We start from the raw sequence: 72,089 nt of genomic DNA on the forward strand, positions 1-72,089 counted from the left end.
TGTATTTTCTTTTTTAACAGAAACAAGGTCTCAAATATGTTGCCAAGGATGGTCTTGAACTTCTGGGCTCACGTGGTTCCCACCCCTGCCCCCACTTCAGCCTCCCAAGGTGCTGAGATTACAGGTGTGAGCCATTGCACCCAACCAGGATACATTTTTTCTTCTTCTTCCCTTGAGACGGAGTCTTGCTCTGTCGCTAAGGCTGGAGTGCAATGGTGTGATCTTGGCTCATTGCAGCCTCCGTCACCCAGGTGATTCTCCTGCCTCAGCCCCCAGTAGCTGGGGTTACAGGTGCCCACTACCATGCTCAGCTCATTTTTTAAAATATATTTTTAGTAGAGATGTGGTTTCACCATGTTGGCCAGGCTGGTCTTCAGCTCCTGACCTTGTGATCCACCCACCTCTACCTCCCAAACTACTGGAGTTACAGGCGTGAGCCACTGCACCCGACCACATTCTTTTATGAATTTTACTGCAAAGCCAGGATCATAGGGGTCCTTCTGTGACACACAAACCTCATTCTATGAATACTCTTTGCTCTCTTAGTAAATGCTAAGCCATGAATTGAGAAAGCAATACATTTATGAAGCAATCCTATTTCAGGAAATAGGAAACCTGAATTCTGGTCCTGCCTGTGTGACAATTAATGACATGGGGAAGAAGCTCCTCAACCAGAGTCTTTTGTTTCCTCATCTGTAAAATAAAATAGACATCTGACTTCCCTGCCAGCTCTGAGATTTCAGCTTGCCCATCACTCCAACCCATGTCCCACTCTGCTGCTAGAATGTGCCTCTGATATGGTACTTAAGCCTCGCAGAGCAGGGAATTCAGAGGTTTGGTCTGCCGCATCACCAGTATCTAGAGAATGTCCACACAATATGCATTTATAGAATCTATGAGTGAATCTGTCTCCCGAAAATCCAGAATTCTAGCTCCCAATATTAAGCCTAACCCATATGACATTTGCAGACACTTGAAGAGTGTGTCACTATACTCAGATACCATTCTTCAGATTTCGGTGTGTCATTATTAACAGGAAACTACAAGCAAGGTTTCTGATGACTTAGGTTTTCTCTAAAGGCGTAAGTGCTACATGTTCTCTAGAAAATTTGGCAAATACATAAAGGAAAATACAAAGGTAGCTTTATAGGTTATCATCCAAAATTAAGAAATATTATCAATGCATGTTTTGTATTTTCTAGGGGTTTTTGTTTCTAATCCATGAGGATTCCGTTTTTGTATTTGTCATAAGCCCTCAATAAATTCAACTAGTTAGCCAGTGATGCTTATTGAAAATAAAAGACACAAATATTTATTACATGCTTAACATGTACCCATGTTAATTCGTCACTTCCTACTGGCTCTGCAGACATAATTCTCCTCACCATTCTCCAGTGGCCCAAGTCGGAATCCTACAAGTCCTCTTCACATTTTCCAGTGCTTCTTACTATCTAATAGGTCTCTGGGTCTTCTTTAAGATCTCCTTAGCAAGCAAAAGTTAGGACCTCCTTAACTTTAGTGTTGCCTGTGTCTCTCAGCCTGCATTGACACCCTTCTCAGTCTCTCCCCAACTGACAAGGACCAGATTGAGCATTTCTGGCTCTGCAAATGTGCTGTGCCCTCCCTGGACCTCAGGCCTTCACACCTTCTGCTTATTTCAAAATGTCCTTCAGAATCCCTTCCCCTGCTTACCTTCTACTTGCCCTTCAGAATCCAACTCAGATGTCACTCACACAGAGAAACTGAACTTACCTCTTGAGGCTGCATCAAATTTGTGTCTTCCCTGTAAAGATGTCATAGCTCAGGTGTTTACATTTTCTAAGTTTATCTTTATCCGTCTCCCATTAAAACTTTAAGGTTTTTGAGATCATAGGACTTATCATATTCTTAGTTGTATCTTTCTGGGTCAGACACAAGAAAGTTGCTCAAAAATGTTAATTGGATTGAACGAAACGTTCTTTTCCCTACTGATTTGTAATTCTACCTTTATGATATACTTAATGTGATATGCACTAAGATCTATTTCTTGACCTTATTTTGTTAAAGCTGTATCTGCCTATGCTTATTACATTATGCTATTTTAATGTATCACATCATTTTAATGTAATATAGTCTCAAAATACATTTTAATATCTGATAAGGCACACTTCACACACACATATATTACTTCCATTTTCTCATCTGTCTAGTCTACTAGATGACCTTGAGAACTACATGTTAGGTTTTCGCAGAGTCTTTGTAAACTTCCCTTGGCATTTTAATGGGATTATATGAGATCTAAAAGGATAATTATATCATCTGTAAGTAATATTTTTATCTCTTCCTCTGAAAATTTTTAAGTCCTTATTTCTGTTACTGACTTGGCTAGAACTTCAGGGAACACTAAATACATTTATGACAGCAGATATCCCTGGAAATGTACCTCAATACCCAGATTTTATCAATATTATGAGCTATAAAACACTTAGAAAAGACTAATTTATTCCCATATGGCATTAAACAACAATATTATTTGCAGGGGGAAAAAAAGCCAGAAGCCTAGTTGTCTAAATAGGCTTTTTATCCTTAGGGCTTTGATATTGCCTCAGAAACATAAGAAAATATGGTAAAATATCTCAGAGCTGCTAAGTTTCTAATCACATTTCAGATTTATTATTTTTTTCCGCCATTGACCAATAGGAAGAAAACTTTCTATGATCTTAACAAGAATGGTTAACAGATGTTACAGCAATTTTTGTTTTGTTTTGTTTTGCATTTTTGGTTTGTTTTGTTTCTGAGAGTGCCAAGTTGCAATTCAATTCGTCCACAGCCTTTCTGGAAAGTGGGAGGCATACCCTTAACCTTCGCTTTATTGTTTGTTGAGCTCTTACTCCGTGCAGGGGCCATGCTGTGTCTTGCATGCACTGTTTCACTTAATATCATTTAATGCTTTGTCAGTTAGGGCTCTTTGAGAACAAAACTAACAGGATGTGAATGTCCTATTGCATGGAAACCTCCTCAGCTCAATATCCAAGTTCATCACTTGCAAGTTCTACTTTCCACTCGGTGACAGAACATAATTCAGATACATTTTCCACCAATTTGTAATACGTATCACCTTTCCTCCAGTGTTCAGTAACGTTCCTTATTTCCACCTGAGACCTCACCAGAAGGACCCTTAATACTTCTATTTCTAGCAACATTCTGTTTGTGACAATACACATATTCTCTAAGGCAACAGAAGCCTTCTCTCCAGCTTTCCTCTCTTCGTTCTGAGACCACACAAAAATTGCTTTTAATGTCCATGTATTTACCAACAATTCTTCAAGGCAATCTGGGTTTTTACTATGAACTCTTTCAAAATTTTTCCAATCTGTAACCATTACCCAATTCCAAAGCGACCTTCACATTTTTAGGTATTTGTTACAACACCATCACAGTTCATGTTACCAAAATCCTTATGAGCTTTCTCAGGCTGCCTAAGAAAAGTACTATAAATTGGGTGGCTAAACACAAGAGTAATTTATTCTCTCACATTTCTGAAGCCTAGAAGTCCAAATTACTCAAGGTGTTGGCAGGCCGATGCTCCCCCTGAAGCTTTGAGGAGAGGACCCTTCCTTGCCTTTCCCAGTTTCTGGTGCCCCCAGGCATTCCTTGGCTTGTGGCTCCAACACTCCCACCTCTGCCCCTATCTTCACATGGTCATCTTTTCTGTGTCCGTGCATCTCTATTTCTTCACATGGTGTTCTCCTTGTGTGTCTGTACCCAAATTACCCTCCTTCTGATAAGGACATCAGTCAAAATTGAATTTGAGCCCATGCTAATGACCTCATTTTAACTGGATTAAATCTGCAAAGGCCTATTTTTCAGATAAAGTCACATTCACAATTACTGGAAGTTAGGACATTAAAACATCTTTTGGGGGGTTATATAATTCAACCTATAATTTTAAGCTTATTATTTTTTGTGAAGGGTATTATTTCATTTTTAAATAAAATAAAATCGGTCTTAAAGGGACAGAGGAATCTGATCAAAGTTGCATAGTGTGTAAATTATAAAGCTGTAACTCATGCCTAGGTGTGACTAACACTAAACCCATATTCTAACTTACTGCCTAAGAAATTGTTAATACTGTGCCTAAAAATCTAATCTGCGATACCAGACAGTGCTTCTTGGTTGAATTTGACACTTCACTCCTCCTGAAATAATTCCACTTGGCTTTCCCGAGCATTCACCCTACTGACAGCCCTGTCTTACCATAGCTTTCTCACAGTCCTTTCATAATCTTTAGCTTTCTTGTTGGAGCTCCTTGTGTAGTAGTGTCCCAGAGTGGGTCTACTTATCCATGAGCAATCTCTCCTAGTGCTCTCAGTCTGTCTTTAAATATCACTCTACGCCAATGTCTTTCAGATATATAACCCCACCTACGACCTGTCCACCAAACAACGGATTTGTTATTTCCAATGCCAGGTTGATGTCTCTCCTTCTATGTCTAATACGTTTCTCATACTCAACACGGCAGAACTATTTGAGGTTCTCATTGAAAACAAGCCAAGTCTTATCCTTATCATTTATGTATATATGGTATTTGAAGGGTATTAGATAGCTGGCAAGATTCCAGGATGATGAGAGACTCAGACTTAGTAGCCAACAGCCAGGGACAATCCCCAGATCACCATGTGGAACTGCTGGAGGGAACTGCTGAACTACCTTGCTGGGTACAGACAGTGGACTCAGATGCTATGCCTAGAATCTCTGCATTCGCTGAGTCTGAAAAATAATGAGGCTACTGACTATGTCACCAGAATGGATGCCAATTTGGAGCTTAACATGTGTGTCTGATTGAGTCAGGATCACAAGCTGCAACCCAGCCCTGGGGGCTACCAGTAAAGCAAGATTCTGACTTATATCTTAGAGAAACATGGATTCCAAAAGTATGGGAAATCTTCAAAAATAAAAAGGATCCTCAGTCATACTCAGTGGCTAAGAAGAATGACCAGTGTCCACCACAAGTGGCCAAGTAGAACTACTGACTCTCCTCAGTTTACTGGTATCTCCAAGCTCTACACCATGGAATCATACCTGATGGTATCTTTCCTTATTCTCCACATCTAACCTGTCATCAAATCATTTCACTTCTGCCTCTAAAATATTGCTGGAGTTCATCCTCTCTTCTCCATCCAAGCCACTTGCATCCTTGCTTGGACCATGTGCTACAGCCGCCTCAGAGCTGGTACTCCTACTTCCACTATTGACCCTAGACAATCCAGTCTTTCACAGCAAACAGGCTTTTCTTCCTAAACTACAAATTGATCTATGTATTTTCTGCTTTAAGCCCTTGAGAGTATTCACCCTGGCATACAAGGTGCTGCATAGTCTAGTTCCTGATCAATCTTCTAGCTTCGCTGCATGTCTCTATGCCTTCCCTTGCTGAGCTTCAAGCACAGCCACATGGGAATTCCCTCCTATCATTGTATACAACAGGCTCATTCCAACCACAGGATCTTTGCAGCTGTTTCCTCCACCTTAAAGTCTTTCCATAGCTGGATCCTTCTTGTCTTTCAAAACTCAGCTCAACAGCCACCTCTTCTGAGATATATCATTCTAAGGGAGTTCCTCTGCACTCCATCCCATCCTTATTTTTATTTGCAATAGGATTTATTATGAAGTGGCATTATCTTTTTTCTGTTTTATTGGGTGTCTCTCCCAACCACTTTGCAAGTTTATCCATTTTTATCTGCCTATGTATTCCCAGGGCCTTCAACAGTGCCTGGCACAGAGTACAGATGACAGATATAACCTGTGAAATGTCATCCGGGATCAAATAAATTGCATAGACTGAGGACTCTACAGCCAGAGAAAGATAAAATCACTAAGCTCTGTGGTGGTCAGAAAAGATTCCATTGAAGTAATGAATCATAAGCATAGCCATGAGGAATGGGTAAAATGTAGACTTTCAGTTCAGTCACTTAATAGGATCCTGAATGCATAGGAAACATGACAGGTGAGGAAAGAGGAATTAGGAAAGGTCCAAAAGTGTGATGGGGAATCCCAGTGCAAAAGCTTAAGGTTGCAAGAGGCAAAAATAGAGCACCATTAAGCACAGGAGTGGCCATCCCCTACTTACAACTGGACACAAGGCCAGTCCTACTGTAGCATGCTCTCATCTGCAAATCATGTGCAACTTTTCAGTGGCAGTGACGTGCTGACATCTCTGTATCTAGAAGGAAGCTCCAAGTCCTTTGGACATCTCATCAGGCTAGGATCTGGAGCTGATGGTCACAGCATCAGGGTGGACACACAGGGAGCAGGGACACACAGGACTTAAGAAATAACAGAAACTCAAACTGCCACTGTTTTCTGATAATGCAATTGTATACCTAGGAAACCCTAAAGACTTCTCCAAAAAGCTCCTAGAACTGATAAACAAATTCATCAAAGTTCCATGATACAAAATTAATATACACAAATCAGCCGTTCTGTCATATACCAACAGTGACCAAGCAGAAAATCAAATCAGTACCTCAAACCCTTTTTACAATAGTGGCAAAAAATAAAATATTTAGGAATATACCTGACTTGTAGAGGTGAAAGACCTCTACAAGGAAAATTACAAAACACTGCTGAAAGAAATCATGGATGACACAAACAAATGGAAATACATCCCATGTTCATGGATGGGCAGAATCAATATTGTGAAAATGACCATACTGACAAAAGCAATCTACAAATTCAATGCAATTCCCATCAAAATACTACCATCATTCTTCACAAAACTGGAAAGACAATCCTAAAATTCATATAGAATCAAAAAAGAACCCACATAGCCAAAGCAAGACTAAGCAAAAAGAACAAATCTGAAGGCATCACATTACCTGACTTCAAACTATACCAAAAATCCATAGTAACCAAAACAGTACAGTACTGGTATAAAAATAGGCACACAGACCAATGGAACAGAATAGAGAACACAGAAATAAAGCCACATACTTAAAACCAACTGATCTTTGACCAAGCAAGCAAAAACATAAAGTGGGGAAAAGACACCCTATTCAACAAGTGGTGCTGGAATAACTGGCAAGCCACAGGTACAATAATGAAACTGGATCCTCATTTCTCACCTTATACAAAAATCAACTCAAGATGGAGCCAGGGCTTAAATCTAAGACCTGAAACCATGAAAATTCTAGAAGATAATATCGGAAAAATGCTTCCAGATATTAGCTTAGGCAAAGACTTCATGACCAAGAATTCAAAAGCAAACCCAACAAAAATAATGATAAATAGGTGGAACTTAAACTAAAAAGTTTCCGCACAGCAAAAGAAACAATCAGCAGAGTAAACAGACAACCCACAGAGTGAGAGAAAATCTTTGTAATCTATATATCTGATAAAGAACTAATATCCAAACTCTATAAGGAACTCAAACAAATTAGCAAGAAAAAACAATCCCATCCCAAAATATGAGCTAAGGACATGAAGAGACAATTCTCAAAAGAAGCTATACAAGTAGCCAACAAACATAAAAAATGCTCACATCACTAATGATCAGGGAAATGCAAATTAAAACCACAATGTGATGCCATCTTACTCCTACAAGAATGGCCACAATCAAAAAATAAAAATAATAGATGTTGGTGGGGATGTGGTTAAAAGAGAACACTGCAGGTGGGAATGCAAACTAGTAAAACCACTATGGAAAACAGTGTGGAGATTCCTTAAAGAACTAAAAGTAGAACCACCATTTTATATAGCAATTCCACTACTGGGTATCTACTGAGAGAAAAAGAAGTCATTATACAAAAAAGATACTTGCACATCCTGTATGTAGCAGCACAATTCTCAACTGCAAAAATATGGAAGCAGCCCAAATGCCCATCAAGCAGTGGGTGGATAAATTGTGTGTGTGTGTGTATATATATACATATGTATATATATATATACACACACACACACATACACTCCCATGGAATACTATCCAACCATAAAAATGAATGAAATAATGGTATTCACAGCAATATGAATGAAACTGGAGACCAGCATTCTAAGTGAAGTAACTCAGGAATAGAAACCCAAACACCCTATGTTTCATTCACTCATAAGTGGAAGCTAAGCTATGAAGATGCAAAGGCCTAAGAATTATACAAAGGACTTTAGAGACTTGGAAAGGGTAGGAATAGGGTAAGGGATGAAAGACCACAAACTGGATACAGTGTATATTGCTGGGGTGATGGGTGCACCAAAATCTCACCAATTACTGCTAAACAACTCATTCATGTAACCAAATATCACCTGTTTTCCAATAACCTATGGAAATTAGGGGGAACAAAAAAAAAGAAGAAGGGAAGAAAATCCAGAAACCTGGAGCTAGAATCACATTGGGAAGCACGCAAAATAGGAATGTCAGCCCTGTGAACCATAAAAAGGGAGGAACAGAGGCCAGATATCCAGGAGGGAGGGACAGCCTGGACCCCCTGAGTGCACAGGGCATAACCCCTATTGGACAGTGGCTCCCACCTCACTGCCTGCTCATGATCATCTGCTTACCCTTGAAGCCCAGGTCCCTGAGCTTGGAGAGGAGGAAGCAATAATATACCTTAGCAAATTGAGGAAGAAATAATTTTTTACTGCTGCAGTCCCCCCCCCGTATTAATTAAGCTGGTAGATGCAAGTTTCTCTCTAAATTGCATATTCATCTTCTTCTAACAGCGCTTAATGACTACGATTGGTATTAAAAAGGTTAAGACTACCAACTTGCATACATTCCTATATTTGCCCATGGTCAGCAAGTTTCAGAAGCTGGATAAAACCCAAAGTCTCTTCTCAGGAAGCTGGGGGATGGGTTTATTAAGTAACATAAATTCTAAGAACCCTGCCTCAGAACAGCAATCTATGAATTTCCTAAAGAGTTTGTATGCAAATTATCAGCAGGTGGGTTTTCCCCTCTCTGGATTTTCTACAATTTTCCCTTGGTCTCAGTATGGGTTAATTCACTGTCAACTGTGCTTCTTACTAGCTGTCCCCATCCCTAGCACTGTACAATTTCCTGACCCACGTGCTGAGGGGATGCAAACTGGAGTTAATAACAATCTTTACAAGGAAGCAGGCCATTAACATCATACTGTATGCCTGTGAAGAAATAACATATCTTTATCTGTAAATCCTTGTTTCCTATTTCAGAGGCATTTTATATTATTAACATGAGATCTGTACTAGCGGTGAGCCTGTGGGAGGCTGGTAAGTTACCACTTGGAAAAGGATGTCAACAATTAAGAGAGGGGCTTGTCCCCAGAGACGTGGGTCTAGGCAGGCCACTCAGATGAATCACGAACTTCTGTGTGGCATTCTGTATACCTTGCATACGATAAAGATTATAAATTTAATTTTTTTAAGGCAGAATGAGATTTTTTTAAACACAAGCCACCTCACCAAAAAACATATACAAATATCAAATAAGCATATTGTCTCAGTCTATTTGTGCTGCTGTAACAAAATATCTTGGACTGCATGGCTTATAAACAAAAGAAATTTTTTTTTACAATTCTGGAGGCTAGGAAGTCCAAGATTAAGATGCTGGCAGATTCAATACCTCCTGAGGGCCACTTTCTGGTTCATAGATGGTGTCTTCTTGCTGTGTCTTCACCATGGTGGAAGGGGCAAACAAGCTCCCTGGGGCCTATTTTATGAGGGCACTAATTTCATTCATGAGGACTCCAGTCTCATGACCTAATCACCTTCTCAAAGGCACAACCTCCTAATCTTACCAAATTGATAATTATGTTTCAGCATTTGAATCCTAGTGTGGGGGGGAGGGCGGGCACAAGCATTTAGACCACGGCACTTATGAAAATATGTTCCACATCATATGTCACCAGATGAATGAAAATTAAAACAACAATCAGATACCACTATGTGTCTATGCATCTAGTAGAATGGCCAAGATACAGAACTCTGACAATGTCAGATGCTGACAAACATGTGGAGCAAGAGGAACTCTCATTCGTTACTTGTGAGAATGCAAAATGGTACAGCTACTTTGGAAGACAGGAGGTTTTCTTACAGAAACCAAATATATTTTTACCATAGGATCCAGAAATTGTGCTCCTTGGTATTTTCCCAAAGGAGTTAAAAAACTTATGTCGGGCCGGGCGCGGTGGCTCACGCCTGTAATCCCAGCACTTTGGGAGGCCGAGGCGGGTGGATCACGAGGTCAAGAGATCGAGACCATCCTGGTCAACATGGTGAAACCCTGTCTCTACTAAAAATACAAAAAATCAGCTGGGCATGGTGGCGCATGCCTGTAATCCCAGCTACTCAGGCGGCTGAGGCAGGAGAATTGCCTGAACCCAGGAGGCGGAGGTTGGGGGGGGCCGAGATGGCCCCATTGCACCCCCGCCTGGGCAAAAAGAGTGAAACTCCGTCTCAAAAAAAAAAAAAAAAAAAAAAACCTATGTCCACACAAAAACCTACACACATTGTTAGGAGCTTTTTATGTCACTGCCAAAATTTGGAAACAACCATAATGTCCTTCATGAGAATAAATAAAATGTGGCACACCCAGACAATAGAATATTATTCCGAGCTAAAAAGAGATTAGCCATTAAGCCATGAAACGACATGAAGGAATGTTAAAACACATACGCTAAGTGAAAGAAATCGATCTGAAAAAGCTACATACTGTATGATTCCAACTACTTGACATTCTAGAAAAGGCAAAACTATGGACACAGCAAAAAGATCAGTGTCAGTGGGGAGGGAGGGATGAAGATCAAGGGTCAGTGGAAAAGGAGGTGGAACAGAGGGTTTTCAAGGCAATTAAACTACTTTGCTTGATACTATAATAGTAGAGAGATATCTTTATACATTTGTCCAAACCCATAGAATACTCAACATCACGAATGAAATGTAATGTAAAGTATGGACTTTGGGTTATGATAATGTGTCAAGGAAGATTCACCAAATGCACAACTCAGGTGGAGGAGGTTGATAATGGAGGAGCCTGTATACGGGTGGGAAAAGGGATATGTGGGAACTTTTTACACCTTCTATTCAATTTTGCCATGAACCTAAAACTCCTAATAAACTCTTAAAAAAAAAAAAAAAAGGAGAACACAAGAACAGGAGGGAAATGGGAGAATTATTCTTTTTATGTTGCTAGTTATGCCCTTTTTCATCTACTAGCTGAGGTTATCAAAATGAATGGCCTCTGGTTAAGTGAAATTGAAAGCCTGCCACTCCTTCACTAAGAAAACAGTGGCTGTTTATGCTAACTCATTATATTATTGTTATATTTGCTACCATCCATTCCAGATCATGGCAAGTTAATCCTATGGCCTAGTACTGAAAATCAATCCTGGAGTGCAATTGTCAACCTATCCTCATTCCAAGTAAGAAAAACCACCCTAGGAGCTGGAGAGACAAGAGAGATTACTAGCAGTGAAACTCCTTCACCCTAACTAAAAACTTCTTCCCAGAAGTAAAGTTATTAAAGTTTGATGTACTTGACAATTTCAGGGGGAAAACAAAGTGCTGCTGTTACTTGAGGCAAGAACCAATCACCACCTCCCACGGCACTGATACACCTTCCCCTCCTTAGAGCGGAGAAAGACAATCATGGAAAGAGTGGGTGAGAAAAAATGACTCAGGTATTGTATTTTCTGTATGTTGTCAAGAAGTGCATCACTCTACAGATGGATCTGATTTAGTAATATTATGGAAAACCATATAGAGTTTTGGTCCATAACAGATCTATTATTTATCGAGCACCTACCGTGTAGCAGCTGTGGTTCATATTACTTCACCCAATTCCTCCATGTTATTTATTTTCTCATTTTATCAATAAGTAAACTGCACTCTGGGAGATTTTTGTTAATCTAAGATCACAAAATTAGTGTTCTTACCACTAAACTACCCTTCCTAACCTTACCGATGCCAAAAGGTTACAGTGGAAAACTAAAAATGAAATCTAAAGAAGCCTAGAGCTTTAAAACTAACACCCTTCTCTACAGGTGGCTGAAAACCTAGAAGACAAGAATGTTTTACAAGTTACAAGAGATACGATATGCAGAAATAACTTCAGTGATAATAAACAAGATATGTTAAATAGTAAAACCTTAAAATGCTATAGTCAGAAGCAGTATTTTAGAATAATCACAAGGAATAAAATCCAGTAGAAAATAAGTCTGCATGAATGGGAAGCTATTCATTCAATCCCATCTAGATGCCACTCTTCCTAGAAAAAGTAGAGCGCACCCTTCCCACATCAGCTGTTCACTGTTAACTGGGAAGCCTCAAGTGCTAGGAACAACAGAGATCTCTTTTCTATCATGTGGTAAGTAAATCGTGTCAGACATTTTGTATATTGAAAGAAGAAAGGCTTCTTCTTCCAAAATTATATATTCCAATTTTGCATATTGGAAGAAGAAAGGCTCTCTTGAAACTGAGTGAATACAGACACTACATCATGACTGAAATAAGAGAAATTTTAGACCAGACATTCAGTAATCTCTAAAACCATCCTAAGTTCAGAATAGATCTACCACAAGAACACAGAGGAGAAATCAACAGAACATAGACAACAAAGGGGGAGAAATGTGGTCCAACAAGGCCCCAAGTCAGACCTGATCAAGCATCTTGACTGAAGACCTCAAGGTAAGTCATCCTGCTTGTTAAATATTCATTTATGTTATCTGTTGAATACTGACCCATACTAAAGGTGACAATAGAATAAATGCAACGTGGGAACTTATTCATAGTACAAAACTACTCATTTTCAACCAATAACTTCTGCGACTTTTTACTGAGGAATGAGGGACCTCAGGGCAGACACTTCAGGTGCCCACGGATCCATACTAGGCCCTTGTCTTGTTGCATTTCACTTTTCTCTTTCATCCCCATCCCTGCTCTCATCACCCTTCTTCTCTCCCATAGATACCTACTCTAATGAATTTGATACATCTTAAATATGTATCACTGTAAAAATACAGTTGTATATGTATGTGTGTCCAATTTGAATAAAAGGTATTATGCCATGTTTCTTCTGCTGTTTTTTACTATTTCTTTGTCTTGCTTTTTCACTATGTACTATGCTGTCAAGATTTCCCTATGTAGCTATACATATTACATGATAGATGTATGTATGTGTAGGGCTGTTGGCACCACAGGGTTGTGGAGTGTCCCTTATGCTGTGCTTAGGTGCAGGATCCGAGAAGTAAAGAGACAGGACACTGAAGAACTGGACTCGGAGGGCCATGCAACCTATGAGCAGAGATCATCAAGGCCCCAAATACCCAGAGCATCTGTATTCATTAGGTACAAGCAGGGGGCAGGGTCGTAAGTGAAGTCATCATCTATAGGCTTAGTAATAGGGCATACATAATCACATGAGTCACAAGGGAGGGGGCCACCCCATTATGTCACCTGGGCAGAGAGGTGGGCCATGCACAAAGGGGGCTGTGCCATGCGCAGTAGTAGAGGGTCGTGTACAGAAAAGGGGTCCTCCCCCATTAGGTCACCGAGGCAAGGAGGTGGGCTGTGTGCAACAGGTATCGTGCACAACACTTTCTATCTGGGGGCTGGAGACTTCAAAGGATTTCTAATAAAAGGATACTGTAAGCCAATGCAGTGGGAGCTGACAGACTTGTGCTCTTCTCTAAGATATTTATGGGAGGATGATTTGAGCTAGCACAGAAGCTAGAAAAGACAGGATATACAGCCTCCGTGACTGGTCACACCAGAGGGGTTCTTCTCCCTCGGTTACTTCCAGGATCTCGGGCCTGAGGCCTGCTTTCCACAGGAACTGGATGCGAGGTACTACAACTCCTTTATCAGGAGGAGAGGCTCTTGCTCCAAGCCTGCCATACAGCGTATGCCCTTTCAGGCAGGGACGCCACCGCCTGAGTCTTCGGTTCTTGTCATGCTCTGGCTGTTTTTCCTTGTACTGCTTCTGTTCTGTGACTGCTCTAGGCATTCCTCTTACTAAAAATTCTATATGGCTATACAGAAGGATTATATAAATCAACACTAAATGTATCAGTACAGCTCTGACTACAATACCTATATGATTATATAGAAAGATTATATAGAACTACGTATGCTAGATATAAGTATTAAGTATGTTATATAAGCTACATATATATATATATAAGCAGTAAGTTATACTCCAGGCACTAATTGTGCCTGAGGTCTGCACAGTTCTCCTTCCTCGGTGTCCCTGGGGGGTGTTACCCACATATATGCATATATTATAGTATCACTGCATAGTATTCCACAGAATGCATTCTCCTCTTTTCACTTATCCATCCCACTAGTTGTATTAGTCTGTTCTCATGCTGCTAATAAAAACACACCCAAGACTGGGTAATTTATAAAGGAACGAGGTTTAATGAACTTCCACATGGCTGGGGAGTCCTCACCATCATGATGCAAAGTGAAGGAGGATCAAAGTCTTACATGGCGGCAGGCAAAAGTCTTACAGGCAAAGTCTTACATGTCTTACATGGCGGCAGGCAAAAGCATGTGCTGGTGAACTCCCCTTTATAAAACCATCAGATCTCATAAGACTTATTCACTATCATGAGAACATCATCACAAAAAACCCACCCCTCATGATTCTATTACCTCCCACTACACCCCTCCCTTGACACATGGGGATTAGTACCATTCAAGGTGTCATTTGTGTGGGGATACAGAGTCAAACCATATCACTAGTGATGAATGATTAGGTTGCCCCACCTACATAAACAGTCTCATATGGATTCACATATAAAAACCTGTGAGTTTCTCTGTGGCAAATAGCCATCAGTGGGATTTCTGGCTCTTAAGATCTATGTTACCCTACCTTCAGTAAGTCCTGTCCCAAGCACCTTATAAAAGACTATCTTATCAACTTCTACCAATGCATAAACTTATCCATTCCAACCAGAAATGGTTCCTGTTTCCCTACATCCTCATCCACTCTTTGCATTGTGCAATTTGTCCATTTTTGCCTGACATATATGTTGAATAGTATCTTACCATTTCAATTTGCTATAAACTGATTATAAAGAAGGTAGATCTTTCTTTCTACACTTGTTAGCAAGTTAGTATTTGCTCTTTACAATTCCTGATCTTCTTGAAGTGTCCATTTTTATAGAATTTTCTGCGTCTTTTTTTCGCTGATTTGTCTAGAATTCTTTTCTATTCTAGGTACTAATGCTTTGTCCGTTTTAAATACCACAAGCATCCTCTCACAGTCTGTGAACCATCTCTTGTTTAACTTATTCTGTGAAGTCCTTTTTCATATTTCTAAGGTTCTAAGTTAAAAAAAAAATTAAATGTTATGATTATGTTTTAGATCAAGGTGACTTCTGACAATTGCAATAAGGATTTGGTGTTCACAATGGGCAGACCAGACAACAGCTTTAGAGTGTGGTCCTAGCTAAATACATTCCTGTCTGGCTGCCACATTTAGAAGCACTTGGGAACTTTATTTAATTAATGTCTGAAGTTCACCTGCCTTCACTTCCCTAAGACAAACTGTCTTGAAGCCAGATAAATTAAGCTCATGGTTTATTGGGCACATCATCTCTAAAAACAAACTAAAAGCTGAATTTCTCACTATCTCATCCCCAGCCCCTGCAGGAACAGGGTAGCTCCTTGCTCACATGCCTTATATTTCTTCAACTTGTATTTTACCTTTCATGATGATTGTGCTGTAGAAATCACTGTGTCTCTCCTTATACATCACAAGAATGTGCATCTTTGCTTAATAGTTCTCATTCCATCAACCTCTCTGTATAAATGTCAAAGATGCTTGACCTTCTAAAATCAAGTTGCTACAGAATCCTCATACGTTTTCTTCATCCGCAGAAGCTCCTATGTCATGGATGGATCTCAATCCCATGTCTTCATTGCACAACCTGTTTACCACCATATTATACTATTTTCACTCAACAAAGCTGACTTGAATCATTCAAAAACGGTTAAAAAGCACCTTAACTAGCAATTGCCATCTGGGCCATACAATTCTGCTTTGAGAAAAAGTGTGAGTTATACTAAGTTGTTAAAAACAATTTTTTAGATTGCTACAACCAGCTATTTCTCATTTAGGTTAAGTTAAAATGTGATGACTCCACATGGCATCTGCATATTCTACTGCCTTCTGCCTCTTTCATCACAGAATGCTGAGGTCACTTTCAAGCTACACAGCTGAATGCACTTAACTAGTGTTTATACCCCAATGCCCACCAGACCTTTTATCCTGAGGAAGGGAAAACCACCAGTGGCTAGCCTGATACTGACAGCTAGCCCTTAGCACTTTCCTTTCCAACACACAATTTCTTAGAACGTGAACATCAGACAAGGCCACTCTGTTACCACAATGTACCAAGACAGAAACAAGATCCCTTGTAATCCTGTTTGAACAGTTAATGGACACTGTCCAAGACATAAAATAGCAAACATCCCCTTCTCCTAGTTGATATATTACTATTGCTTCTTTGCCAGTAACAGCTTAAGCTGTTTAGCAGTCTGCCCAGCCTAGGAAAGTTTAATTAAAATACCCAGTCTCTGCTTCCTAGCAGCATCCAATCCACAGCAGAGCTCTGCTTCCTTAAGCCTTCCCCAAGATCACTTAACCCAAGCCCAAATCTTAGATTAATTCTTTGTGGTGTGTGTGCTTCCTCATTGCAAAGAGTAAAAAACCCAACTTGTTCAACCACAGCTGTGCTCCTCTTGGTCTTTGGGGTGAAACATTGCCAATTTCATTAAACCCATGAAATAATATATAGCATAGTGACAAAAGCAGAGGCTTTAGAATTCTGATTCTACTACCCATTGATATTATGGTTATGAAAATGTTACTTAATTACTCCAAATCTCATATTTTATTCTTCTATAAATTAAGATAAATGAGATTACTCAAAAAGTCCATGCAAATATACCTCATAAGGTTTTTGTGAGCAGGACATTCATGAATAGTCAAGCATGCTGGGGACTGTACAACTCCAGTGAACATTCACATAGACTGGAATTGTTCACATGACAGTCCTGGCTATGAAATAATACATGTCAAGTGCTTGGCACCCTGTCTGCCACATTTGAAAACCTCAGTAAGCAAGAGCTATAATTGCTAAGCATGCTTAAGCGTGTAACAGAGTAAGCTTTGTCCTAGTATTAATGTTGCCTTTTTGACTGAGCAAGTGGCTGGCTCCATAATGTGATTAGATAAGTAAAGCCAATTTGAAAAAGGTGCCAGGAACACCATCTGCCATAGATCACCCCCAATAGACTGTGAAATGTCTGGCATTCCACCATCCCAGGCTCTGTGTGCTAAAAGCTGGTCCCTTCTCCTTGGTGATCGGAAGTCACAGGAATGATAGCAATGGTCGGGCATCTCCGATTTACAAAGCTTTGCCTTTCCTTATTTTTTTTTGGTGGGGGAGGGATCTTATAAAACCTTGTCAGAATAAGTGTTAGGGAATATTATCAGGATGCCCATTTTATAGATGATAAAGTTATATTCAGAGAGGTGACTCATCGAAACACACATCAACTAAATGGCAGGGACATGATACAAACCCATAACTTCTGACCCCAAACCAGTGCGGGGAAAATCTGGTTACAGGTGCCATGCATCTGAAATGCTAGGGAAAACCTCAGAGAGGCCCCTCGCTGATGGCAAAGCTTATTGTATTCACGTTCTGTCCCTGGAGCAAGTGAAGAAGACATTGGCACACCATATGAGGTCATTTTGGGTCCCTGTCTAACATCTGTAAGAGGGACTAGATTATCACCCAGCTCTGCATGTGAAGACTTGATGATAATGTTTTGAACAAAATCACCCAAACTGTGTGCTTAGTACCCTCATCAATTGTATCTCCTTTGCTGGCACATTTGAGTTCCCAAGTAAATTGCCTCCAAGCTCCATTACCAAGGGGTAAAGGGGACAAGAAAGCTAACGCACATCAAGCACTTGCTACAGAGAAAGTACAGCAAGAAAGGCTTGTCAAGATGTACTAACCACATATTTGTTTTGTCAAGAATTACCTCATTCGATCAGGCACAGTGGCTCATGCCTGTAATCCCAGCACCTCGAGAAGCCCCGGATAGAGGATTGTGTGAGTCCTGGAGTTCCAGACCAACCTGGGCAACGTAGCGAAACTCCGTCTCTACAAAAAAAAACACAAAAATTAAAAATCAGCTAGGTGTGGTGGCTCACACCTGTAATCCTAGCACTCTGGGAGCTGGCTCAGGAGAAGTACTTTAGTTCAGGAACTCAAGGCTGCAGTGGGCTATGGTAGTGCTGGGGTGGCAGCACTCCAGCCTGGGTGACACAACAAGAGCCTGTCCCCAAAAAAAAAAAAAAAAAAAGTCTCATTCACAGGAACAACAGACACTGGGAACTCCAAAAGAGAGTTGAGAGGAAGGGAAGCAAGCACTGAGAAACTTCGTATCAGGTACTGTCTTCACTACTTTGGAGACTGGATCAACAGAAGCCCAAACCTCAGCATCAAGCAATGTACCCCTTGACTGTAAAAATACCTAACACATATTTTTGAAGGAATTATCTCATTCAATTCTCACAACAACCCTATGAGGCCAACATGATTTTTCTCATGTAACGAGGAATCAGGAACTGAGGTTCAGGGAACTTGGCCAGGCTCACGGCATAGGCGGAGAAGCTGGGGTTTTAAGGCAGCCTTCTGCTTCGCTGCACTCCAGGCACTTTGCATTTACCACGTGGCCTCTCACCTGTGCGAAGGAGCCAACACGGGTTCAGCTGGTTTGGAGCCAAAACGTGTTCAGCTGGTTTGGAGGGGAGCGCTAGGAGCTGAAAATCACACATTGCATTACTTTTTCTTCTTCCAAATATCTCTTCCAAAAGTATTTTATTTTCTGGTAGTGTCAATGCCCTTATTAAAAGCAAGGCTGGTGATGGGAATTGTAAGCCAGTGGGAAAAGCAACAACAGATCCTGAGCTGAAACCACGCAGCTAAGCAGCTTCCAGTTTCCTCACCTTTAGAAATTATGTGATCCTGGTGCAAATCCTATTTGTTAAAAAGGAAATAAAAAGAAAAAAATCTGAGATAATAAGCCTTTGTTGTTTTAAGATGCTAAATGTGGAGGTAATTTGCCACACAGCAGTAGATAACTAATACACGGAGATAACTAATGTAGGGGATAAGGGACCTGCCTAATGCCATCCACACATTAGCAACAGTGTCAAGAAAAGGCAAATTAGAATACAATGGTAAATAAGGGCCGGGCAAAGTGGCTTATGCCTGTAATCCTAGCACTTTGGGAAGCCAAGGCAGGCAAATCACGAGGTCAGAAGTTTGAGACCAGCTTGGTCAACATGGTGAAATCCCATTTCTACAAAAAATTGGCTGGCTGTACTGGTGGGCACCTGTAATCCCAGCTACTCGTGAGGCTGAGGCAGGAGGATCGCTTGAACCCAGGAGGCAGAGGTTGCCGCAAGCCGAGATCGAGCCACTGCACTCCAGCCCAGGCAACAGAGTGAGACTCCATCCCATCTCAAAAAAAAAAAAAAAAAAAGTTAAATAAAGTGGCTCAAGATGGGTATAGGTGAGACATATTAATAATAAAAATTAGGCCTATAAATTAAATCTGAACCCTCATCTGCAACGCTAGAGTCTGTCAAATATTTTATCAACAGGTATTGATTATAATTTTGTCCATTAGAGAGAACATAAAGGCAAGATAAAATCAATCATTCCTTTCTAGACCCTAACACATCGACATGCTTATTAACCTTTTACCCTGGATGTACTAACCATGTATTTGTTTTGTCTTATACCTAACGTCACTGTGCCCCAATCAAAATTATAAAAATATCGCCTTTACTTCACTACCCCCGTTCTTCCATTTTCTATGAACAAAACGTATAAAGGCCATGTCTTGTGGCTAGATACCATGGTTCATGCTTCTAATCCCAGCACTTTGGGATGTCAAGGCAGGGGGATTGCCTGGGGCCAGGAGCTGGAGACCAGCCTGGGCAGCAAAGTGAGACCCCCACCTCTACAAAAAAGTTTACTGGAAAAAGTTAGCCAGGCATGGTGGTGCACACCTGTAGCCCTAGCTGCTCAGGAGGCTGAGACGAGAGGATTGCTTGAGCCCAAGAGGTTGAGGCTGCGGTGAGCTATGATTGCATCAGTGCATGCCAACCTGAGCAACACAGAGAGACTCCATGTTAAAAAAAAATAATAAAATATAAAAAATACTATGTGTAGCTCACTCTGGGACACATACTTGGTTTGTGCTGAGTCTGTGTTTCCTGAGCTATTAGTACTCCAACTTGGCTCAAAATAAAAAGAATTTTAAATGTCTTTAAGTTATAATACCTGTTATTTAACCTTTCAGTGGACAACAGTAAGGACAAAATGTCAGGCCCATCAGGTGAGGAGCTCTTTTTAACCAACCGCAATCACCTCCATGGAACGCCCGTTCCCCTTCCTACATTTCTCTTTGTGCTTAGGAATGGACAAGGTCTTCTCCAAGTAGAGGGAACAGAGACTAACAGTGTGTGGGGGGGCTACGCTGTGGGATAGCATGGAGAGACAGGGGGTGTTAAAACATGAGAGGCATCTTTGTTTTACATTCATCTCTGATTTCTATTTTCTGAAATTTAGCCCATTTCTCAGAAGAAAGAACAGATAAAGGATCGTCAGAATAAAATCTTCGAAGATGGAGAAAACAGGAAAGCACAGCTGCAGATTGTAGAACCACGGCTGGCCACTAATGAATTTGATTTCTCAAAGCAACTTACAACTTGATTGAAGAGCAGCATGCTTAGAAAACTCATCTTCTGATGATACCTCAATTCCTAGGTCCTTAAAATACAGTATATCTTTATTACAGATCCATTAGTCAAGCCTCTATTCGATGTAGAGCTATCCGCATTAGGTACTGGTTTAATTTGTCAGGGCCTTAAAAAGAATAATTGTATTAAATATTCCATTATGTAAATCACATGAAGAAATTGATTTGCAATAGCCAAAAGCAGCTAGATGCAACTGAGACCACGTAAGAAGCCTCTGCAAGATAATTATTACCTTGAACCTGTCTTTCATTGTATCCATATCGAGAAGTGCAAGTCATTGTCTTCACCAGAGACAACATTAACATGTAGCCACTTCTTAGAGGAAATAGGGTAGTAACCAGGAGTATTTGGATAATATAAATTTGCATCTATAAAGTATCTGCCTAGAAATTATTGATTTTCTCTTCCCCGAAAAGCCTATTAAAAGGAAATATCTTTTCTAATGCTTTCCAGGGGGCCTCCAGGAAATCATTACTGGTAGAGACTTGTTTTATGGGTCTTTGGATGGGTGCTTTAAATATGAACATGAAATGTGGAATGGAAGGATGTGATACGCAGACTCCCGCTGAGAGCTGGCTTTTATTCATTGCCTGTCCTCTAGTTTATTTCTCTAGGCAATTAGCCCAGGCCGTCGCTCTGGGAACCATCCTTTGAAAAACTCCTCCTCCTGTAGAAATTTTTACTGGGTCAAAAGCTGGATTTAATTTCTACTCCTCACCTGCACTCCACCCCCCACCCTACGCTTTCCACCTCTTCCCAGGAGCTCGCTCCTTCCTGCTACCAGCCTCTCACCAGAGCTCTCACTCTCTGGTGTCCAGGCTGAAGCTTGGCACTCACTAGGACTGGTTGCAGCATAACAGCCCTCAGAAGGAGACCAGGAGCCAAGGCCGGGAACAATCTGGAAGGCCTGGAAGGCAGAGTCTGTCTCTTAGATGGGCAGGTAGGGTCCCAAAGCGCAGTACTCAAGGGTATGGCTTCATCAGAAATGGTTTAGGCAGGCACTGCAGGCTCAGACACAGTTCAAGGAATTTCCAGGGATCTTGCTGAAACTTCAAGTGGGAAAACAGTCTTGGGAATGATGGTTTGATGGCCAAAACGAGGAGGATAAAAGCAGCCGTGTTCTACAGCTAGTGCTCGACTTACGACCACGTTTGGTTCAGACAGGCCGGTCATAACATGATTTGGTCGTAAGTTGAGTAGGTTATATGCACACAGAGATGGTAGTGCTGCCGGAAGCTGGTCCTCACTGTCATACGCCCAGCTGGGCAACGTTTGCGCTACCAGACGCGGAGCAGTCGTGGCTAGTGATTGTGGTCGTAAAGTCAAATGGTTGTAAGTTGCATAGGTCGTAAGTCGATCAATACCTGATCACTGATCACTGACCATGTGCATTTACTCTTTTGGTGAAGCCCTCCAATTCTGGGAGTTAGGCACAATTACTCTAATTTACCAATGATGGGTATAATTTGCCCTTGATCACAGATTTCTGAATAGCAGAGCTGGTGTTCAAATCCAAATGCAATGGACTCCAGTGCCCTCACTCTAAGCCAGTGACCTCCTCTCAGAGGTCAAACTTAACCAGCTTTGCTTTTGCTCACCAACAAGTTCACAGGTTCATCAGCCTTTGTTTGTTTGTTTGTTTTGTTTTTTTTTGTTTTGATACAGAGTCTTGCTCAGCCATCCAGGCTGGCATACAGTAGCATGATCTTGGCTCACTACAACCACCATCGTCTCCCAGGTTCAAGCGATTCTCTCATCTCAGCCTCCCAAGTAGCTGTGATTACAGGCACTCACCATCATGCCCAGCTAATTTTTGTATTTTATTAAAGACAGAGTTTCACCATGTTCGCCAGACTGGTCTTGAACTCCTGACCTCAGGGGATCTGCCCGCCTTGGCCTCCCAAAGTGCTAGGACTACAGGAGTGAGCCAAGACATCCCGCCGTCAGCCTCTTTTAAAGACCGACAGATGAGTTTGAGCATTTTCTATTGTAAGTTCTCTCAATAACCTTGAGGTGCAGTCAGACGGAACATGTTTAATTGAATATTTAGTTACAAAGCATTCACCCTATGTCAGGGACTATGCTAGTCGATGAAAATAAAGATCAGAGAAGATAGGACAGTGGGGAAGTGGACAATAAGCCAACTGTCACAAAGGTAAAGATATATAGGGCCACCTGGGATAAGGCTATAGAGATGTATTCAATGTCACGAGAGACTAAACACAGAGATGATACTGACGTGACATAGGCTGGAGAGACCTCTCCAAGAACAGACAGGTGAGTAGGAGTTAGGAGTTAACCAGGAAGGGTGAGAGGAAGGGCACTCCAGGCTAAGGGAACAGCACATGTGAAGGCTCTGAGGAGGGCAGGAGACTAAGGCATTTGAGGACCTAAAAGATGGCCCAAGTGGTAAGCAGGGCAAACAGCAGGTGATGGGCTGTCCAGGGGACAGGAGAAGGATCACTTCGCATCTTGAGGGATTCCTGTTCACCTCCCACATGAAATAGGGAGATATTAAAAGACCTAGTATGAAAGAGACATTGTTGGAAGGTCACGAGGTTGGTATAAGGATTGGGATGACAGCAAGGTCATTAGGGAGGCTATTGGAGTGGCAAGGAAGAGACATACAGGAAGGTAGTTTATTCTGGGAGATCATGTGAAAAAAGACAGAGAGAGATCTAAGCAGGCAATACATACACTGGGATAAACCTGCTTTATTTGGTTCCATAGAAGGAAGAAAAGTATATTCGTTTCCTAGGGTGGCTGTTACAATTCACCATAAACCTGGTGACTTAAAACAACAGAAATTTATTCTTTCACAGTTCTGGAGGCCAGAGGTCCAAGCATCAAGGTGTTAACAGCACCATGCTCCCTCCAAAGGCTCTAGGGGAGGATGCTTCCTCACCTCCTCCTAGCTTTGGTGGCTCCTGGTCCTCCATGATTTGCAGATGCGTTCCCTACCCAGCTCTACCTCTGTCTTCACATGGCCCTCTTGCCTCTAGGTCTCCTCTGAGACTCTGTATCCAAATCTCATTTTTTCCCTTAGAAAGACACCAGTCAATGGTTGTAGGGCTCACCCTAATCCATTATGACCTTATCTAACCTGGTTACATGAGCAAGAGCCCTGTATCCAAACAAGACCGCATAACAAGGACTGGGGGTTAGGACTTGTGAATGTAACCTTACCGGGATTTTTTTGTTGTTTTTTTTTTGAGACGGAGTCTCACTGTCACCAGGCTGGAGTGCGGTGGCCCAATCTCAGCTTACTACAACCTGCGTCTCCCAGGTTCAAGGGATTCTCCTGCCTCAGCCTCCCAAGTAGCTGGGATTACAGGCACACACCACGACACCCAGCTAATTTTTGTATTTTTAGTAGAGACAGGGTTTCGCCATGTTGCCCAGGATGGTCTCGATCTCTTGACCTCATGATCCACCCACCTTGGCCTCCCAAAGTGCTAGGATTACAGGGGTAAGCCGCCACACAGAGCTGGGAATATCTGTTTTGTGGGGGAATTGGAGTGATGACATAATTCAACCCCCCACAGGAAATAAAGATGTCAAGTATAACTTTCAAGTTTCTCTCAGGAGTAACTTGGTCAATGGACGTGCTCAGCTCCTAAATAGGGAAGAATTGAGGAGAAGCAAGTTTGGGTCCAATGCAGAGCATGTTACATTTGAAATACCAATGAGTGTGAAATGAGTTGATCAGGGCTGCCTGCCTGCTTGCTTTTGGTTGCTTGCTTTTCATTTTTTTTTTTTTCTTTTCATTTTTCTATGAAGCTGAAGGCTGCGGTAGCTAAAGGCCACACCACAGAACACTGAAACTTAACCTTCACTGGCTGCTGTAGAGATAACATTCATAGGTCGCTATGGCAACAGGAGATTCAGTTGCTTTTCAGGAACTTGGGCCACCTCCTAATTCCAACTGGTTGAGGCCACCACCCCTTCAGCTGGGCCTGTACAAGTATTGACATTGGATGGCAAAATACTTCACCTCCCGATCATGCTAACACCGCCATTTTCTGTACATATGTCCTATGAAATGCCATAAATTCTGACTACACTCATATAGAATGAATTTTTTACTTCATTTGCCCCCACTACCAACCACCTCTTCCCATCCCTTAAACTGCCCACTCCCCTAACCTGTCAATATCCCTAAGTCTCATCTTCACAGAGGCAGATCTGAGAGCTGTTCTGTCACCTCCTTGATCAGTGGCCTTAGAGATAAAGCTTTCCTCTTTTGCAAAACCTGTGCCACATTGATTGATTCACTCCATGCAGACAGAATAAACCTGGATCTGGCCAGTAACAAATGTAGATGTCCAACTGGTAATTGATCTGAAGGTATTAAGCAAAAAAGAAAAGTCTGGGCCAGAGATATACATTTAAACTCAACTAAATCAATGAGATTATTTAAGGAGAGAGATTATGTACAAAAAAATTTTCAACAAATTGTATGCCATCAGAAAACATGCTTTTTGAGTGAAAGACAAAATATGCAGAATTATGTATATGTGGCAAATTATTTATATATAAAACATATGTGAATATAAATATGCAAGGAAATTAATTCTGATATATATAAGAAGAAAGGAAACTGACAACTATTGATAGTGTCTATCTCACAGGAGCTTTTCATTTATCCTTATGCATTTCAGAATTTTCCAAATTTTTACCGTTGGGTATACATTTTCTAGTAGAATTGCTTGAAAAGACAAACTATTCAGAAATTTAATATGGTTGAAATATGGAATATAGAAAAAGAAGACTGGGTAAAAAAATAAAGCTAAATGGTAGCTATTGAGTCTACTCTAAATTGCCAAACAAGCAATTTGTCTTTCATTCTATGTGCAACAGGAAATCCTAATGGCCTTGAAAAAAACATGGAGATAGACTGATTATACCATGGAATTTAGTTATAGCTGCTTTTTTGACTGAAGAAGTAATATAACCTCATTATAGAAAAAAATGGACCTACAGGAAATTACAGATCCACTTTAACATTTTTTAATATTCCCTTCCAATACTCTTTGTGCCTATTTTGTACAAGTTAGGTCAATTTTTAAGCAGCTTCCTTTTTTAATTTACCATGATATGAAAAATCCTTCACCATGAACTTGAACATGCCTCAAAAAAAAATGCTGTGATCAACATCTTTGCCTGAAAATTTCTATCAGAATATTCATTGAGTGCCAACTATTAGCAGGTACTGCAGTAAACATGAAGGAAATGATGAATTAAATAAGGTCCCTTCCTTCTAGTAAAAGGAAAAAGACTAGGATAGAAGGACTTCCAACATAAAATGACATAGAATATACCTATGTGTCTATCTCTCCATCAGAATCATTCCTTGCTCTAAATGAGTTTACACCTTGCTAGAGGAACAGACAATAAACTGTCACTTTCAAGGTAATACAGTAACTAAGAGGAATGCACACAAGTGTGGGCTCTTAAATTAAGCAAGTGAGGGGCATAATGAAAGGGTGCACAGCACGATGACCTAGCTACGTTCAGAGATCAGAGGCACAGAACAGGTCTTGGGCTACCGTCTTTGTCTAGGCTGGAGATTATGAGGGGATGGAATGGGGGGGGAAAGGAAGCTGGAAGAGGAAAGAAGGCTTTTTAGAGGAAAAACTGAAAGAGCAACACACATGAGTGCTCTTCTCAGCTGGTTTCTGTATGCATGCCTGATCTCTGCAATAAGACAATAGGCACCTACCAGACAGGAGCTCCTTGTCCTATCCCAGTGCACACTCAGTACTATCAGGCGATTGGTTGAAAAGCAGCGTGATGGACAGACAAAGTAAAAAGAGAAATGTAAAAAAGGAGGCATGGGTAAATGCACAAGAGTTGTGGGGTGATCTGTAGTTTCATTAGGGTGCCTTCAGAAGCCTGAAAATCTCATTGTCATCTCTATTTCCACCTGGCGCTTGATATGCAATAATAGCATCTTCCCAGTAGAGGGAACTGTCTGCATATTTAATTCCTCATCTGGCTACTGAGCTGAACCTGGAAGCTGGCAGTGCTAACTGTAGAAATGTTTTCAAAACTGGTCATTGCAGTTCAGCCCCAATTGTCTCACACTCCAGGCTGCCGCGTCCGCTGGGGCTGGCATCGTTTGGCTAACTTTGTCACTAGCTCTTTTGACTCTAGCCAGCCACCCTCAACCTTGCTCTTGCAACCACAGATGCTGAGATGCACTGTGAGCCAACTGCAAGCCCTCAAGGGCCCTCTGAAGCATTCTCTCCATAGGATAATCAAACTTGCTGGAACTATAAGTTAACACTCATCTGCTTTGCTCACCATTTCATCTTCGGTGCTGAGGCAGGTGCCTAGCACATATTGGACATGCAATAAATTATTGCTGTGTGAATGACTGAGCCAGACAACCCTCCTAAAATGCTTTGGTAACCAGAGTGCTTTGATAAAGATAATAATCTCTCTTCAGTTCCTGAAGATTTGTCCCTGAAGTCAAGTCTTTCTGAAAGATTCATTCTGCAGTTCATTCTGCCCCTGACAAAGGGTAACTTTCCTCTCTGCACCCTCATTTTCTCAGCTCCTAGGATGCACACCTCTACCTGTTTCAAGTACTTGGACAGCATGAACAAGAAAAATCACTCAGTTTGTTAATTAACCATTGAGGGTAACTTATGTTTTCACAATCACAGGAAGTATTTTTATGGTGCAAGAAGGCAGGTCATTACCAAAATCATCTAGATTTTTTTTTCAAAATGCAAATCTCTATCTAACACCCTTCTCTCTTCTCCTCTGACCCCATCACACTGTAATGAACAAAGATAATATCTCTGATACACCCAGGGGAATGAAGCTTATTCAGAATATTCTTTGCAAGTCTGGTGAGTGATTCTGGTGAACATGGGTACACAGACAGACACACACACACACACACACACACACACACTCATAAACACACATCCTACCCCTATTTCTACCACACTGAGAGCCATTACTATAAACCAGTGATTCTACCCATTAGAATCACTGGTTTATAGTACACATCAACATCACCCAGGGATATATTTACGATTATACTAATACCCAGGCCAAATCTTAGGCAAATTAAATCACAATGTCTCAGAGTGAGCCTCGGGCCTCAGGGATTCTATTGGACCACCAAGACTAAGAGGCCCCACTGTAGACACTTGGAGAATCCAATGTGAAGAGTCAGCATAGCCCCTGGCCACAGTACCTTCCAACCAAACGTGTAACACAGTAAGATTAACATGAAATTACAACCACCTGAAATGCCCCAGAATGCAGAATTGTGAGAAAAACCTTGGGCCCCCACAGTTTAGGAGAAGCAGCCTTGGATTTCTTACTCTACTGGCCTTGGCACCTTGGTCAAGGCATCATTTAAGGTCTCTGAGGCTCAGTCTCTTTATCTATGAAACAGAAGTAGTTAACATCACCAAGATACTGAAAGGACAAAATGAAATAGTCAAGCAAGAATTCTTTGTAAGTTATAAATGATTATGCAATTGGAATGGATTATTACAGGGAAAGAGCAAATAAATATGTTTAAACAGTTTTAAATAAGTCATTGTCCCAAAATTGACTCAATATGTTTCATGGCATCTGTCAGAAGATTCCCATTTTCTAGCATTTCAAGCTATTGCCAAGTTCGCAAAGGTTTCTCCAATGTCTTTTTTCCCCAACTGATGTAATCTTAATAATCATCATTACAATAGTCACTGGCATTTTCTCACCGAGCAGACAGAGTATCTGTCTCTTATCACTCTTTCATCCATGTTATCACAAATCCCTCTTGTTTTTCTTTAATAATATTTGCTACTGTTAAGGTGTTAAAGGTCGTTGAAGTACTTTATGCTAATAGCAGGCTTTTGAAGATCCTTTTATGGTCAGTTTCAGACCTCGCTAACGAGCCAGTCGGAAAGCTGTTTTCAAATAAAGATCTGTCCTTGACCTCACAAACAATGTCATTTAGGGAAAGCAAACCACGTACAGGGTAGCGGCTTAAAAAATATGGAATAAGCCGGGTGCAGTGGCTCACACATCTATCCTAGAACTTTGGGAGACTGAGGCAGGTGGATCACGAAGTCTGCGGTTCGAGACCAGCCTGACCAATGTGGTGAAACCCCGTCTCTACTTAAAAATACAAAAATTAGCCAGCCGTGGTGTCACGCGCCTGTAATCCCAGCTACTTGGGAGGCTGAGGGAGGAGAATCACTTGAATCTGGGAGGCAGAGGTTGTGGCAAGCCAAGAGCGTGCCATTGCACTCCAACCTGGATAACAGAGCAAGATTCTATCTCAAAAAAAAAAAAAAGACAGAAAGAAATTTGGAATAGGTCAGGCTTACCACAGAACCCACAGGTTGGCTTTGTCTTAAACAAGTTGCTTAGATTTAATTTTGAGACATTCAATGAAAGTAAGCATTAATGAAACCAGCACTGTAAAGGCTTAGGCTATGTTGTATAGGTTTTTATTTCTAAGCTGCGGCTTTGTATAGGTCACTTTTGGGGGTCCTGGCTTTCCTTAGTGATATATCAGTAAAATTACGTAAACTATAGGTGTGTAATGAGAAGACAGAAGGTAACTGGTTACTGTCTGAAATATGGGCAGTCAAGATAAAGTTTAGTGTGAACGAAATGAGCTAAGGAACTACTGATAATAAGGGGAATATTTGCCCCTTACATCTTTGACAGAGTCCCACGATGAAGCAAGCAACCTTCATCTCAACCCCTAAGACTCCTGCTATGCTCTATCCACAAGGAAGAAAACCAATGAATAATTAAAGAGTTGTCTAGGTTGACATTATACACTGAATGTTTGTGCCCCCTAAAATTTATATGTTGAAATCCTAACCCCCAATATGATTGCATTAGGTGGTGAGGCCTTGGGAGGTGAGTAGATCTAAGAGTGGAGTCTTCATAAACGAGATCGGTGTCCTTATAAAACAGACCCCAGAGTAGCTCTCTCTTCCCTTTTGCCATGTGAAGAGATGGCAAGAAGACAGCTGTCTGTGAGCCAGGAAGCAGGCCCTCACCAGAGATCGTGATCTTGAGCTTCCCAGCCTCCAGAACTGTGAGAAATACATTTCTGTTGTGTGTAAGCCACCAAGTCCACGGTATTTTGCTACAGCAGCCCAAACACACTGAGATATTTGGGTTAAGACAGAGAAGACAAGGTTGAAAGATGTTTGTTATCAATTATGTTTACGCTTTGATCTCCTCACAGTTTAAAGATACTCATTTTCTTTTCTTTTTTTAATTGGAAGACTACATTTCACCAGAGTCATCCAACTGTCCAATGGTATAATTAAATCAGAAAGTAAATTCATTTGGAAAGTGGAATAAACCCTATCCTTTAAATCTAATTAAGTCTACTATTAAAATTGAGACATAATACAGGCATGTAAATAAGATCCAACTCAATTTCAAGAAACAATCAGGGATAAAGTAAAAAGCTACAACTCTGCTGAATTAATTGGCAAGATTTAAAATGCAAGTGATTTTACTTTCCAGTGATACATTTTCCAGAGCCATGGTAGACATAAAGGGCATCTCTCTCCTCCAAATAGAATGGAGCCTCTAGGCTGGACGTGGTGACTCACACCTATAATCCCAACACTCTGGGAGACCAAGGCAGGAAGATTACTTGAGGCCAGGAGTTCAAGACCAGCCTGGGCAGCATCGCAAGACGTGGTATCTACAAAAAAATTAAAAATTAGCCAGGTGTGGTGGCATGCACCTGTAGTTTCAGCTATTTGGAAGGCTGAGGTGGAAGGATCTCTTGAGCCAGGAGCTCAAGGCTGCAGTGAACCATGATTATGCCACTGCATTCCAGCCTGGGCGACAGAGCAAGACCCTGTCCTTTAAAAAAAGATAATAAAAGGCATCTCTGGAGATCAAGAGACATCTCATTCACTTTATATCCTGTATAGCTCCTACTATCATCATTATTCAACATAGGCTGCACATTAGAAATTCCTCATGACCTTAAAAACAAAGTACAAACCGTATCCAGACCCCATGCAACTCTGCCTACGGGGACCAGGCGTGGGTTTTTAAGTTTCTCACATGATTTTGCAGTTTCTGAAAATAACTATTCAGCCATTTTCTCAGCCCACTTTGAGGTAAATAGAGTATAATGAAAAAAATCATGCAAGGAGTCAGGAAGCCTGAATTCTAGGTTTGACTCAAATATTAAGAAGCAAATTCTGGCCTTTTGGAAGACTGGAACTTTGCTATGCCCCATTTTTTTACCTATGAAATTATAAAGTTCAGACTAAATAATATATGTTAAAGCCCCTTCCAGCTCCCAATTGTCATCTGTTCACTAAATGAGGCTTTTCACAAATTAAGATTTGTCTGTCTTCCGTGAGTGTGAGGAGAATGGGGACTAGGCGTTGAATTTTCTAGGGGTTGAGATGACTGTACTCAAGTCTCCAGCTCCAGCTCCTGTCACGGTGCCTGGCACAGAGCTGATTCAATAAATATTTGTTAAATAAAGTGTTCCTATGGCTCTGATATTTATAGCCAAGAGAAAACTGAGAAAAAAAGTCTGGCTCTTTCCTTGTTTTTTAATACAAATGAGCAAACTGTCATTGGAGACTGTACTTACAGGGGACAGTACTTATAGCTGGGTGTGTGTAGCAGAAGAATGTGAATTCATACACCTCTGTCTGTCTTTCGCCCCACCACATACATGCCAGTTCTCTTCCATCACATACTGCACTGCACTCCCCGCACTGCAACTTAGAAGATAAACAAAAGAGGTGTGTCAGACAAACAAAGTCCCATCTCTGGAATTAGGAGAAAGGCATTTGAATTCCAAAATCAACTGTTCTCTAGGTAAATAAGACCGAACAAGTCATTTAACTTTTCCATTTTTCCATGTACAGACTGAGACCAGATGATCTTGAATCTATTTTCTTAATGCTGCCAAGAGCCTACCATCTGACAAGACAAAGCTAACCACATCTTCCTTGTCATCCAACATTTTTATGACTGACAGCATTCTATGGGGATCAGAGGCAAAAATAGATAAGCCCTGCTAATATCAAGAAGAGGGATTCCCTGCCAAAAGAAAAAACCAGCAAACTCAGAAAATGTAGGAGAACATCAAGAAGTTGATTATTCAGGCTGTCTTTTGCATAAGGAGACTAGGAGTAGGCAGGTCATTCTCAGTCCCTGTTGACACAGATACTGTGGGTGGACTGTCTGACACACAGTGTGCTGGTCCCAAATCTGCCTTGATGCTGAGAACATTTTTATTATCTGACAGATACATCTTGAATGAAGTCTAGGAAGAAATGTTATCTATGTCATGACGGGACTGGACCACACATTTGGTGGTAGGAAAACTAGAAAGTGAAGCATCAAATATGACACCCAGATTTCAGGCAGGGATGATGGGAAAATGACGGTGGCATGAATAGAGAAAGCGAGAGTGTTGAGAGAAGACAGAGTGAGGTTTCAGATATTTAAGTGCTACTGATCGGCAGATCATCCTGGAGAAATCTTAGGCAGTTCAAGGTCAAATTTTAGTTCTGAGGGTCCATTTATCCATAAAGATGTAAAAACTCTTACAACTTAACGCTTTGAATTTATCATCTTACAAAATCAAAGTAGGCTTTGAGCTAATAAAGTGGATTCCAGAACATGCATTACGCTATGTGCCCTCTGTGTGAATCCTGTCTAACCAGGTACAGGTCTGTATTTTACCCATGTTGGTAGCCTCATCCTTCTCACTCAATATCTTAACCCCTTGATCACCTAAAAAGGAGAAGTCGGAGTGAATAAGTCTCATAGATTTGGGGGCTCATGCAACATAAGTGATTATTAAGCTCATCATGCTTTGGGAATTCTCGATCTCCCAGCCCAGTGACCCTCAGAAAACTAGCATAATCTTAGGACGAGAGAAGCAACATATGAAAATGACCAGATTTTCAGAACAAAACTGACCATGTGGGTCTGTGGCCAAATCACACTAAGCACATCACCCCAGCAGGCACAGGATAATTCCACCCATCAGCCTCCTCAAAGCGACTGCAAAAGTGCAAAGGAAAAATGGCTTTGGTGAGGGAGGAATTGACATCCTCCAACAGATGAATGAGCGAAAGTAGCATTCACAGACTAGGGAATATCCCCACACACCTCTCTCCAGCCCACCCGTATATCCGCACCAGCCCCCAAATACACACTCGCCCATCTGATCATGTCACTTGATCCAGATAGAAGACTTGAGCAGGGGGCTGACCAGGGTTACAGGAAGGAACCAGGAAAACACAGCCTGTGTTTTATTTTTGTCATGCAAACTGCAGAGTATTCCCCTGACTGGTGTGAACGGAAGAATCCACAGGAAAAATCATATATGTGAGAAAGATGTGCTCCGGTTCTAGCTCTTTGGTTTACTAGCTGTGCCATGTTTCTTAAAGGTTATTTTCTAATCTATAAAATGGGAACAACAATACTGGCCTTATAACATCAATTGGAGGATTAAAGCAAATCTACATAAAGTGTGTCTCAAACACAATTGACCTTCCTATAGGATGGCTCTCAGCTAGAGTTCTCCACCTAATGACATTACAATGTCTGTCTCCACTGTGGTTTATTCAGAACAGAGGTTCAATGTTATTTGTTTCTGATTCTCCAACAATGACCACAATGTCTAGCATACTGTAAGAGAAAATGGGATAGCAGTTGCTTTGAACTGGAGAAGGGCTCTATACTTAGTTACTTTTACATTCTGAAAAAGAAACAACCCTTCATTCACAATCAGAAACTTGTCTGACGAGATTCAGAGTTGAACTTTTTAACTTCCGGCCCTTCACCCTAAGGCCTATGGGAAAAACCCATAGCTCCTGGCCCAACATATTAACCACTGTAGGACTCCAAGGAATGGTAACCGACTGTTTGACCGAATTAATAAATAAGTGAGTGAATTAAAAAACAACTATGTAAGGCAGTTTAAGATGAAATTGACAAAAATCAAGAAGTGATTTGAGCAAAGCGGTGGCTCAAATTACAAATAATCATAGGTTGGAGATTTTTATTTTAGTGACCTAATTGGTACCAGGCAAAGAAAGGGTTTAGACGCTAGAAAAAAATGAGGAAATTCTTTAATTGTGAGAACTACAAGTTATCCCAAAATATTATGAACAATGACCAAAAGTGAAACCAGAGGAATAGTACATGAAAGGAAATAATTATCTTATTATAAACTAGACAGAAAAGAATGGGATAAATAATAGTGCTTCAGGATCTTTCATTAGATTCCAGGAAGAAAGGTATCAGTGTTTCTGGGGATGATTTTTCTACATTGAAATGTTTAATGAGGTATTCAGCACTACCCCAAGAGATACTCCTGTATTTTTAGTAGCCTTTTATTCTCCCACTTAAGAAAATGCTTCTTTTTAAATCAAATGTAGACTTCTCCTCTTAATAGAGTGTTTTAGAGCAATGTAATTTTCATCTACCTAGAACCATCTTGTTGCCATTACGCCTAGAGTCAATTAACCTTTCAAAGGCCTTTTCCACATCCTCAGACTCTATATTTTCTTTCATCCATTGAAGCAGAGCAAATCAGGAGCCAAGAAAAAGTAGGACCCATCTGGGCACAGTGGCTCACACCTGTAATCCCAGCACACTGGGAGCCTGAAGTGGGTGGATCATGAGGTCGGGAGTTCAAGACCAGCTTGCCCAACACGGTGAAACGCTGTTTCTACTAAAAGTACAAAAAAAAAAAATTAGACAGGCATGGTGGTGCGTGCCTGTAATCCCAGCTACTCAGGAGGCTGAGGCAGAAGGATTGCTTGAGCCCAAGAGGCAGAGGTTGCAGTGAGCTGAGATGACGCCACTGCACTCCAGCCTGGGTGACAGAACAAGACTCTGTCTCAAAAAAAAAAAAAAAAAAAAAAAAAGTGGGACCCAAGAGTAGGTTCCAATGCTGCTCACTCAAATCTCTTTAACATAGCATTAAAACACTTTCACCAACAAAAATCTCTTTAAGGTAGTGTTAAAACACTTTCGCCAATATGGCTTACAAAACCACTATCACTGACAACGAATCTGAGTGCTTCCAAATCACTTTAGAAATATAAAATGTGATGTAAATGCTTAATTAGAAAAAGTTACATGTGACACAGTTGCTATTTTTGCTACCTGTCTATCAAGAACCCACACGGATTTGTCTAAAATAACTGAGTTGCAGGCCAAGAAGAAATCAATCAAGATATCAAATGCTGCACTTTGATCTCAGAGGCAGGGCATGATTGGGACCCATTACAACTGCCCTTGACACCCAGGAATGGGGCAGATACCTTGAGGGAAACCACTAATTTTTAAGGCCTCCCCGCTTAGTCTTCCTCTGAAAGCTGAGGTTCAAGTTGCCCACAACGGCTCCCAGCAAACATCAACACTTACCAAAGGACTTCATCCCCTTTTCTCTTCCTCTGTGCAAATCAGCTTGAAGTTGATACAATGCATAATTTCAATTCCAGCTCAGCAGCAAGGGAAAATCAAAAGGGCAATCGATGCAATTGATGGGTGCCCTTAATGCCCAGCATGTGGTATATACAACTCCTCAAGATAACCAAATCCAAAAGGTCAAAGTCAACTGTTTTCTACATACTGATTGGAAAAGATCAATTACTTTCTAGTTTACCATCTGGCCACCAAACATTAATTGGCCATTGACTATGTAAATGAAATGTGGAAATGCATAATCATCCCCATCATTGTTTCCAGTCAAAATGTATTTTATAAAGGTGATGTGGCTGCATACAGCCTTCATAATATGGGGGATAAGCAGAAATATGGAGAGAAGTCAGAAGTGCCATTGTCACCAATTAATCCTAGTGCAAGCCACACACCTGGAGGGCCATAGTTCCTGGCTCTTGCCAACTTGTTTTTAGACTACCTGACCTACACTTTGGGCCTTAGGAAAGAGTTACCAAGTAATGTCATGGAGAAGTCTGATCAGGACATTAGGAGTCCAAAATCTAAACTTAAGCAAACCTAACCATGTTATCAATAAAAAACAAGGAAAAGGGTCAAAACCCTTTGTTTCCTCTGAGTCTAGGAAACACAGCTCAGACATGCTCTTTGATTTTGTTTAATTTGAGATGTCTATTTATAAGACATGTTTATCACATGCTATTGTTCCACACGCCAGTGAGAAGAGGAAAGTGGAAAAGGATAAAGCAGCAGTGAGAAGAGTCTTTACCTTTAAAGAGCCTAAAGTTTCTTTGCAGGAAAAAGATGTCTTTGCATGTGCAATACAAAACAATAGGAGCTGGGATGATTATCAAATCACGTGATGCCAATTACATGCTGGGAGAATTCATGAGAAGAGAGGAGGCAATGAAGTCTTCCTGAGAAAGCAGAAATGGAGCTGCAGTCGAGTGGGTAGAATTTGGACAGGAGGTAAGTAATGGATGAAATCTTCAGGAAGAACAGTGCCATATTACTGGAATTGTAAGCATGCCCTCTGTCCCAATCAATTCATTAAAATCTCATTTTCTGAACCCAGATACAGTGGATGCATTTCCAACTAGGACCCCAAATGACAACATAGTGCAAAACAGGCTACCTTCCCACCAAGATCAGTACACAGAAGAAGTTTCTTTGTTCTTTTAGCCACTGTGATATTGGGTCTCTCAGCTTAGTCTTTTTACCTAACACGTGCAAGATCTCACTTATTCTTTGAAAAAGTAGTCTTATTTAAGTAGAATAGATATCATCTCCATTACGCAGGTGAGCAAACTAAGTCCAAGGGAAATTCAAGGTAATCCAACCCTCTGATGCTGTCCTGATATTAGTCTTTGCCTTTGGTAACTTTGTCACTTCTTATTTCTGACACTGTGAACAGAAGAACCGTTTAGATTTAAGTGTTGATGGGAATTTGACAAGGTTGAATTTCACATTTCAAATATAGAATCATGAACCTAGATTTTAAATTAGCTGCACATAACAAGTCATTTTCATAAGTATTGGTATTACACATTTGTTACCACTGCAAATTTAAAGGAGCACTGAAAGATATCACTGCAACACACAGTTCTGGAACCCAGGGCAGCAATGGTTGGCATTGGGGGTAATTTACACCCATAATATAATTAAACAGGAGGTAATTTGCATTCAGAATTGCACATTACCATATTTTTTTCTGATTATAAAAATAATGAAAAAAAAAAAAACCTCTGGCAAGCACAGGAGGTTTTAGAGTGTTCTGACAATTTGTATTGTAGACAAATGACATTGAGAAAGAGGAATTTCTAATCCTTCTGGATGCTTAGCAGTTTGCCAAGAAAATAAGCAGCTGTCTGTCAGATATTTTAACATGAAACATGTTGTGATAAATAACTATTTTCCCTTCCACACTATTTTTGCTAAAATGTATTTATCATTTCTCTCTGATTCTCACCTATTGATAGGATCTGCCTATAAATAAGAGATCTGAGCATCAAAATCCTATCCATTTGAATCCTAAGCATTGAAAATGGATAAGAATCTAAGTGTCATATTAGCAAGAAAATTAGGATTTGGGTTATCAAAAAATTCATAGATTATACCCAATGCTTGTTACAGTATAATCTGTTGTCTATATCTTTCTGTAACTTCAGTTTTGTGTTTTGCCAGATCTGTCACTTGTGTCACTGAGACAAAAGAATTCATCTACGTTCAAGGCTAAATGCAGATTCACAGTTACATGTTCTGTTCACTTTAAGCGCACATGTAGCTCCTACAAAAGAAAGAATCTGCTACCTGGCAACTTTCTATGTCATTATGTGTGTCTGAATGCAAAATATTGAGCATGGGGAAAGAAATGGTGTCCTGTTAAATACGTGCACAGACACGGTCTTATGCAAAAATAGTTTTTTTCCTCTTATCTTCATATTGAACTATGTGCTTAAAATCAAGCATCCATTAACATTGTGGCTGAACAGCTCTGTAGTCATCTTCATTCTAACATTTTTACTGCCAAACCTGGTGAGATAAAGCACATCAATTTCCTCCTTTTTACCCTAGGTAAATTCTTATCACTCTGGCAAGTGTTTAAACTCTTCATGAAAGGTTATGTGATATATGTCTCGTTAGCACAGTGAAAACCTACCGCAGACCCAGAACAATAGCAACCACTACAGGTGAGGTTTGTGACCATCATAATGATAATAGTAACTACTGTCTATCTGGCACTGTGAAAGGCACAGCAGTGCCTCAAAATCAAATATATACACACTATCCATCTATCTATCTATCTATCTGTTTATTTATTTATTTTATTTTGAGGTGGAGTCTCACCCTGTCACCCAGGCTAGAATGCAGTGACACAATCTCGGATCACTGCAACCTCTGCCACCCAGGACAAGTGATTCTCCTGCCTCAGCCTCCCGAGTAGCTGGGATTACAGGCACCTGCCACCGTGCCTGGGTAATTTTTGTGCTATTTTTTTTTTTTAGTAGAGACGGGGTTTTACCATGTTAGTCGTGCTGGTCTCGAACTCTTGACCTCAGGTGATCCACCCACCTCGGTGTTCCAAAGTCCTGGGATTACAGGCATGAGCCACCTCACGAGACCTATGCACTCTATTTAATCCCCAAAACCACATAATGAAGTAGGTACTATTATTATTGCTGTTTCACAAATTAGGAAAATGAGGTTTGGAGTGGTTTAGATACAACAGAGGAACAAGACAACAGCAACAAGGGGCTTGCAATCTAGCTGGGAATCTAGGACCAAATTAAGTAAGAAAATCATTGAAAAATACTGTAATAGGTTGGTGCAAAAATAATTGCAGTTTTTGCTGTTACTTTCAATAGCAAGAACCACAATTACTTTTGCCCCAGCCTAATATATAACTAAGCACTACATTGTGTGCAATATACAGAGTAGAGAGGAGGGCATAAGTAGGAATTGCCTAAGGAAGAAGAGGAGGGGAGGACAGGCACAGTGTTACCAAAGACCTGCAAGTGACTGGAATAGCAGGGAGCATCACAGAACAGAGAGACGGGGTTATGTAGTACAGGCTGGAAAGAATGGGACACAGAGTCCAGGCTGGAGAGAAGGGGGGGACATTGTAGATCAGGAAAGAAAGGGAACATTTAGCCAAGACTGACAAGACAGAGAATATGTAGCTCTATAGTCAAGGAAATTCAATCACCTGGAAGATTCTTTCCTTGGTTGTTTCGTAGACATCCCGGATTTGGCATGTATCAATTCCAGCATCCAGCCTCTAACCCCTTATCTTGGTTTTTCCCCCGAACTTTTTATTTTGCAGGCTGTATTAGGCTGAAAAATGCCCCCTCTCTAAAGATGTACACACCCATTCCTCACACCTATGAATGTGTCACTTTGCATGGCAAAGGAGACTTTTTGGATGTGTGAATCCTGTTATGGGCTGAATCGTGTTCACACCCAAATTCGTATGCTGAAACCCTAACCCCCAGTACCTCTGAATATGTATAGGGCCTTTAAGAAGGTGGTGAAGCAGGGTGTGGTGGCTCATGCCAGTAATCCCAGCCCTTTGGAAGACCGAGGCGGGCAGTTTACCTAAGGTCAGGAGTTCAAGATAAGCCGACCAACATGGAGAAACCCAGTCTCTACTAAAAATACAAAATTAGCTGGGCATGGTGGCTCATGCCTGCAATCCCAGCTACTCAGGAGGTTGAGGCAGGAGAATTGCTTGAACCTGGGAGGTGGAGGTTACGGTAAGCCGAGGTCGCACCATTGCACTCCAGCCTGGGCAACAAGAGCAAAACTCTGTCTCAAAAAAAAAAAAAAAGAAAAAAAGAAGGTGGTGAAATCAAAATGGGGTCTTTAGGATATGCCCTAATCCAATGACTAGGATTCTTATAAGAAGAGAAAATTATGATGCAGACACATCTTGCAGAAAGACCATGTGAAGACACAGAGAGAAGACAGCAACTATAAACTAAGAAGGCCTCAGAAGAAATCAACGCTGCTGATACATTGATCTCAGACTTTCAGTCTCCAGAACTATAAAAAAATAATAAACTGTTGTTTAAACCGCTGAGTCTATGATGGCAGCCCTAGCAGACTAATGTTGATTATCGGGGGGCCCAGTGTCATCACAAGGATCTTAGAGAAGGCAGGGGGCCAGAGGGAGAGAATGGCATGTGAGATGGAGCAGAGGTCAGTGAGGAGAGAATATGCGGCGTCGCTAGTTTGGAAAACAGAAGAATGGGCCGTGAACTAAAGAACACACGTGGCCGCTAGAAACCAGAGAAGGCAAGGCCGGGGAGTCCCTCCCAGAACCCCCGGAAGGAAGCAGCCTGCCTGCTCCTGGGTTTCAGCCCACTGAGACCAACTTTAGACGTCTCACCTCCAGAACTGTAAGACAGTAAATATGTGTTCTTTTAAGCCAGCAGGTGTGTGGCAATTTGTTGCAGCAGAATCAGGAAATAAATGAGGGGGATGACATCACTTTCTCCCTCTGCCTGCAAGCTCTTCCATTCCACTCTAGTACCTGCCTCTTCTCATCCACCTTTCTTAATTTGCATCTTCTTCTAATCTCATCTAGATTCCTGCAGTGGTCTCCAAGTTTATTTTCCACCTTCTGATCCCTTTCACCCACCAAAGTATTCCGCTCCCCTCTGCCAAGGTGATTTTTCTAACAAACCAGTCTGACCCACTTAAACGCTTCAACTGCCTCTAATCAGCTGTGGGATGAATGCAAAGGTCCAGTCATGACATAGGAAGCCCCTTGTGGCTTCTCCTCTGCTTCCCTATCCAGTCTGGGCTATGTGTTCTTTGTCTTGCCAATCTTGGCTAAATGTTCCCCTTTTCTCCTGGGCTACGACATCCCCCACTTCTCTCCAGCCTGGACTCTGTGCCCCATTCTTCCTAGGCTGTGCTACCCTGTCTCTTTATTCTGGGATACTCCCTGCTATCCTAGTCACTTGCAAGCCTTTGATAACACTGTGTCAGCTCTCCCCTCCTCTTCCTCCTTAAGCAATTCCTACTTATGCCCTAAAACTTTCAGCAGGTGCCGTCTCCTCTAGAAAGCTCTTAGAGGGTCTTTCACTTACCAATCCTCTGTGCTCTCATGACACATGTTGTTTACCTCTAGCTATGTAAGAAACAGTTTCCTCAAGGTAACTAGGTCTTTACTTGCCTGAATCCTTCAGTAGACTGTGTCCATCCAAGCTAAGATCCTGCCTTCCATTTTTCCCCAGTGGCCAGCACAGTGGCTGATACTGAAGACATTGTTCATTGAATGAAAGTTTTAGGGGGAAAAAGAATTTCATTTACTCATTCGCACAACAAATATTTATTGGGCAGTCACTATCAGTAAAACACTATGGGATGTACAAAAATAGATAAGACTTAGATCTGCAGTTAGAATTTTGTGGTTAGTCAGTGCCGAGACATTATTTAAATGGCCAGCAGGTGGTAGTACCCAACTGGACCAAAGGCAATCAGGTTCAGGGACTGAGAGGAGGAATGCATGGGTCAAAAATAGGGAAGGGTAAGCAGAGGTTTCCTAGGCCCCAGTCATGGAAGGGTACAAGAGACTGGCTAGCCAGAAGCAGAAGAATTTCACACATATGATATAGGGTCTTCGCTAAACTTCAAATGGCTTGACGGTGACATAAGCGTACCAAGTGTCTCACCCTTAAGAGTTTCCAAAAGTGCAGGTTTCCAAGGTATATAGAGCATGAGAGAAGGAAGGGGCCACAGTTATTACCAGGAGGCAGGAGAAAACAGATTGTATGAAATGAGGCACATTGGCTGAGGAGGGATTTGTATCATTAGGCAATTCATTCCTTAATAATTTTGTGTAATCTAAATCGAGAAGCTGCTTGCTGCCATGACTAATATAGCATAGATTTTTTTTTCAAGGTCAATTTTTACTCAGGAAAAATGAGAAATGGTTCTCTTCCTTGACCCTATCTGATAAAGCAGAAACCAAAGTAGATTTATACAAGTGAAAATAAGGCTGAGTAAGAGCACTTTGTCCTATAGATAACAGAAATGGATTAAGGCTGACTGGTCTCCAGGTAACCTATATAAGTACAGTCACATAACCTTGATTTCAGTATATAAAATAGATGATCAAGAGATTCACTGAAAATTATTCATGGCTGGCTCTTCACTGTTTTAATAGATTTTAAAAGCTGCTTCCTTGCCAACCATCCTATTGTAAACCTTCGCTGCTCAAGACTGTGGGCCAAGCTTTTTCTTCTGCCAAGATTCAAAAGGTTCTTATTGGATCTCTCAAAGTAGATTTAAAGAGTTTACAAAAAATTGTGAATACGTGATTAAAAGACTGTCTTTTCAACTGTGTATAAACATACATATTAGTAAATAAATGATGTCATGTTAAAATAATGTATAGTATGTATTAAAATCTCCTGAAAAACAAAAATTGTATATAAATGTGAATGATATATATATACCAGAAAAAATAATAGGTATATGATTAGAGATATTATCCCTAGAGCATGGACTAGTAGAATGAATTCGATGTACTTCAAATTACACAGAAAACTAATTTAGAATACAATATAACAAAGACAAGTAATTCAAAGTTTTTATTTTAAATGTCTTTAATAAAGTCACAAACCATGAAATAATGCTTAGCTCAAAAAATATAATTGCTCTTTCCACAAAAGTGTCATCTCAAAGGGTTGTGGTGATGATTAAATGAGGTAACCCAGTAAAGTTTTGGCTCAGTGCCCAGTACTTAGTGAGCACCTAATAAATACCAGTTATTTTTATTGATATGACTATGATCTGCCTACTTTCCCTTACTTTTCATGCTCATTGAGACTGGATTTTATAATCTACGAAAGAAGCTTGTTCCACTGTTAGCACAGGTGTCAGAAAATATGAGTTCTGGCCTAGGCTCCACTGCTTTCCAGATGTATGACCTTGGACAAATCATCAATGTAATCAACTGTAATATGGGAATAACAATTTGTGCACAGCTCAGATGAGATTACACTGTTTTGTTTTTCTTTGCTTGGCTTCTTTGATATAAAGCATTGTCCAAATGTAAAAGTCTGATGTGATGGCGTGGGACGTAGGATATCACTATGTGTAGAAGAACACAGTATTCAGGCCTGACTAGGCCACATTATAAGTTATTACAAGTTACCGCCTCCAGCTGTCACACCACCGCCCTCAGCTTCATGATGACATTCCTCTCAATAACCAGGGAGAGAGAGAGGCAGGCAGAAAGAGAGACAGAAATTAATATCAAACCCGATTAGGCTTTCTTGATCTACTATTGCTATTTAATCGCTATTATCATTTTACCATTCTTGATCTAAAGGGTCTTTACAAATCTTTCTTTAAGAGAAAATGCAAGTTGAATACCCAGCTACAGCCCAGCTTTCATGGCAAACAGGACCATGCTCTTTCCTCTAAAGATAGCAAACTACTTATTCAGATACATTTACTTTACAAAACAGGACATGGGATTATATAAACAGAAAGATCCTATTTATATTTGAATTACAGAGAAAAAGACTAGAAGAAAATACTTAAATGATTGTCTCTCTACATTTCATAAATTTCTACACTACATATACATATATATATATATATATATATATATATAAATTTTAAGCAATAAAGTAAGTTAAATATTCTAAAACATATGCTCTTCTTGGTAAACTAAGTGACGAGAGACCTATGACAGTGGGCCCATTTTCACAGGGTGATTAAAGAATACTGATTTTCAAAATTGCAGAGACAAAAAATATCACCCAGTCCCGGGACAATGAGACTGAATTATTAGGTGGGTTTTCTTTATGACTTCATGTTCTCAGGTTTAGCTCTTCAGAAATTTGCTCCAATGATCATTGATCTGCTCCAGTTTTACATGGCTCATTTTAATTAAGAGTTTCTAATAAAAGAATTATGTTTCTTGCTAAGTCAGGCCTTGGTAAGCTTGGGATAAAATATATTATAAACATTTCATAGCTGCACTGGTGCAGTTACGTGCAATGCAGGGTTTTCAAAATTCAAGTGCAAATCATCAAGATCTGTTGCTGCTTTATAGGTAAAGCTAATGGGTTCAATTAAAAACATGCTAAAAATTAGTACAGGAGTACTGTTTCATTATGCATCTACTGAACTTTATTTTTAGAATCACTTTTAGCAAGGCTCTGTTAAATACTTTTATAAAATTCTAAATCTTTCTCCTCTGACTTTCACAGAACTGATTCAGAGTGAAGAGGTGAAAGCATTACACAGCAAAAAAAAATCAGCAAGCTATGTTAAAAGCGAAAGCTAAATTTTTCCCCACCACACATGAAATTTCCATATATAAAATTTCAAAGCTGATTAATTTAACATTTGGAATAAAATAAAATGTTTTAAGTTTTGTAAATACTTCATTTAACTTCATAATAACAGTCACGGAAAAATAGAAGGCAACACTCACATGAATAAAATATTTGGCAAGGGAAATAAACACCATTTCAGTGACTTAATGACAGAAAAGAAACACTGTGGTCCAGATGGATTTGTTTTGATTAAAGACAATAGGGACATACATGTACATCCCAATTTCCCTGACAAGAAACAGCCTTTCTCCCCGGGGACATTTTTATTTTGCTTTCAACTTTTGACAACAACAAAAACAAAAGTCAAACATGCTTTTTTAAAGTTTGACATCCCAAGGCTCAAGTAGAAATATGTAATATGGTTTTTTTCCTTATGTTCCTACTCCGGCAGACTAAGTGACTAGCTTTCTACATCAAAAACCCCCTAAATAATTCTCAGAAGACAGGTTGTAAATAATTATTATGAGTTCTAGAACCAGATCCCAGGCAAAAGGATTTGGTTCAAGACACAATAGGTTAAAAGAAACTACAGATCATCTCATCTTGGATGGATTCAGCCTACCAATTTGACAGTGGCGTCGTCCATCTGGAGTATCTTGCTTGCTATCCGGTTCCTACATCCCATCCTCCTTGCATTTTTGTATATCCAAAAATACTCTTTAAAAGAAGAAATGTAAGGAAACACGGAAAGGTGGGAGAAAATGCCCAACTCCTTATTTTTTTATCTTTATTTTTTGACCCAATAAATATATCCCCTTGGCAAAAGAGATTTTCCCATTATTAGATGACACCCTAAAAAACCTAGTGGCTATCTCTTAGCTACAAAGTTAACATTTGCACTTTCCCTACTGAAAGAATACATAGATTGGAGCATGCCTTGTATTTCTCTATAAAGTGATTCAAAACAGACTGTAGCTTATGAAACAACAATTCAGAGATAATTTCATTTAAAAGTCTTACATCTAAATCATATGAGTAACTTCTCTATTTAGAATCAATTACAAAAGTATTGTAGTCAAACTTAATTCCATGAACGCAGTGTGGTAAATTCAGGTGAATTGCCATGATTGTTTCCTCTCTTTTTAATATTTCGAGATTTCATAGCCTTAGTGTCACTAGAGTTTAAAAAATGCAAAAGCATTTCTTTCTGTGAAAACTATTAAGGTGGTAAATGTTCTTCAAAACCATGAGACAAAAGTGGAAAACATCTGTTATACCTTTTCTAACAAAGTTTTTATACTAAATTTACTAATGGGTATAACCTTCAAATCACCTCTAGGAACAGTAAAGTGAAAGGGTTTAATATAAAACAAAACATTTTGCTAAATGTGAAACTGGATTCATTGTTTTTTAAGCCATGGGAACTGTTTTTTCTTAATAAAGCAACTGTTTTAATTCTTTGCATCGTCCATAGTGCCCAGATTGAACAATACATCATGTGACATTGAAGTTACAATTTTAAGCTATAGGCACGACATGTAGCCTGAGTAACTGGCTCTTATTTTGTTTGTACGCAACACTTTCCTCCTTCTGTAACCAGTTGGAAGCTGAACAACTTCTGAGCTACTTTAGATACAAGGCAAAACTGGGTAATTGTGAAGTTAGACATGTGTTTCCTTGTAAATGTCTCTCTGCAGAGTCATCTCATTTCCAAAGCCCTAAAGAAAACTAACAGCAGAAGCCTGCCGGTTAACCATGTGCTGTCATTGCAGAGTTTGCAGTGAATGTGTACCATGAAATTGCCAAAGATTTGTATATATTTTAATAAAAGCAGAAAGCAATAAGCAACAAAGGCAAGATGACTGCTTAATTAGCATTTGGCCTTATCTAGATGGCATCCTGCTGAGTCCAACCCTGACATCCGCAGTACTTTACAGAAGGCAGGGAGTTTTCTTTCTCTTTTCCTTTATTTACCTATATAAAACCAGAAAATCCTGTTTTTACAGTATTCACAAGCCAATCACCTCATTCCGTCATCTGTCTGTCTCAACAACTTAAGACATGGATGGGCTCTGCTTGCCTAAGATCTCTCAGCAAACTAGAACATCCTTCTCCTACATGGCCTGTGATGCTGCAGTTCCACATTAATAAACCAAAAGTAACTCCCAAAATTAGCACCTCCTATTTAAAATAGTATTTCTGTTTTAATATAAATGGGGCAAAAGAGCTGATAAAAATAAAAAATTAAACCTCTAGAAACCCACGCCTTTCCTGATTACTAACTGATCAATTTGATCCTGTCATTTAATAAAACAGAAACTTGAGAAAACATGCTGTGAAAAGAAGCTATTTAAGTGTGGAGTCCCTACTTCTTACAAGCAGTAGTTTCTTCTCACCCATAAGAAGCATTTCATATTCTGTCACTTTACCTGTGGCCCCAGCGCTGTTGCTAGTTCTGCAATCTCTTCTTTACTTTGTCTTGTAGTATTCTGAACTTTTTTAACCTGAATTACCCCCAAAGCACTACTCAAAATAAAGGGACATTTTAACAATTAGGAGTACTCCAGACAGCAAGAAGTCTGTGTACAGTACTTGTTTGCATAAACATGTTTAATGATATAGAAAATCTATTCCAAATCAATCACTAAAATCTAAAAGGAAAAATATATTACATTTTAAATGGAGGGAAAACATCTGGTTTTATTCAAGGTTGTGGTGAATCTGTTCGGCAACTTTTAAAGTTAATTCAGATGGCTTTTCAATCATTGCAATTACACATAGAGAATACTGAACCGAAAGATGGCAAGGCAATTGTTTGTGTCCAAACTTATGAAAAACTATATTTCCCTGGACTTTTCATCTCATGAATTTCAAATTCTCCTTTCCAAGGAGTATTTGACCTTCACATTTCAGGCCCTGTATCTCTTCATTTCCTATGTCCATCGTATGTTACAAAACTCAAACTGGGCTACAAGTATAAATTTCTGTTAACTGACATTAATGAATTTTGGATGTTTTCAAAATCTGCGATCTGTTCATTGTGCCAGCCCTGCATTGCAGAAAAGTCTTAGCCTGAGATTCCAGCTTCGCTCCTGCAAAAAGAGTCACTACAGGCTGGTTTAAATTGTATTTACTCGGAGAGAAGAGGGGGAAGGGAACTCCCTGCCCCTTGACAACCTGACAGGCCAGGCTGGTTGACAAGCCCCCAGGGTGGCCGCACCTCCCGCTCGCCGGCCTGGGCGCTGTCCTTGGTGCTGCCGCCGCCATAGCGAGCACAAGCGCCTTACCTTCTGCCCCTGCGGAAGCTGCGGTCGTTCCCCAAACGTTAAAAACGCCATATCCCACTTTTAATACAAATAACTACCCCGGCCTGTTCTCTTTAGGCTTCAGGCAGACCGTTCCTCAAAGTCTTTCTTTTTTCTTCTAGACTCAGCTCCTCTGCGCCCATCTCCAGCTGCTTTAAGACAAGGAGTGGGGGAAGGGGAGAGAGGCAAGAACACAGGACGGTGGGGGAGGGGAAAAGAGGGAATGCAGGGGGAAGGGAGGGAGGAGACGGGGTGAAGGAAAGATTGGAAGAAAAGGGTTCCGCCGAGGAAGGGGCTGAGAGAAGGGCAGGGTGAACGGGACTAAAGAAGACCAGGGTAGGAGGGAGAAGATGGGCCAAAAAAGAATCGGACGGGATTAAGCACAGAAGATGGGTAAAGAAAAAAGTACTGGGGAAATGGCAAAAGAAAAGAAAGCCTTGAGGATAAGAGTGTAGAAGAATAAAGAACAAGGGGACCCCCAGGGTGTCGGGGAAGTGCTGCACGAACAGCGGGACAGTGACAGACAAAGAAAGGGCGCTGATGATACTCGCACCAAGGGTGAGAAACGCAATGGGGAGGTGAGAAATGGGGAGAAGGCGAACCCCTGGAGACAAGTGGCCTGGGACTGAAAAAGGACCTGGAGGGAGGGGCTGAACCCCAGGCAGCAAAGTCCGGGGTCAATGCGGCCCGCGCGCGTGGAGAGGGTGCTGAATCACCGCTCAGCCGCCCCCCTCCCCTCCTCCCGACCGGTGCCCGCAGTCCCCGCCTCCTCGGCCGCCGCCTCCACTGGGCGGGGCCCTGGCCCGGGACCAGCTCCGCGGCTATAAATGGGCTGCGGCGAGGCCGGCAGAATGCTGTGACAGCCACCCGCCCCAAGGCCTCCAAGATGAGCTACACGTTGGACTCGCTGGGCAACCCGTCCGCCTACCGGCGGGTAACCGAGACCCGCTCGAGCTTCAGCCGCGTTAGCGGCTCCCCGTCCAGCGGCTTCCGCTCGCAGTCATGGTCCCGCGGCTCGCCCAGCACGGTGTCCTCCTCCTACAAACGCAGCATGCTCGCCCCGCGCCTCGCCTACAGCTCGGCCATGCTCAGCTCCGCCGAGAGCAGCCTCGACTTCAGCCAGTCCTCGTCCCTACTCAACGGTGGTTCCGGACCTGGCGGCGACTACAAGCTGTCCCGTTCCAACGAGAAGGAGCAGCTGCAGGGGCTCAACGACCGCTTCGCCGGCTACATCGAAAAGGTGCACTACCTGGAGCAACAGAACAAGGAGATAGAGGCGGAGATCCAGGCTCTGCGGCAGAAGCAGGCCTCGCACGCCCAGCTGGGCGACGCGTACGACCAGGAGATCCGCGAGCTGCGCGCCACACTGGAGATGGTGAACCACGAGAAGGCTCAGGTGCAGCTGGACTCTGACCACCTGGAGGAAGACATCCACAGGCTCAAGGAGCGCTTCGAGGAGGAGGCACGGCTGCGCGACGACACCGAGGCGGCCATCCGCGCGCTGCGCAAAGACATCGAGGAGGCGTCGCTGGTCAAGGTGGAGCTGGACAAGAAGGTGCAGTCGCTGCAGGATGAGGTGGCCTTCCTGCGGAGCAACCACGAGGAGGAGGTGGCCGACCTTCTGGCCCAGATCCAGGCCTCGCACATCACAGTGGAGCGCAAAGACTACCTGAAGACAGACATCTCGTCGGCGCTGAAGGAGATCCGCTCCCAGCTCGAGTGCCACTCCGACCAGAATATGCACCAGGCCGAAGAGTGGTTCAAATGCCGCTACGCCAAGCTCACCGAGGCGGCCGAGCAGAACAAGGAGGCCATCCGCTCCGCCAAGGAAGAGATCGCCGAATACCGGCGCCAGCTGCAGTCCAAGAGCATCGAGCTGGAGTCGGTGCGCGGCACCAAGGAGTCCCTGGAGCGGCAGCTCAGCGACATCGAGGAGCGCCACAACCACGACCTCAGCAGCTACCAGGTAGGAACCGCGGCTGCGCGGCCAGCCTGCGCCAGCGCCAGCGCCGCGCGCCCCCGACACTTGGGAGCGTGCCCAGGCGCCCTCTCCGCCGCGCTCCCTGGCGGCCACTCGCTAGAGCGCGAGCCGCAGACCTAGGCCACTTACCGACCGGCATCCTCGCCCCCTCCTCCTCCACTCTCCGCTCCCACCCACCTGCCCCAGCTGCCTAAGTCTTGACCTTTCTCAAAAACGTGCTTGTTTTCCAGTTCTAGTTTTGCGCCCTTGCACGTTTAAAGTAGGAGGGATGCATTGATAGTGGATAAAGCAGCAACTTTAGGATAGCTTATGCAGAAACGCATGTATTCTCTACTTTTCCGGCAGTGATCGGAAGAGCTCTCAAAATTGGCTTCAGCCCAAAGGGCTCAGATGGGAATGGCCAGGTCAGCCATGGAGTTTCCCCATGCGTGTTTGTGTCCTGTTGAGACGTGTTCTAAGTCCGCTGGTCTCCGTGCGTGATGTGCCCAGGAAGTTTCCTATTGTCTTATTGATCTTGTTTGTTCGTTTGAGAATCCCTTAGATTTTAAAAGAAAAAGGGGGTGGGGAGGGGGACTGGGAGCGCTGTCAGCGAGGTTTGCAGAAGTGGAGGGAGGTGGGAGGATGCGAGAGGGAAGGGTTGGCAAGTGGTTTGAGAGGGAAGTTGCTGTTTGCAAGGATGAGTCTAGGGAGACTCTCTGTGTCTGTTTCAGGACACCATCCAGCAACTGGAAAATGAGCTTCGGGGCACAAAGTGGGAAATGGCCCGTCATTTGCGCGAATACCAGGACCTCCTCAACGTCAAGATGGCTCTGGATATAGAAATTGCTGCGTACAGGTACGGTGCTCACTGTGTGCGTGGCCCGAACACTAACCGCAGTGCAGAGGCTGTTCGGGCAGAGCCTTCACCACTTAAGTTAAAGCAGGCAGTGTGCAGGCATCAACTAGGTGCCTGGTTTTCTTGCTTACTTAAAAAGAAATTATTCTAAGGAATTGCAAGTGTGGTTTTATCTCTTTTTATGCAGCTTTAAAAGAATGAATACTAGTAGAAACAAAAGGTTTTTGAATGACACAAAGGAGGTACAGATTAATCTCAATGCATATGCTTAAGCTTTTTATGGAAAAATGTTTTCAAATGCTGGAAGCACGAACAGAGTTCTGGTTTTTAATATTTCATCTCTGTGGTTTCACCTTTTCAAATGTATAATGTCAAGGACAAACACCAGGACATTCTATTTCTCTGTTTCTCTGTTATATAGCTTACTATTGCCATCATCTGGCTGAGAATAGATATAGATTGATATATTAGAATATAGATAGTTATTTTATATATGTAGATAATTTATATGTATTATATTTTATAGTAGTCTATAGTATAAATTCTCTATACATTGTGTATGATATTAATCTAGATCTAGAAATACATATATGTGCATATGTATATAAATCTAGATATAGAGACACAACTATATATGATCTTTTTATACATAGAGAGATAGGTTATAGGTCTACTAACTGATGTGACCTTGCTGTTGACTAAGCTCAAAGGACAAAATCGTTGATTAAAGTTTTCCTATTACCAATAAGGTGGTTATAATATAACAAGAATAAATTACACTTACAGAGCTATCTCTCTTTTCAGGAAAGCTGAATAACTATATTAAATAGACACTTCATGATTAAAAAAAAATCCACCAATTTATAACTTAATACACCCATATTAACACCTGGCTAAGTTCTGAAATATGCTTAACAGTAAGATTTTTATGAAAGTTACATTTGCTTTAAAAATAGTACATATCCTAAAAATCTAAATGTTTAAGAAAGTCACTAATCTCAGAAAGGCTGTTCGGCTTTGGAGTCTGGGGTTTCTGTTTGTTTGTTTTGGGGGGGTTCTTTTTGGTTTTTTTATTTGGCCACTAATGAGTTTTTCAGCATATTCATGCTGCACCTAATGGATCTCTACTGCAGGGCCAAGACTTAGTAGCTGGGTGTGGTCAGCGGACAATTGGGCAAGGTTAGTTATGGCAGGGGACAACTGTCTGGCAGTCCAGGAGAATCCTTCTCTATCACTGAGTAGGACATAATATGCCAATAAGTAATAGCAGATATTATACTGAACTGATAGAATATTTTACTTGTGTAATTCTATTTATTCAAAGGTAGCTACTGCAATACGCAGACTGTAATGAAACTCAGAAGGCCCAATGAAATTTTTACTATGTTTTATGTTCTTTGATTTTCTCCATAGAAAACTCTTGGAGGGTGAAGAGACCAGATTTAGTACATTTGCAGGAAGCATCACTGGGCCACTGTACACACACCGACAGCCCTCAGTCACAATATCCAGTAAGATTCAGAAAGCCAAGGTCGAAGCTCCCAAGCTCAAGGTCCAACACAAATTTGTTGAGGAGATCATAGAAGAAACCAAAGTGGAAGATGAGAAGTCAGAAATGGAAGAAGCCCTGGCAGCCATTACAGAGGAATTGGCCATTTCCATGAAGGAAGTGAAGGAGGAAGAAGCAGAAGAAAAGGAAGAGGAACCAGAAGCTGAAGAAGAGGAAGTGGCTGCCAAAAAGTCTCCAGTGAAAGCTACTGCACCTGAAGTTAAAGGAGAGGAAGAAGGGGAAAAGGAAGCAGAAGAAGGCCAGGAAGAAGAAGAGGAGGAAGAAGACGAGGGCGCTAAGTCAGACCAAGCCGAAGAGGGAGGATCCGAGAAGGAAGGCTCTAGTGAAAAAGAAGAAGGTGAGCAGGAAGAAGGAGAAACAGAGGCTGAAGGGGAAGGAGAAGAAGCTGAAGCTAAAGAGGAAAAGAAAGTGGAGGAAAAGAGTGAGGAAGTGGCCACCAAGGAGGAGCTGGTGGTAGACGCCAAGGTGGAAAAGCCAGAAAAAGCCAAGTCTCCTGTGCCAAAATCACCAGTGGAAGAGGCAAAATCAAAAGCAGAAGTGGGGAAAGGTGAACAGAAAGAGGAAGAAAGAAAGGAAGTCAAGGAAGCTCCCAAGGAGGAGAAGGTAGAGAAAAAGGAAGAGAAACCAAAGGATGTGCCAGAGAAGAAGAAAGCTGAGTCCCCAGTAAAGGAGGAAGCTGTGGAGGAGGTGGTCACCATCACCAAATCGGTCAAGGTGCACTTAGAGGAGACTAAAGAAGAGGGGAAGCCACAGCAGCAGGAGAAGGAGAAGGAGAAAGCGGGAGGAGAGGGACGGAGCGAGAAGGAAGGGGGTGATAAAGGTTCCAAGGAATCCAGGAAGGAAGACATAGCTGTCAATGGGGAGGTAGAAGGAAAAGAGGAGGAGGAGCAGGAGACCAAGGAAAAGGGCAGTGGGAGGGAAGAGGAGAAAGGCGTTGTCACCAATGGCCTAGACTTGAGCCCAGCAGATGAAAAGAAGGGGGCTGATAAAAGTGAGGAGAAAGTAGTGGTGACCAAAACGGTAGAAAAAATCACCAGTGAGGGGGGAGATGGTGCTACCAAATACATCACTAAATCTGTAACCGTCACTCAAAAGGTCGAAGAGCATGAAGAGACCTTTGAGGAGAAACTAGTGTCTACTAAAAAGGTAGAAAAAGTCACTTCACACGCCATAGTAAAGGAAGTCACCCAGAGTGACTAAGATATGAGTCCACTGCAGAAGGTTAAGCCATATGACAATTTCAAAATGCATGTGATTGGCAGCTTCAAAACAGAACGGGTTCTCCCATGGGGGCTCCAGACATTGTATTTACTTTGTGCAATATGAGGGGTTTGCATGCAAGCTCAGGGTGCTCCCTCCTCAGTCTTTGGGGGATTCAAATGCATGATATTGTATGTACCTGGGAAATTGGCCAATTTCCTAAGCTGTTGGAAGGGGGTCACTGGGGGGGATGTCTTGGGATGTATTATGCAAAGTACCAACTGAGCCAAATACAATAAATGAAGCAGAGAACTCTCTTAGCCTTAAGAAAGCTATATATGAATAACTACGTTTACCTCACTGGTGAGTTTAAAATGGACTTTTGTTCATGGGAGAACCTCGTTGACATGCACAGTTTGCAATCTTATGTTGATCGATGTTAAACGTCACAGCAGTACTTGCTCAATAAAGGTCATATTGGAAACATAGTCAATTGCTGGGTCTTATGTCATTTCTCTTTTTATAATTTTTATTCATTTTTATTTAGAGAGAGGGGTCTTGCTATGTTGGCCAGATTGGTCTCTAATTCTTGGCCTCAAGCGTCCTCCCGCCTCAGCCACCCAAAGTGCTAGGATTATAGGCATGAGCCACCATGCCCAGCCTATTACGCCATTTCAAAGTGAAATCTCCACTACCTGAAGCTTTCCTGCCCTAAATTAGATTATTGCGGGGAACTGTAAATGACCTGCACTTATTGCTAATTTCCCTAAGAGTGATTACTTGGAAAACGTAATTGCTGAAGATATTTTCAGGTGTCAACATATTCACAGAGCCCAGTTTTCATCCTGAAGTGTTAAAATCATATTTTTGAAATAAAAATAAAAACATCAGATACAAATAGGAATCTGGTGGGATAGAAATCTTCAGTATCTCTATCCCAAACTGGAACTCAAAGAACCTCTAGGTAAGAGGACCAATAAAAGAGGTGTTCCTAACTTGTGCCTTGGAGTTGGGACAGAGGCAGAGGAGCTCATGGCATTTATGATGACGTGTGCAAAGGAGACAGAGCTGACATCACTAACACTCCCACCAGGAAATACCCAGCCTCAGAGGCATGCCTCCTGTGCACAAACACACACACGCACATTGTCGGCATCAATCATTCTTGATTTGGTTGACAGAGATTTGTACCTTTAGTATTTTACTAATTGGGGAAAATAATATAAAAAATAAAATACCTTATTTGAGAAAAGAAAAATGAGATTCTGTAGTAAGGCTGTAAGTGTTTTTAAATAAAAATACCTGATCTTGACCAAGGAAAGAATGTCATTCCCTTTTCAAAACTTGTTTTAGCCCTTGAAGACCATTCATATATTAATTAGCACATTATCTTTTCCAAGTCCATGTTTTTTCATTAATAAGATCAGCCCAATAATCCTTGTTGATATTTTGAATGATTTTTCAAGATAACTCCAATTTTAATGCCTAAACATACCCAGGAAGCTCATTGTTAATGGCAGTTTTTTATCGTGTTTCCCAGTCATGAGCCATTTGCCAATCCTCACAATTTTGGCTACATCTGAGTATCGTCTGTACAATTATGTATTCAAATTTTTTTCTTTAAAACAATTTATATTTTAAAGATGTTAATTTTTCTGAAGCAAAAAATATCCATGACACACAGAGTGAAACAAGATTATTTAAAAATAATCAGTAAGAAAACCCTGATCTAGTGATTCAGAATTTTAAAATAAAAGAGTATATTGGAAGGATACAGAGTAACTCCTAGAGTGGAAACATCAGCAGGAGAAGAAGGTTTGGGGAGAGAGGAGCTGGGACAGCCCCAGGGACAGACGTCACGGGAATCATCACACAGTCACAGGGCAGATTAAACTGAAAACTCAGTGTCACTTCATTGGTATTCCAGGAACAAAGCATCATCTATTTGCCACACACCTTGGCCAGCAAAGAGGAGCACCTTGATTGATAGTCCCACCCAAACTGACTCCAATGGCAGAACAATGACTCTTCACAGAAAAGTCTGGGAGCTGTTGTCAGAAATAGAAATAGAGGCTGGATTTATATGATACAATCTATGTGAATTTTTTTTTTTTAAGACGAAGTCTCATACCATCTCCCAAACTGGAGTGTGCCAATCTATGTAAATTTTTTAAATGCCTACTAAATATACAGTTATTAAAATACTCATTTGCACCTAAAATTATCTCACCTACAAGCACCAGTCTTTGGGGCTTAGGAGGTTCTTTTTGGTCTCATATATTGTTTAAAAATGACATGGGGAAAAATGCTGGATATAGTATACACCTAATACAAAATTTAAAAAATAAAAACAAAATTTTTACAATGACAGAATCAATCAGCAAAACTCTCCAGCCCAGGTGCCAGAAACTTAACTCTTCAGCTCTAACTTTGTTTTCAAGCACTTTGTTTTCTTTCCTAAGAAGGTAAGACATTCAGTAATACTGCCACATATTCCATAAAGCAAAATCGCTATTTTGTATTCTTTCAAAATGATAGAACACCTCTGGCTGCAGTGGCACAGCCCAATAGTCACAGCTGTTCCAGAGGCTGAGACATGAGGATCACTCAATCCCAGGGGTTTGAGTCCAGTCCTGGCAACATAGCGAGAACCCATCTATAAAAAAATAAAAATAAGGACGGGTGTGGTGACTCAGGCCTGTAATCCCAGCACTTTGGGAGGATGAGGCAGATGGATCATGAGGTCAGGAGCTTGAGACCATCCTGACTAACACAGTAAAACCCCATCTCTACTTAAAATTCAAAAAATTAGCCGGGCATAGTGGCACGTGCCTGTAATCTCAGCTACTTGGGAGGCTGAGGCAGGAGAATCTCTTGAACCCAAGGTGGAGGTTGCAGTGAGCCAAGATCTTGCCACTGCACTCCAGCCTGGGCAACAGAGTGAAACTCTGTCTCAAAAATTAATTAATTAATTTTTAAAAATAAAAATAAATAGAACAACATACCTTTGATAACCCATGCAAGTATTTCTAAGTCAATCGATTGCCTGGCTGATTCATTTACTCAATAAATGTGAACTGAGGACTAGAGCCTGGAGGTACAATGGTCTTCTCGTATAAAATTACTTATTTTGTATCACTGCCAGTCACTACATTGTTATTGAAAGAGAAGAAATTTGAAGTTCGCGTTTCCAAATATGTTCAGTAACAGCAAGAAACAACATTTAAACTAAGTGCAAATCTCCCAATGTTTCGAATATAAGGGCACCTTTCCTCTGACTACAATCGGTCTCTGAGCACAATGAAATTAAGCCATTGAAAAACAGAATTTCTACTTTGTCAGTAGATTGTCTTTGAGATACTATTTTATTTTAAATATTATGAGGATTATCAAAGTTCATTTATTCTCAATCTTCAAACATATAAGAACAGATTTTTTTTTAAAGAAAAAAACTTCCTCTGGATCACATACTAGTAGATGATAGAACTGGAATTTAACTCAGATAATACAGGTCCAGAGTATATACTTTTTCTTGCTTGTCTGTTTTTGAGACAGGATCTCACTTTGTCACCCAGGCTGGAGTACAGTGGCATGACCATGACTCACTGCAGCCTGGACCACCTGGGCTCAGGTGATCCTCCCACCGAAGTCTCCTGAGTAGCGGGGACTACAGGCATATGCCACAATGCCCAGCTATTTTTATGTTTTTGGTTTTTGTTTTTTGTAGAGATAAGTTTCATGATGTTGCCCAGGCTGGTCTCGAACCCCTGGACTCAAGCAATCTGCCCACTTCAGCCTCCCAAAATGCTAGGATTACAGACATGAAACACCATGTCCAGCCCAGAGCATATACTCTTAACCCCTGTCCTATAGAAACCCTCAAATCCATCCATTGTGGCCATCTCCATTTATAAGGATGTTAAGCTATGATCATTTCTTTCTTTTCAAATTGAAAAAAAAGCCAACAGAACCCTGCCATAAATCATTCACATAATATACTTGCATATCTCTTTACATTTTAAAAAAAAGATATAATATTACTTCTCTATGGCACTGTGTTTATATCATGAGGAAAAGAATAAGTACTCAAATTAAATGTAAGTGGTGATTACATCAAAACAGTTTGCAAGTCCCAAATACTTTTTTCATAGTAACTTTCATATCCAATAGACAAAGAGCTATTTCTAGCGCATTTCCTTCTATTGCCAGTCAGTGCAGACAGAGATATTAGGATATTCAATTAAAACATTAGGATATTCATTTCCACAACAAATAGGTTGGTTGTTCCAGTCTGGAACAAGTTCTTTCTTTCTTGATGTTTTATATAATTTGTCCGAAGGGAACCAGGAGCTATTTTTAAGTGAAATATTTTATTAGATCTGCATAAAATGTGTCTATTTTTAGGGCCCCTCAACTCTTAGAGCTTGGCAAAAGTATTACATTAGAGTTCAAATCCCAGGCTGTAGATAGCAAAATTGTGTGTTTTGGGTCCATTATATTTACCCTCTAAGACACTACTTCTGTATCTGTAAAACAAGGCTGCTGAAGTGATGGGATGTTACCTATGAAAACGCTCTGCACTGTAGCAGGCATATGGTAGCCAATCAAAACCATTTGTTAAAGATAGAGAATTTTAAATTGGATCACAGCTATAGGTACAGAATTTTTTATTCAAAGAGAAGAAATTAATTCATACATTAATTTTCTTATATATAATTTCAATACAGATTCCAATGATGAGTTTACCACAATAAGTATATGGTATGAATATAAATACACTGATGTGCACATATATTTCTTCATCAGTGTACACATAATTTCATTACCCATATAGAGAATTTGGGCGGAAAATCACTGCATTTTTCATTGCATTAATCTATATAGGCTGCTTAGACACCCAAGAATTCATCTACATAATCACAGGGCTTAAAAGTTTCTTGATGTAAATTATTTAAAACCGTAATGAGTAAGAGGGAGAAATATTTTTGTGCTTGGACTCTAAATACAGTAAGAAATCCCCAAATCCGTGTTAACTGTGTGCTCAACACCATAACGGAGGGCTTTCAGGATTCTCTTTGACTTCTTATTTGAGGTATTTTGAAAAGTTACCACATCATACCTTCAATAAGGTATTCATCTTAAATAATACTCCTTAAACCATTCCCTAACTCTAGTTGGCATTCTTATCTTAGAAGAGAACAGAGTCAAAAAAAAAAATAACAGTTGACTACAAAAAAGGCTTTTTCATTCGGTTTATGAAAAGCGTCATCATTCCAATGGCCTAAGTAGGAAGGACCACGACACAGGCCCAGGCACAGTCTTGTTTTGTATGTGTATGGGTGAGGTGAGTAGGGGGTGGAGAGCACAGAAGCAAGGGCCCCAGAACTTGAGTGACAACATTGTGTCCAGAAGGCAAACACCAGGAATTTTTGATTCTGCATTGAGGTCACAAGATCACAAGGGCCAACTTCAAGTATCACAGGCCCTGCTTCTGGTGTTCTCCCATCCCTAAGAGAGTAAGCCCTGACAACGAAGAGAGATAACGGCTGAAAAGGCCTCCTTTTCCCATTGGTTCTCAGATTTCAAACAAATTTCGGTAAAGAGGGTGAAATTACTGGTTTGCATTAGTGCTCTGGAATATCCTTAATTTTAATTGTTCATGATCTCTTCTGGAAAATCACAGATTAGCTGATACTACGGAGTATAGCACAAAGAGCTTTCTTTGCCCTGGAACCTAGGAGGCTGGGCCCTCCATACAATCACAACACCTCCACACCTCCCATTTTAACTTGGAAAATTCAAGCGTATGTCGAATTTTGTGATGATGCTTTTATATCTTCCTCAGTTCATATGTCAAAAATTTACTTTTAGCCAAAAACACTGATTCAGAGTAAGAAGAATTTGCACTTGAAATATTGTGCTAATATTTGGAAGAACAAAAAGGTAAAGGTTATTAACTTTTGGGCTGGGAACACTGGCTCAGCCCATTGCGAGTGTGAGGCGGGAGAAGATCTCTTGAGCCCAGGAGTTCAAGACCAGCCTGGGCAACATAGGGAAACCTGGTCTTTGCAAAAAATAAACATAAAACTAATTTAGCCAAACATGACACCGTGTACCTGTGTCCTAGCTACGCAGGAGACTGAGGTGAGAGAAGTACTTGAGCCTGGGAAGTCGAGGCTGCAGTAAGGGATGATCGTGCCACTGCACTCCAGCCTGGGTGACAGAGCAAGGCCCTGTCTCAAAATAAAATAAAATAAAAGTCATTTATTTTTATCTATGTAAGTATATAATGTATGAATATCAGAAAGATAAATGGAAAACTGACCTCCTCTTTCCTGAAATTGCTTTCTAACTATGGCTGCCTAGTTGCTTCTGAACTGGACTTCTCAGTGGTCCCAAATAAAATTACAAATATAAGACACAGAATAACGATGTCTGACAAATAGTAGGTGTTTAATAAATGGTAAATTTTCTTTTTTTTTGTTTTTGTTTTGTTTTTGTTTTTGTTTTTTGAGACAGAGTCTTAATCTGTCTCCCAGGCTGGAGTGTAGTGGTATGATCTCAGCTCACTGCCACCTGTACCTCCCAGGTTCAAGCTATTCTCTTGCCTCAGTCTCCTGAGCAGCTGGGATTACAGGCACATGCCACCACGCCTGGCTCATTTTTTTATTTTTAGTAGAGATGGGGTTTCACCATGTTGGCCAGGCTGGTCTCAAACTGCTGACCTCGTGATCCACCTGCCTTGGCCTCCTAGAGTGCTGGGATTACAAGCGTGAGCCACCGCACCTGGCCAATAAATGGTAAATTTTCATTGTCATCGTTAATATTAGTTTTAAAAGAAATAACCAAATACTTCAGTTATTAACGTGTATTAATTACCATGTCAATACGAGATACACACAAAAATTCAACCTGTAGCAAAGCTTCAAGAAGTAGAAGAGTAGATACCTTTGCACTAAACTTTACTTATTATGCACTACTCAGAATCATAAAATCCTAAAGTTTGAACTCGCTAATAATATTTAACCCACTTTCTCAAGCCTAAAAAGCAGCTGCCTAACCTGTAGTTGAATATCTACAGTGACAGGGAAGTTTTGCTGCAAGCCATCCCAACAGGTAACGTGGACTGTTTGCAAAACCTTCTTTACATTTTTCTAATCTCTGATCCCCTATAACATTCACCCACTGATGCATGCTCCACGGAGTCATATAAATCCCACTTCCCCTTTCCCCAGAATGGACTTTCAGAGAGATGAAGGTGGTATAGTTTGGATATTTGTCCCCTCATGATAGGAGGTGTTTGGGTAATAGGGGTGAATCGGTCATGAATAACTTGTTGCTGTATCCTTGCGACAGTGAGCAAGTTCTCATGAGATCTCGTTGTTTAAAATGTTGTGGCATCTCCTCCCTTTCTCTTACTCAAGAAATCTCACGTAATATGCTGGCTACTGGTTGCCTTCCAACGTGATTGTAAGCTTCCTGAAGCCTCTCCAGAAGCAGATGCCAGCACAAATGCTGCTTGTACAGCCTGCAGAACTGTCAGCCATTTAAACCATTTCTCTTCGTAAATTACCCAACCTCAGGTATTTCTTTAGACTAATGAACTGGACTAAAACAGAAGTCCATGCCCACATCCAAGGATCTCCTAACAGTAATGACCCCTGTTGAGTTTACTACCTCCCACGTATTCCGTAAGCACATCATCTGTAATAAATCCATGAGTTCTCATAACAAACATACATGCAGGTATTCTTTTTATCACCATTTTTTGCAGAGGTTTGGGCGTAATAAACCTAGGCACTTTTTATATCAAACCCATAACTTTTCTACTTCACACTTTAAGAGATAAGACAGCAAACCTGTGCAACAATGTGTTCACCCTTGGAACGAACCTTCTACCTGTTGAGCCTAGTCCATCTCAACTAGTCCCCATTCTCTGGTTTTAGTGAAATTAACTGTCTTGGGGAAGTGTCACTTTAAAATCCATTGCTATATAGATGACAGGAATTTTAAACTCAACAATGAGTTCTCCCAGGTTGCGGTCTACGTCCAACGCATCTGTGCCTGGACATATAACACTATTTTGTGGTGTCTTTTTTTTTTTTTTTTTTTTGAGACAGAGTTTCACTCTTGTTGTCCAGGCTGGAGTGCAATGGCACGATCTCAGCAGACCACAACCTCTGCCTCCCTGGTTCAAGCAATTCTCCTGCCTCAGCCTCCTGAGTAGCTGGGATTATAGGCATGTGCCAGCACACCCAGCTAATTTTTGTATTTTCAGTAGAGACAGGGTTTCTCCATGTTGATCAGGCTGGTCTTGAACTCCTGACCTCAGGTCATCTCCCCGACTCGGCCTCACGAAGTGCTGGGATTACAGGCGTGAGCCACCATGCCTGGCCAATATCTTCTTTACAAAATAAAATATATTAAAATTCTGATCAGTGCATGAGCTATTTCATGTCTCTATTTTTCCATTTCTCAGATTCGTAAGGAGGCAAGAACCTAACAAATAAGTTTTTTTTTTTCTAGTAGTGGTTCACCTATAACACGTAAGAGTTCCATAGGGAACAGCAACATGTATCTGCCTTTCATCTTTAATTAACACTTTGTCCTTCGGTGACAGCAATTAAAGAAGTATTTAGGTTGGATTAAAGCGATTAAGCATCAAGTGAAATAATTTCTATGCATCAGCAATTAGACAGATTTGGACAGTTCTAATAAAGCATGCCTTGAATGTCACATGTTAGAAATTTCGACAAATTCATATGGTGCTTTCACATCCCATGCACTGTCAACTGTTACTGTCATAGTTTGAGATTAAATTTCCTTTGCTGGGCATTATTGATTATGAAGCTTAATAATCACTATGTTCCTGGGAAAGCAGTTGACCATGTCCACCCACTGAGTTCATTTCCCTTGGCATATTCGAATGAACATTACCATTAGAAGGAAATCATGTGTCCACGACATTTGGAGAGCTAATGCTAATCTCCATTCTTTATCACTCACTCGTTAAATAAGCCATAAATGATTCTAAAGTAACACTTTCTCATTGGCAATTAGCAAACTGCTTTGCCAATTCTTCGTCAGGGATTTGCTTACAAGATTTGCTCAAGAAAACACATGAATTTCAAAATCCCCATCAAGACACACAAAAAAATAAGGCCAAGGAAGGAAAAGTGAATGAAGTCACCCAAAGTACATGCTTCCACCTCAAATTTGGTGGACAGAAGTGTTAGAGGAAAAGGAGCATATTTCCATCTGATATTTCCATGTGCACAAATTTGATATGGCTGTGATCATTTCTGATAATTTCATTTAATAAATCATTTGAAGACCATGCTATCAGTGCATAATTAACAGATGTTTATTTAGCATCCAGTTTCTGAAGGAGAAATAGCTGTAAGAGTAAGGGAGCTGTTATTTGACTCATCCCACCTAAATCTGAGACAGCATGAGCAATCTGTGGCGGGATTTTATTAGTGGTTCACAAATTTGTGTTAGACAAAATAAACATCGGAGGCAAAGGTCAAGATGTGAGATAATAATATAGTTGGGATATTTGTTCCCCCAAATTTCATGTTGAAATGTAATTCCCAACATCAGAGGTAAGGCCTGGTAGGAGGTGTTTGAGTCATGGGGGCGGATCTCTCTTGGCTTGGTGCTGTTCCCAAGATAGTGAGTGAGTTCTCATGAGATGTAGTCGTTAAAAGCATGTGGCATCTCCCCCAACCCACCCTGCCACCACTTCTCTTGTTCCCACTCTGGCCATGTGAAACACCTGCTCCCTCTTCATCTTCCACCATAATTGGAAGTTTCCTGAGTCCTCACCAGAAGTAGATGCTGGCACTATGCTTCCTGCACAGCCTGCAGAACCATGAGCCAAATAAACATATTTTCTTATAAGGTGACCTGTCTCAAGTATTTCTTTATAGCACCAGAAGAACGGCCTAATATTCTTAGGTTTGAGAAAAAAATTCAAGGTAAAAAAATTCAAGATAAAGAGCAATTTTAGAGACCAAGGGAGGATCAGGAGAATTGGACATCTTACCAGAACTAAAGAAGGAAGCCTAAAGGAATAGAACAATTTATTTGGCAGGAAAAACATAATCCAACAAATAGTCAAAAAGTTCATTCACATCCTGGTTGGCTTTTGGCCCACAGATCCTCAGAATCCAGAGGTTGGAAGAGACACGTTAGTGCTTGGCCCTTTCTTGAAGACCAAGCTACCAACGCACAGTCAACAGAAGTTTATTGAGCATCCAGATTATGCAGGAAACACACCAGCTATAGGAGTGAGATAGGAGGAAGCATGTAGCTAATGTTTGCCACATATTTCTTAAGTGTCAGGAACCAGGCTGAACATTTTACCTGTTTTCTCTTGTTTATACTATGTTGTTTAATTTCATCATCATAACCACACTATGAAATAGAAAGCATAAAATCCCTTCCAACAGATAAAGAAACGGAGATTAGGAGAGTTAAATAAATTATCCAATGTCACAGAAGGACTATCAAAGAAAAAATTCAAATCACTTATCTCTGACACATGCTCTCAACCTGACAGTATGCTGCTGTCCTTAAAGGACATCTAGCTTAGTCCAACCCTTCAGATCATTAGATGCATTTTATAACCTGCTACCAGTATTGGAAAAACCCCAGTGATGTGGTCTACTATCATCCAAGGAGGCCATTCTGTCTTTGGATGGCTCTGAATTCATCAACTTACTCATGAAACTAGTATCAGTAAGCACAAAAACTGTAAGAGGCAGGCATAGCTCAAGGTTCTGGCAATACAGTAGTGAACAAAGTAAGTCCCAGTCTTTGCAGAATTTGTATTCCTGTAGAAGGAAGTAGGAAAAAAGCAAAAGAAAAATATAAAGGATTCAGAGGGTGATAATTCTTTTGGATAAAAAAATGATTAAAAGATTAGGAAGGGTTGAAAGGGGAAAAAAGTGTTGGTCTTTGATTTAGGGAGGTACAATCTCTCTAATAAATATATAAGCTATTTATGAGCCACATATATGCAGGTATCTATGAAAGATACATGGATATATATGAGAGAATTCATTCCAGGCAGAAAGAATAAGTACAAAAGCCCTAAGACAAAAATTCTACTGGGAAATTATAGAATAACATCTAGGCCAGGTTTATAGGAGGGAAATGGACAAGAGGGAGCCAGTGGGGCTCACTCATGGAGGGTCTTGTAGGCCACAGTAGATACAAGGTTTTGGGTGGGTTCTTAGTAAAAAAAAAAAAAAAAGTGAGACAGGTAAATTTGGGAAGGAGTCCTCTAGCTACTCCATTGAGTGTCTACTGCAGGACAGGAAGAGTTGAGGATGACAGGGTTAGCTATAAAGTTATGGCAATAATCTAGGTAAGAGATTTTGGTGTCTAGGACCAAAATAGTAGCATTGGAGATTACGAGAACTGCTAGGCAGCATTTTGAGCATATTTTGAAAGTGAAGTTCATGAGATTTGCTAGTGATGTGTAGAGAATAAAAGAGAAATCAAACAAAGATGACCCGAGAATGTGTGTCTTGAAGAAGAGAAAGGATAGAGTTTCCATCTATTGATATAAAAATGAGTGAGAAGTCTTTAGAAGTGGACAGGGTTAAGGAAGAGAAAGGGAAACAGAGACATTGGCTTAGCTATGAGAAGTTGACTGCCCATGAGACATTAAAGTGGAGATGGCATCTCAAGAGAGACCAGTTGCCAGACCCTGTGCTTCTTACTCCACCTGTAAAATGTGTGGAATATGTGTCCTCCTGCTTCGCTGCTTTGTGGAGAGAGGATGAGAGTGCTTCCAAAAACAAAACACACCATCACACTCAAACCTGATGATGACGGTAATTTTTATTATCATTGAAATTAAAATCTCAACTGTGAAGAATAAAAGGAATGGACAGATGGGGAATTGGTCCCCATATGGATAGTAGGTTGGGACAGAGGAGAAAACAAGTCTGATCACATAGATGTGAAATGAATTTATTGGCTTTAACAGTGTAATGTGACTTTGGAGATGATGTGTTGGGTTGCTAGCCCATGTGATTTTCAAGTCTTTCAAAGTAATTATCCCTTATTTTGATGCTTCACAATCAGATTGTTACTGGTCAGAAAAATCTGCTTTCATCCCTTAGGAATTATGACTAGCAATTTGATTGCTTAAGGAAGACATTACTGGCTTTATCTAATGGTACTTTAGCCCCATTCAATAACATGTCCCATGTTTGGGTCTTGAGGGAAGGGAACTCTTACAACAGGCAGAGCTCCAGGCTTGGTGTCACTGGAGTGACCACTCCATCCTTCCCAAGATCACCCAGTGCATGGACTCAACTTGTCCTCATCACTCTCTATCCTGGAATGTCAGAATTCTCTTATTCTATAGGAAACAGCACAAAATGAATCCCAATGTGTGAAGTCTGATTTACTTAACCAGTTAATTGAATTCAAAACCAATTAGTTAAATTCAGGTCGATTATTTCCAAAGCAAGCATCCATTAAAAAGAAGAAAATTTCAAGTGGTTTCTTGAACTGAGCATTTTGTTGTTGAGATGGAGTTTCACTCTTGCTGTCCAGGCTGGAGTGCAATGGCACAATCTTGGCTCACTGCAACCTCCACCTCCTGGGTTCAAGCGATTTTCCTACCTCAACCTCCCAAGTACCTGGGATTACAGGCATGTGCCACCACACTCAGCTAATTTTGCATTTTTAGTAGAGATAGAGTTTCACCATGTTGGTCAGGCTTGTCTCAAACTCCTGACTTCAAGTGATTCACCTGCTTCAGCCTCCCAAAGTGCTGGGATTACAGGTGTGAGCCACTGTACCCAGCCTCAACATTTCTTTTACATGAGCAATTCATTGTTGATCTGAAGAACAAAATTAAAAAAAAAAAATCAGGCTCACAACTGATATGGTTTGGCTGTGTCCCCACCCAAATCTCATCTCGAACTAATTCCCATTATCCCCATGTGTCATGGATGGGACTCAGTGGTAAACAATTGAATCATGGAGGCAGTTACCCCCATGCTGCTGTTCTCAGTGAGTTCTCAAGAGATCTGATGGTTTTATAAGGGGCTTTTTCCCCTTTTGCTCAGCACTTGTCCTTGCTGCCACTATGTGAAGAAGGACGTGTTTGCTTACCCTTGAGCCATGATTGTAAGTTTCTTGGGGCCTCCCCAGTCCCGAGGAACAGTGATTCAATTAAATCCGTTTTCTTTATAAATTATTCTGTCTAGGGTATGTCTTTATTAGCAGCCTGAGAATGGACTAATATAACAATACTCAGAGTTTTTCTGATTTGTACATTTACTTCCAAGTCAACAAGTGAACTTTGATGGAACTTTTTCATGGAGTAGCTACCAAATTATCAATAATAAAGCATAAAATTCAGGAAAGAAACACAGAATTGTAAGATAGAAGGGAAGAGAAAGGGAAAGACAAAGAGAGAGAGAAAGAGAGAGAAAGGAAGGGAGGGAGGGAGGGAGGAAGGGAGGAAGGAAGGAAGGAAGGAAGGAAGGAAGGAAGGAAGGAAGGAAGAAAAGGGGAGGAAGAAAGGAAGGGAGGGAGGGAAAGAGGGAAGGAGGGAGAGAAAAAGAGAGGGAGGAAGGATGGGAAGGAGGATGCGGGAAGGAAGTGAGGGAAGGAAAAGGGAGAGAGAAAGAGATGGGAAAGGGAAAGAGAGAGAGAGATAGGGAGGGCGGAGGGAGGGAGGAAAAGCTCCATGTTAAATTGTACAGACTGCCCATTGTTATACCAATGTTGTTGTAACTGAACAAGACTATCTTTCACTACACAGTCTACTTGATCTTGGCTACCAAAGAAAGAGCAGGAATAATAACAACATAATTTCTTGGGAATTAGTGCTGTCTAGAGCAGAGAAAATGCACTCAGTTTTAGAATCTAGTCCGAGTTCTGTTATTATCAGTTACATCACATTCGGCAAGTCACTTGATCCTCCCCCTGCCCAGAATCTCAACGTCCTCATATGTAAAATTTAAAAATTATTTCTTAAGTAGCTTCTATAATTTTGGAATTCTCTAATTCTATGGCACTTTGCATTCATGGAGAACTTTCTTATAAGGGCTTAGAGTGTTGAGGGAGAGAACTTTAAAACACTATTGAGATTTGTATCTCCTGCCACACACATCTGCCTCAAATGTAACTTGGACAAAATCTGACCTCTGATGTGCCCCCCAACTCTGCAACTCCTACAACCTGTTACATCCTCTGTCTTCCCCATTTTATTACATGGACACTTCATTCTTTCAGTTTCTCAGATCAAAATCTTTGGAGTCATCCTTGACTCTGTTCATTCTCCCATATCCAGTTTCCCAGCAAATTCCAGTAGCTTCAAATACATGCAGAGTCGTACAATCACCCAGCTTCCCCACCACAATCACCCAAGAACAAATCAACGTCATTTCTCACTTCGATCAGGAGCCTTCTATTGGCCTTCCAGCCTCCACAGCTTATCCTCAACACAGCAGCCAGAATGATCTTTGTAAAATGTCACTTCTTGCCACACCATGGCTGGAAACCCTCCCAGGGCTTCCCACAGTGTTCGATCTCACACACAGTAAAATCCAAAGCCTTGCCAAGCTTGCAAGGCCCCAGCTGATCTACTCACTTTCTCCCTGACCTCATCTCCCCTCACTTCTCACCATGTCTATATTGTTCTGGGCACACCAGCCTCTTCATTCTTATTCCAACACATTAAGCATGCTCCCACCTCAGAGTCCCTGGGCTGGACTTAACCCATTGTCTGCACGGCTTTCCTCCTTCCTTGTTCCAGGTCTCTGTCCAAATGTCAACACAGAAAGTTTCCCTGACCAACCAAAATAATTGCACCTTCCCGCCAACTCCATCCCATTTACCCAACTTTATTTTTCATTATAGACCATAGACCATATCACCTAACATAGCATGTGTGTATGTGCGTGCGTGCGTGCGTGCGTGTGTGTGTGTGTGTGTGTATTTGAGACAGGGTCTCACTCTATCACATAGACTGGAGTACAGTGGTACAATCACAGCTTACAGCAGCCTGGACCTCCCCATTTCCAGTGATCCTGCCACTCAGCCTCTTGAGTAGCTGGGACCACACAGGCAAGCGACACCACATCTGGCTAATTTTTCGAATTGTTTGTAGAGATGGGGTTTCATGATGTTGCCAGTGCATTTTAAAAAAAAAATCATCTGCCACTGTGAAAACGGAAAACTAGTATTGTAAATGCTGCATCCCTAGATGGTACCTGGCCCATAATATGTCGTACTCAGAAAGTATCTGCTGAATGAATAAATTGTAAAATAAAAGTTAAATCCAACTCCCCCCCACCTTCAAAAGATTACAAGGAACCCTCTTGGCCAAGGAGATCTTAGAAAAACTTTAACTTTCCCAGATATGACAAGACAGGAGGTCGGTCATGCCTCACTATGCCATCTTCCTTACTAATCTTTACCAGATTATTTCCTAACAGTTAAACAGAAACTGGCGCAGGACAAACAAAGAATGGAAGCTTTGCTCCATCCCTGACTTCAGCCAATTGCTAGATAGATACCACAGCCCAACTCCCCTCCCTTCTTGTGTTTTTGACACAGCAGGTAACTGGTTTCACCATGCATTCCTTTCAGATAAAATTATTCTTTCTGTGCACTGGTTTACAGAGGCTGTACACAAGACGCTGTGTCCTTTGCTTCCCTTTTTGACTTATAGACCCTAATTTTAATGCATTTAAATGTTGTCTCCACTTCAAAGTGAACATGGGACATGTGTAACATGTGTTTGCTTACAACGCATGTTCACGGTCCTCTATTCATGAATATTCATAGCTCCTCCTGTAACCTGATGAATATTATATTATATTCAACCCATTCAGTATAAAACTCCTGCCCCATCCTTGTTCTGACAGAGTGCCTCCTGTTAGTCTGTACAGGAGGTTCTGCTTCTCAGCCTGCAAGTTGCAATGTTTTTAAGAAATAAAACTCTACTTTGCAAATTTATGGATGTTTTGATATTTAAGTCTACAGGAAAGATGTTATAAGTTTACTGGCATCCTTACTGGCAGATATACAGTAAGCCTCCAAGCCTGGCATTCAGTTCCAGAGAAAGCGTTCAAGTGAAACTCGACAAAAACTGACCAGCTCGTGGGCTCTTAGGCCCTGAGCTCTGTTTCCCATCTTGTCTTCCTTTTAGGCTTGCGCCTTCCAATCACCAGGTCTGCTTGGCCTTGGGGCCAGGCTAACGCTCTCCCTGGGGTAGATTTAGGGTCCAGATATCTGGTGCACGTTTTCCAACCATCACCAACCCAACCTGGTGGAAAGGCAGAGATGATATTACACGGGTGAAAGTTGCTTGAAGAGATGAGTGAGGCCCGTCTTACACAAGTATCTGGCAAGGAGCTTTATAGAAGGCAAAAGGAAGCCAGATAGGATTTGCACCTGGGGTGGGGGGAACATTGCCCTGTCCATCAAGGTACATTTTCTGTCCTACCCTACCCCTTGCCCCCATGAGTTTACACTTCTCCTGCACGAGGGCTTGGGCAGCCTTAGCAGGTCAGGGAGCTGAGGGTCCTGCAACATCACATAAGGCAGTGCCCAATGGCCTGACCTCAGCAGGCCTCCAAAAGGAAGCCAAGTGCTGGCCCCTCAAGGGTTCTTTACCAAAAGCTCCTTTACTAAATTGTATCCAGGAAAGAAGACGGACAGGAATGAGTTCTTCCCTTGGCCAGGCCTTCCCCTTCCTTATTATTTATTATGAGTATTATTGATAAAGGATCGTGCTCTGTCTCCCAGGCTGGAGTACAATGGCTCTGTTATAGCTCTCTGCAGCCTCAACCTCCTGGGCTCTATGAATCCTTCTGCCTCGGTCTCCCAAGTAGCTGGAACTACAGGCGCCACCACATCTGGCTAATTTTTAATTTTTTGTAGAGACTGGATCTACGTTGCCCAGGGTGCTCTGGAACTCCTGGGCTCAAGTGACGTGACCCTCCCTCCTACGCCTCCAAATGCTCTTAGATTACAGGTGTGAACCACCGCGCGCCAGCCCCTCCCTTAGCTTGTAAAGCAAAGGGAGAAGCTGCGCCTCCTCTCCTCTCTCTTCTGTTATGAAAAGCAGCCTTCTGCCTCCTCTGCCTCCCCTCTCCACACCCTAGTGTAAGAGTGGGCTGCAGATAAGCCTTACATGTTTACAAGGGCGTCTCACACTGAATGTGCACAGGAATCGCCTGGGTGTCTGCATAAAATGCAGATTCTAGTTGGGGGCCCTGGCGGGGGAGTAGGAGGGCCAAGACTCCGCATTTCCAACCAGCGCTCAATGGATGCAAACGCTGCTAGTCCACACTCCACCCAAGAACCCGTAGGAAGCCTCAGCACTGCTGCCCGTGGCCTGGTGCTAAGCTGCCCTCCGCCTCCTCCTTCCTCTCCCACCTCCTTTCCCGTCCTTACCCTTCCTCCCTTCCCCCCTCCCTCCTTTCTGCCCATTTCCCTCCCCCTCTCTTCCCCATCCCCACGGCAGCCTCGCTGCATCCTTTTAGTCCAGCTTCTTTACATCAAACTCAGACTCCAGAGCAGCTGGGGCTCGGCTCTCGGGGCCAGGCGTCGATGGGGAGGGGTACTGCCCAGAGTTACCGCGGATGTCCCCTCCCCAACCCCCTGCTGGAGTCTGGGGTCCCAGAACCGGCGTGGCAGGGGCAGAAGTTCCGTAAGAGGACCCCCCACCACCCCCGCCGCGCTGCCCACCCCGTCCTCCGGCCAGTGGGTTTCCGGACTCCGATCTCGCTGCCGCCTCCTCCGGGCGCGGCCACCTGGAATAAGATCCAGCAAAACCCAGATTCCCGCGCCTCCTCCCACCTCCGCCCCGCTCCATCTCCACTGGCCGAGCTTTCTGCAAAGGCGCGTCCCTACCCCAGCTCTAAAGTATTTCAAAAGTCTCAGAACTTGCTCGTTTGCGAGGTGGGGGTCTTCATGGCGAAGGAATTGGAAGCTGCCCTGTTTGCACCTTAGGGGGAGGGGCTGCCCCCGGCACAGGTTTCGCCCCCGGGAGGCACCCTGGGGTCGGGCCCACCCACTGAGGAGACGCGAGCGGCTTCTTAAGCTCCGGTCTCAGCCCCAGTCCCCCTTCCCAGCCCCCCGATCCCCCCCCCCCTGCTTCCCCTCCCCCTGCTCCCCCTCCCCCGACCACAATCTGTGCTGGTAGGGCGGAAAGAAACAAAGAGCAGCTGTGACCCGAGGCGTTGCGAGCCTGGGTGGCGCCCGCAGAGCTGCAGGTGCGGGAGCCCGCGGGAGCCCAAGGGAGCGACTCCGGGCAACAGTGGGGATCCCGGCAGTGAAACCAGAAAAAGTGATATCTGCCGTTTTGATTTTTTTTTCTTTTTTTTTTTTTTTTTTGAGTCGGAGTCTCGCTCTGTCTCCCAGACTGGAGTGCAATGGCGCGACCTCGGCTCACTGCAACCTCTACCTCCCCTACCTCAGCCTCCCGAGTCTCAGCTCATTAGATTCTCGCGGGTTAGAGAGGCCTATTGAGGGTAGTTTTAAAAACCATATTCGAATGATCCGTATGTTCAGTGTAACCCTAAACACCCTCTGATGCGCTCGGCCCTGGGTTGTCCAGGAGCACAACCCAGCCCCTCCAAAGGGACCCAGAGCCACTGTCAGGAGGTCCGGGGAAGACAGAACTAGGGGCTGGGCCTGGAGCGGTGGCTCAGGCCTGTAATCCCAGCACTTTGGGAGGCCGAAGCGCTTGGATCACCTGGGGTTGAGAGACCAGCCTGACCGACATGGTGAAATCCCCTCTCTACTAAAAATACAAAAAATAGTAGCCAGGCGTGGTGGCGGGCGACTGTAGTCCCAGCTACTTGGGAGGCTGAGGCAGAGTGAAGTGCTTGAACCCAGGAGGCAGAGAGAGGTTGCTGGGAGCCAAGATTGCGCCTCTGCACTCCAGGCTGGGCAACAGAGCAAGACTCCATCTCAGAAAAAAAAAAAAAAAAAGACAAAAGAAATAGGGCTGAGGTCCTGTAGACCCTTCCTCATTCTTCACACCAATTTGGGGGAGGTGAAGAGCGGTAATCAGGGCAAGACAGCCTGTTCTTATGGGGTCTGCCCAGGGAAGGCAGGAAAGATTCCTTAATCCACAAACAGGCCTTCATCCGTTTGGGAAACCTG

The 72,089-nt window shown here is 41.7% G+C and overlaps 1 protein-coding gene across 2 annotated transcripts; it reads left to right on the forward strand.

The window, feature by feature from the left end:
• The first annotated feature begins 45,867 nt into the window (after nucleotides 1-45,867).
• NEFM (neurofilament medium) lies at nucleotides 45,868-53,427 on the forward strand. Of its 2 annotated transcripts, none has more exons than XM_032288553.1 (3): nucleotides 45,868-49,314; nucleotides 50,040-50,164; nucleotides 51,578-53,427. In XM_032288553.1, the coding sequence occupies exons 1-3, from the start codon at nucleotides 48,235-48,237 to the stop codon at nucleotides 52,932-52,934; spliced, it is 2,562 nt and encodes an 853-aa protein (XP_032144444.1). In that variant the 5' UTR covers nucleotides 45,868-48,234; the 3' UTR covers nucleotides 52,935-53,427. The 2 variants fall into 2 exon arrangements, with proteins under 2 accessions (XP_032144444.1, XP_032144445.1); XM_032288554.1 differs by lacking the exon at nucleotides 45,868-49,314 and adding an exon at nucleotides 49,388-49,733.
• The last annotated feature ends 18,662 nt before the right edge of the window (nucleotides 53,428-72,089 follow it).

This window comes from Sapajus apella, unplaced genomic scaffold (genome assembly GCF_009761245.1).
Source record: "Sapajus apella isolate SASKATOON/1434 unplaced genomic scaffold, GSC_monkey_1.0 scaffold21, whole genome shotgun sequence".
Taxonomy (NCBI): Eukaryota; Metazoa; Chordata; class Mammalia; order Primates; family Cebidae; genus Sapajus; species Sapajus apella.

What these genes read in the sequence shown, in the direction of transcription:
- NEFM (XM_032288553.1), top strand. Translation starts at nt 48,235, where the DNA reads ATGAGCTACACGTTGGACTCGCTGGGCAACCCGTCCGCCTACCGGCGG. An exon ending in ACGACCTCAGCAGCTACCAG is followed by an intron (nt 49,315 to 50,039) that starts GTAGGAACCGCG and finishes TGTCTGTTTCAG; the next exon opens with GACACCATCCAGCAACTGGA. An exon ending in ATAGAAATTGCTGCGTACAG is followed by an intron (nt 50,165 to 51,577) that starts GTACGGTGCTCA and finishes TTTTCTCCATAG; the next exon opens with AAAACTCTTGGAGGGTGAAG.